Below are 72089 nucleotides of genomic sequence, written 5' to 3'. Positions count from 1 at the left end.
ACATTGCTTCCGATAGAGACACTGGTGATCCTCCATTTCCAAAGCTACCTATGTTTGATTTTAAATACTTCAGTATCGTTTCGAAACTTTACACGAACATACTGCCTAGCTTCGAGACCATCTCAACAGTTAGCGTATAAATATATCCTTTCCGTCTATGTCTGTAATAACGAAAATATTTTGTTCACGCAATGCCAACAGAAACTATTTTGATAAAACGAAGCAACGTGATAAGAAAAAAAAAAACGTAAGATAAAACAAGGTTCGGCGGGGAATCGAACCCAGACCTGCTACTCAGAAAGCAGACACTTTACCGCGGAGCTAACTAACAACGTTGATTTTTGTTTGTTTTATTCTCCTCAATATACCACATAAGAGTCCAAATGAAGGCAATTAAAAAATATGGCAATTTTGCATTCAAGATGGCGACTTCTCCAATGATTTGTTTCTTCACTTAAACTGAACTACGTCCTTAATAACATAGCGAAACCTGGCTTACCTACCAAGAGCACAACTTACAATTTTCACGGTTACAAATTTTTGAGCCGCCATTTTGAATCGAAGATGGCGACTTTTCCAACATGTCGGATTTTTTCCCTCACATGCGCTGTAATCTACACACTTGAACGCAATTTCGTGATTCCACCATATCTACAAGTTGTGTAGAATTAGACGCCCCCTTATAACATTCCTAGCACTTTCTTACACCGAACATGACTATTTCTTTCAAGTTTAAGGGCGGATTCGCAAACTACGCATCAGAATAAACATCACCTCGAAATTTCAACGTCCTACATACAGCCATTACAAATTTCACATTTTTTCGATTTTCGCCGCGAAACGAAAACGAATTTTAATGCTCTTTTTTCTATCATAAACTATGTTCCTAGCTTCACTGCCTGACAAAATATGACGTTTCTATGGTGTGCGGAACTACTCTAAAAACCAGCATTTCGAAACGACGAAAAATTTCGACACTTCATTTACATGGAAAATGTCGCCTTTTTCGTGATATCGGAATTTTCCCATTACTCACATCCCATGACGAACAAGTATGCAAAATTTGGTGTTTGTATGTTTTGTGGAAGTATGCAAACAATTAAGTGTGTTTCCGATTATAGAGGTATATAATTCCACGGACGTGGGCCCGCTACGTACCAGTACTATGTGAACAGTAAGTAGGAAGTCCAAAATCTAAGGAATTGAGTAGTGTAGGGGAACGACGTGAGCCTACTGTGTAAAAGACCTGGGTTCGAATCCCAACCAGTTTTTCTCTCACTTTTTCTTTCTTTGAAAGTTTATTTTTATAGCATAGGTGATTGAAAATAAGCTTGACTTTATTATATACGGCATTTCATTCCAACCGGACCCGCAACTAAAACTATTAAATCGAAAGCGGCACTTTTCCACGTATCTTATATATTAAAATTATGTACGCTGCCGACGAGACAATTTTCAAAAGGTGCCCATTTGTGTGTGTGTGTGTGTGTGTGTGTGTGTGTGCGTGCGTGTATGAGCGTGTGTGCGCAGTAGCGTATGCAGGAATTTATTTCGGGAGGGGCCAAACTCAATATCAGTGTATTTTATATTGAAATTCCTAAACTTGTCCCAAAAATTAGGCTAAATTTACTCAAAAGTTGAAATTTCGGGGGTGGTCCGGACCCCCAGGACCCACCCCCTGCGTACGTCCCTGTGTGTGTGTGTATTTCCTTAAAATTAATATTTTATACTTTCCATTTGTGGTATTCACTTCAAATTTGGTATACGCATATATCTTAGCGAGGAACATAAAAGGGGAGAGAGATATTTTGCAATCGTTTCCGGTTTCAAGCAGACACTGTTGTCGCGAGACAAAATGTATTGTTGTCTTGTATGGACACTATATCGTGAAAATGATGCCCAATGTTTCTTTCAGACTCTTTTTGGGGGACACTGCCTCCTCAGAGCGCCCCTGGCGAGATCAAAATAATACGTTTATAATACAATAACAAATAGAATGTTATCAGCAGTGCCCCCGGGGTAATACTCCCCTCCCCCGAACATTGCTTCCGATAGAGACACTGGTGATGCTCCATTTCCAAAGCTACATATGTTTGATTTTAAATACTTCAGTATCGTTTCGAAACTTTACACGAACATACTGCCTAGCTTCGAGACCATCTCAACAATTAGCGTATAAATATATCCTTTCCGTCTATGTCTGTAATAACGAAAATATTTTGTTCACGCAATGCCAACAGAAACTATTTTGATAAAACGAAGCAACGTGATAAGAAAAAAAAACGTAAGATAAAACAAGGTTCGGCGGGGAATCGAACCCAGACCTGCTACTCAGAAAGCAGACACTTTACCGCGGAGCTAACTAACAACGTTGAATTTTGTTTGTTTTATTCTCCTCAATATACCACATAAGAGTCCAAATGAAGGCAATTCAAAAATATGGCAATTTTGCATTCAAGATGGCGACTTCTCCAATGATTTGTTTCTTCACTTAAACTGAACTACGTCCTTAATAACATAGCGAAACCTGGCTTACCTACCAAAAGCACAACTTACAATTTTCATGGTTACAAATTTTTGAGCCGCCATTTTGAATCGAAGATGGCGACTTTTCCAACATGTCGGATTTTCCCCCTCACATGCGCTGTAATCTACACACTTGAACGCAATTTCGTGATTCCACCATATCTACAAGTTGTGTAGAATTAGACGCCCCCTTATAACATTCCTAGCACTTTCTTACACCGAACATGACTATTTCTTTCAAGTTTAAGGGCGGATTCGCAAACTACGCATCAGAATAAACATCACCTCGAAATTTCAACGTCCTACATACAGCCATTACAAATTTCACATTTTTTCGATTTTCGCCGCGAAACGAAAACGAATTTTAATGCTCTTTTTTCTATCATAAACTATGTTCCTAGCTTCACTGCCTGACAAAATATGACGTTTCTATGGTGTGCGGAACTACTCTACAAACCAGCATTTCGAAACGACGAAAAATTTCGACACTTCATTTACATGGAAAATGTCGCCTTTTTCGTGATATCGGAATTTTCCCATTACTCACATCCCATGACGAACAAGTATGCAAAATTTGGTGTTTGTATGTTTTGTGGAAGTATGCAAACAATTAAGTGTGTTTCCGATTATAGAGGTATATAATTCCACGGACGCGGGCCCGCTACGTACCAGTACTATGTGAACAGTAAGTAGGAAGTCCAAAATCTAAGGAATTGAGTAGTGTAGGGGAACGACGTGAGCCTACTGTGTAAAAGACCTGGGTTCGAATCCCAACCAGTTTTTCGCTCACTTTTTCTTTCTTTGAAAGTTTATTTTTATAGCATAGGTGATTGAAAATAAGCTTGACTTTATTATATACGGCATTTCATTCCAACCGGACCCGCAACTAAAACTATTAAATCGAAAGCGGCACTTTTCCACGTATCTTATATATTAAAATTATGTACGCTGCCGACGAGACAATTTTCAAAAGGTGCCCATTTGTGTGTGTGTGTGTGTGTGTGTGTGCGTGTATGAGCGTGTGTGCGCAGTAGCGTACGCAGGAATTCATTTCGGGAGGGGCCAAACTCAATATCAGTGTATTTTATATTGAAATTCCTAAACTTGTCCCAAAAATTAGGCTAAATTTACTCAAAAGTTGAAATTTCGGGGGTGGTCCGGACCCCCAGGACCCACCCCCTGCGTACGTCCCTGTGTGTGTGTGTATTTCCTTAAAATTAATATTTTATACTTTCCATTTGTGGTATTCACTTCAAATTTGGTATACGCATATATCTTAGCGAGGAACATAAAAGGGGAGAGAGATATTTTGCAATCGTTTCCGGTTTCAAGCAGACACTGTTGTCGCGAGACAAAATGTATTGTTGTCTTGTATGGACACTATATCGTGAAAATGATGCCCAATGTTTCTTTCAGACTCTTTTTGGGGGACACTGCCTCCTCAGAGCGCCCCTGGCGAGATCAAAATAATACGTTTATAATACAATAACAAATAGAATGTTATCAGCAGTGCCCCCGGGGTAATACCCCCTCCCCCGAACATTGCTTCCGATAGAGACACTGGTGATGCTCCATTTCCAAAGGTACCTATGTTTGATTTTAAATACTTCAGTATCGTTTCGAAACTTTACACGAACATACTGCCTAGCTTCGAGACCATCTCAACAGTTAGCGTATAAATATATCCTTTCCGTCTATGTCTGTAATAACGAAAATATTTTGTTCACGCAATGCCAACAGAAACTATTTTGATAAAACGAAGCAACGTGATAAGAAAAAAAAACGTAAGATAAAACAAGGTTCGGCGGGGAATCGAACCCAGACCTGCTACTCAGAAAGCAGACACTTTACCGCGGAGCTAACTAACAACGTTGATTTTTGTTTGTTTTATTCTCCTCAATATACCACATAAGAGTCCAAATGAAGGCAATTAAAAAATATGGCAATTTTGCATTCAAGATGGCGACTTCTCCAATGATTTGTTTCTTCACTTAAACTGAACTACGTCCTTAATAACATAGCGAAACCTGGCTTACCTACCAAGAGCACAACTTACAATTTTCATGGTTACAAATTTTTGAGCCGCCATTTTGAATCGAAGATGGCGACTTTTCCAACATGTCGGATTTTTCCCCTCACATGCGCTGTAATCTACACACTTGAACGCAATTTCGTGATTCCACCATATCTACAAGTTGTGTAGAATTAGACGCCCCCTTATAACATTCCTAGCACTTTCTTACACCGAACATGACTATTTCTTTCAAGTTTAAGGGCGGATTCGCGAACTACGCATCAGAATAAACATCACCTCGAAATTTCAACGTCCTACATACAGCCATTACAAATTTCGCATTTTTTCGATTTTCGCCGCGAAACGAAAACGAATTTTAATGCTCTTTTTTCTATCATAAACTATGTTCCTAGCTTCACTGCCTGACAAAATATGACGTTCCTATGGTGTGCGGAACTACTCTACAAACCAGCATTTCGAAACGACGAAAAATTTCGACACTTCATTTACATGGAAAATGTCGCCTTTTTCGTGATATCGGAATTTTCCCATTACTCACATCCCATGACGAACAAGTATGCAAAATTTGGTGTTTGTATGTTTTGTGGAAGTATGCAAACAATTAAGTGTGTTTCCGATTATAGAGGTATATAATTCCACGGACGCGGGCCCGCTACGTACCAGTACTATGTGAACAGTAAGTAGGAAGTCCAAAATCTGAGGAATTGAGTAGTGTAGGGGAACGACGTGAGCCTACTGTGTAAAAGACCTGGGTTCGAATCCCAACGAGTTTTTCTCTCACTTTTTCTTTCTTTGAAAGTTTATTTTTATAGCATAGGTAATTGAAAATAAGCTTGACTTTATTATATACGGCATTTCATTCCAACCGGACCCGCAACTAAAACTATTAAATCGAAAGCGGCACTTTTCCACGTATCTTATATATTAAAATTATGTACGCTGCCGACGAGACAATTTTCAAAAGGTGCCCATTTGTGTGTGTGTGTGTGTGTGTGTGTGTGTGTGCGTGCGTGTATGAGCGTGTGTGCGCAGTAGCGTATGCAGGAATTTATTTCGGGAGGGGCCAAACTCAATATCAGTGTATTTTATATTGAAATTCCTAAACTTGTCCCAAAAATTAGGCTAAATTTACTCAAAAGTTGAAATTTCGGGGGTGGTCCGGACCCCCAGGACCCACCCCCTGCGTACGTCCCTGTGTGTGTGTGTATTTCCTTAAAATTAATATTTTATACTTTCCATTTGTGGTATTCACTTCAAATTTGGTATACGCATATATCTTAGCGAGGAACATAAAAGGGGAGAGAGATATTTTGCAATCGTTTCCGGTTTCAAGCAGACACTGTTGTCGCGAGACAAAATGTATTGTTGTCTTGTATGGACACTATATCGTGAAAATGATGCCCAATGTTTCTTTCAGACTCTTTTTGGGGGACACTGCCTCCTCAGAGCGCCCCTGGCGAGATCAAAATAATACGTTTATAATACAATAACAAATAGAATGTTATCAGCAGTGCCCCCGGGGTAATACTCCCCTCCCCCGAACATTGCTTCCGATAGAGACACTGGTGATGCTCCATTTCCAAAGCTACATATGTTTGATTTTAAATACTTCAGTATCGTTTCGAAACTTTACACGAACATACTGCCTAGCTTCGAGACCATCTCAACAATTAGCGTATAAATATATCCTTTCCGTCTATGTCTGTAATAACGAAAATATTTTGTTCACGCAATGCCAACAGAAACTATTTTGATAAAACGAAGCAACGTGATAAGAAAAAAAAACGTAAGATAAAACAAGGTTCGGCGGGGAATCGAACCCAGACCTGCTACTCAGAAAGCAGACACTTTACCGCGGAGCTAACTAACAACGTTGAATTTTGTTTGTTTTATTCTCCTCAATATACCACATAAGAGTCCAAATGAAGGCAATTCAAAAATATGGCAATTTTGCATTCAAGATGGCGACTTCTCCAATGATTTGTTTCTTCACTTAAACTGAACTACGTCCTTAATAACATAGCGAAACCTGGCTTACCTACCAAAAGCACAACTTACAATTTTCATGGTTACAAATTTTTGAGCCGCCATTTTGAATCGAAGATGGCGACTTTTCCAACATGTCGGATTTTCCCCCTCACATGCGCTGTAATCTACACACTTGAACGCAATTTCGTGATTCCACCATATCTACAAGTTGTGTAGAATTAGACGCCCCCTTATAACATTCCTAGCACTTTCTTACACCGAACATGACTATTTCTTTCAAGTTTAAGGGCGGATTCGCAAACTACGCATCAGAATAAACATCACCTCGAAATTTCAACGTCCTACATACAGCCATTACAAATTTCACATTTTTTCGATTTTCGCCGCGAAACGAAAACGAATTTTAATGCTCTTTTTTCTATCATAAACTATGTTCCTAGCTTCACTGCCTGACAAAATATGACGTTTCTATGGTGTGCGGAACTACTCTACAAACCAGCATTTCGAAACGACGAAAAATTTCGACACTTCATTTACATGGAAAATGTCGCCTTTTTCGTGATATCGGAATTTTCCCATTACTCACATCCCATGACGAACAAGTATGCAAAATTTGGTGTTTGTATGTTTTGTGGAAGTATGCAAACAATTAAGTGTGTTTCCGATTATAGAGGTATATAATTCCACGGACGCGGGCCCGCTACGTACCAGTACTATGTGAACAGTAAGTAGGAAGTCCAAAATCTAAGGAATTGAGTAGTGTAGGGGAACGACGTGAGCCTACTGTGTAAAAGACCTGGGTTCGAATCCCAACCAGTTTTTCGCTCACTTTTTCTTTCTTTGAAAGTTTATTTTTATAGCATAGGTGATTGAAAATAAGCTTGACTTTATTATATACGGCATTTCATTCCAACCGGACCCGCAACTAAAACTATTAAATCGAAAGCGGCACTTTTCCACGTATCTTATATATTAAAATTATGTACGCTGCCGACGAGACAATTTTCAAAAGGTGCCCATTTGTGTGTGTGTGTGTGTGTGTGTGTGCGTGTATGAGCGTGTGTGCGCAGTAGCGTACGCAGGAATTCATTTCGGGAGGGGCCAAACTCAATATCAGTGTATTTTATATTGAAATTCCTAAACTTGTCCCAAAAATTAGGCTAAATTTACTCAAAAGTTGAAATTTCGGGGGTGGTCCGGACCCCCAGGACCCACCCCCTGCGTACGTCCCTGTGTGTGTGTGTATTTCCTTAAAATTAATATTTTATACTTTCCATTTGTGGTATTCACTTCAAATTTGGTATACGCATATATCTTAGCGAGGAACATAAAAGGGGAGAGAGATATTTTGCAATCGTTTCCGGTTTCAAGCAGACACTGTTGTCGCGAGACAAAATGTATTGTTGTCTTGTATGGACACTATATCGTGAAAATGATGCCCAATGTTTCTTTCAGACTCTTTTTGGGGGACACTGCCTCCTCAGAGCGCCCCTGGCGAGATCAAAATAATACGTTTATAATACAATAACAAATAGAATGTTATCAGCAGTGCCCCCGGGGTAATACCCCCTCCCCCGAACATTGCTTCCGATAGAGACACTGGTGATGCTCCATTTCCAAAGGTACCTATGTTTGATTTTAAATACTTCAGTATCGTTTCGAAACTTTACACGAACATACTGCCTAGCTTCGAGACCATCTCAACAGTTAGCGTATAAATATATCCTTTCCGTCTATGTCTGTAATAACGAAAATATTTTGTTCACGCAATGCCAACAGAAACTATTTTGATAAAACGAAGCAACGTGATAAGAAAAAAAAACGTAAGATAAAACAAGGTTCGGCGGGGAATCGAACCCAGACCTGCTACTCAGAAAGCAGACACTTTACCGCGGAGCTAACTAACAACGTTGATTTTTGTTTGTTTTATTCTCCTCAATATACCACATAAGAGTCCAAATGAAGGCAATTAAAAAATATGGCAATTTTGCATTCAAGATGGCGACTTCTCCAATGATTTGTTTCTTCACTTAAACTGAACTACGTCCTTAATAACATAGCGAAACCTGGCTTACCTACCAAGAGCACAACTTACAATTTTCATGGTTACAAATTTTTGAGCCGCCATTTTGAATCGAAGATGGCGACTTTTCCAACATGTCGGATTTTTCCCCTCACATGCGCTGTAATCTACACACTTGAACGCAATTTCGTGATTCCACCATATCTACAAGTTGTGTAGAATTAGACGCCCCCTTATAACATTCCTAGCACTTTCTTACACCGAACATGACTATTTCTTTCAAGTTTAAGGGCGGATTCGCGAACTACGCATCAGAATAAACATCACCTCGAAATTTCAACGTCCTACATACAGCCATTACAAATTTCGCATTTTTTCGATTTTCGCCGCGAAACGAAAACGAATTTTAATGCTCTTTTTTCTATCATAAACTATGTTCCTAGCTTCACTGCCTGACAAAATATGACGTTCCTATGGTGTGCGGAACTACTCTACAAACCAGCATTTCGAAACGACGAAAAATTTCGACACTTCATTTACATGGAAAATGTCGCCTTTTTCGTGATATCGGAATTTTCCCATTACTCACATCCCATGACGAACAAGTATGCAAAATTTGGTGTTTGTATGTTTTGTGGAAGTATGCAAACAATTAAGTGTGTTTCCGATTATAGAGGTATATAATTCCACGGACGCGGGCCCGCTACGTACCAGTACTATGTGAACAGTAAGTAGGAAGTCCAAAATCTGAGGAATTGAGTAGTGTAGGGGAACGACGTGAGCCTACTGTGTAAAAGACCTGGGTTCGAATCCCAACGAGTTTTTCTCTCACTTTTTCTTTCTTTGAAAGTTTATTTTTATAGCATAGGTAATTGAAAATAAGCTTGACTTTATTATATACGGCATTTCATTCCAACCGGACCCGCAACTAAAACTATTAAATCGAAAGCGGCACTTTTCCACGTATCTTATATATTAAAATTATGTACGCTGCCGACGAGACAATTTTCAAAAGGTGCCCATTTGTGTGTGTGTGTGTGTGTGTGTGTGTGTGTGCGTGCGTGTATGAGCGTGTGTGCGCAGTAGCGTACGCAGGAATTTATTTCGGGAGGGGCCAAACTCAATATCAGTGTATTTTATATTGAAATTCCTAAACTTGTCCCAAAAATTAGGCTAAATTTACTCAAAAGTTGAAATTTCGGGGGTGGTCCGGACCCCCAGGACCCACCCCCTGCGTACGTCCCTGTGTGTGTGTGTATTTCCTTAAAATTAATATTTTATACTTTCCATTTGTGGTATTCACTTCAAATTTGGTATACGCATATATCTTAGCGAGGAACATAAAAGGGGAGAGAGATGTTTTGCAATCGTTTCGGGTTTCAAGCAGACACTGTTGTCGCGAGACAAAATGTATTGTTGTCTTGTATGGACACTATATCGTGAAAATGATGCCCAATGTTTCTTTCAGACTCTTTTTGGGGGACACTGCCTCCTCAGAGCGCCCCTGGCGAGATCAAAATAATACGTTTATAATACAATAACAAATAGAATGTTATCAGCAGTGCCCCCGGGGTAATACTCCCCTCCCCCGAACATTGCTTCCGATAGAGACACTGGTGATGCTCCATTTCCAAAGCTACATATGTTTGATTTTAAATACTTCAGTATCGTTTCGAAACTTTACACGAACATACTGCCTAGCTTCGAGACCATCTCAACAGTTAGCGTATAAATATATCCTTTTCGTCTATGTCTGTAATAACGAAAATATTTTGTTCACGCAATGCCAACAGAAACTATTTTGATAAAACGAAGCAACGTGATAAGAAAAAAAACGTAAGATAAAACAAGGTTCGGCGGGGAATCGAACCCAGACCTGCTACTCAGAAAGCAGACACTTTACCGCGGAGCTAACTAACAACGTTGAATTTTGTTTGTTTTATTCTCCTCAATATACCACATAAGAGTCCAAATGAAGGCAATTCAAAAATATGGCAATTTTGCATTCAAGATGGCGACTTCTCCAATGATTTGTTTCTTCACTTAAACTGAACTACGTCCTTAATAACATAGCGAAACCTAGCTTACCTACCAAGAGCACAACTTACAATTTTCATGGTTACAAATTTTTGAGCCGCCATTTTGAATCGAAGATGGCGACTTTTCCAACATGTCGGATATTTCCCCTCACATGCGCTGTAATCTACACACTTGAACGCAATTTCGTGATTCCACCATATCTACAAGTTGTGTAGAATTAGACGCCCCCTTATAACATTCCTAGCACTTTCTTACACCGAACATGACTATTTCTTTCAAGTTTAAGGGCGGATTCGCGAACTACGCATCAGAATAAACATCACCTCGAAATTTCAACGTCCTACATACAGCCATTACAAATTTCACATTTTTTCGATTTTCGCCGCGAAACGAAAACGAATTTTAATGCTCTTTTTTCTATCAAAAACTATGTTCCTAGCTTCACTGCCTGACAAAATATGACGTTTCTATGGTGTGCGGAACTACTCTACAAACCAGCATTTCGAAACGACGAAAAATTTCGACACTTCATTTACATGGAAAATGTCGCCTTTTTCGTGATATCGGAATTTTCCCATTACTCACATCCCATGACGAACAAGTATGCAAAATTTGGTGTTTGTATGTTTTGTGGAAGTATGCAAACAATTAAGGGTGTTTCCGATTATAGAGGTATATAATTCCACGGACGCGGGCCCGCTACGTACCAGTACTATGTGAACAGTAAGTAGGAAGTCCAAAATCTAACTAAGGAATTGAGTAGTGTAGGGGAACGACATGAGCCTACTGTGTAAAAGACCTGGGTTCGAATCCCAACGAGTTTTTCTCTCACTTTTTCTTTCTTTGAAAGTTTATTTTTATAGCATAGGTGATTGAAAATAAGCTTGACTTTATTATATACGGCATTTCATTCCAACCGGACCCGCAACTAAAACTATTAAATCGAAATCGGCACTTTTCCACGTATCTTATATATTAAAATTATGTACGCTGCCGACGAGACAATTTTCAAAAGGTGCCTATTTGTGTGTGTGTGTGTGTGTGTGTGTGTGTGCGTGCGTGTATGAGCGTGTGTGCGGAGTAGCGTACGCAGGAATTTATTTCGGGAGGGGCCAAACTCAATATCAGTGTATTTTATATTGAAATTCCTAAACTTGTCCCAAAAATTAGGCTAAATTTACTCAAAAGTTGAAATTTCGGGGGTGGTCCGGACCCCCAGGACCCACCCCCTGCGTACGTCCCTGTGTGTGTGTGTGTTTCCTTAAAATTAATATTTTATACTTTCCATTTGTGGTATTCACTTCAAATTTGGTATACGCATATATCTTAGCGAGGAACATAAAAGGGGAGAGAGATATTTTGCAATCGTTTCCGGTTTCAAGCAGACACTGTTGTCGCGAGACAAAATGTATTGTTGTCTTGTATGGACACTATATCGTGAAAATGATGCCCAATGTTTCTTTCAGACTCTTTTTGGGGGACACTGCCTCCTCAGAGCGCCCCTGGCGAGATCAAAATAATACGTTTATAATACAATAACAAATAGAATGTTATCAGCAGTGCCCCCGGGGTAATACCCCCTCCCCCGAACATTGCTTCCGATAGAGACACTGGTGATGCTCCATTTCCAAAGGTACCTATGTTTGATTTTAAATACTTCAGTATCGTTTCGAAACTTTACACGAACATACTGCCTAGCTTCGAGACCATCTCAACAGTTAGCGTATAAATATATCCTTTCCGTCTATGTCTGTAATAACGAAAATATTTTGTTCACGCAATGCCAACAGAAACTATTTTGATAAAACGAAGCAACGTGATAAGAAAAAAAACGTAAGATAAAACAAGGTTCGGCGGGGAATCGAACCCAGACCTGCTACTCAGAAAGCAGACACTTTACCGCGGAGCTAACTAACAACGTTGAATTTTGTTTGTTTTATTCTCCTCAATATACCACATAAGAGTCCAAATGAAGGCAATTCAAAAATATGGCAATTTTGCATTCAAGATGGCGACTTCTCCAATGATTTGTTTCTTCACTTAAACTGAACTACGTCCTTAATAACATAGCGAAACCTGGCTTACCTACCAAGAGCACAACTTACAATTTTTATGGTTACAAATTTTTGAGCCGCCATTTTGAATCGAAGATGGCGACTTTTCCAACATGTCGGATTTTTCCCCTCACATGCGCTGTAATCTACACACTTGAACGCAATTTCGTGATTCCACCATATCTACAAGTAGTGTAGAATTAGACGCCCCCTTATAACATTCCTAGCACTTTCTTACACCGAACATGACTATTTCTTTCAAGTTTAAGGGCGGATTCGCAAACTACGCATCAGAATAAACATCACCTCGAAATTTCAACGTCCTACATACAGCCATTACAAATTTCACATTTTTTCGATTTTTGCCGCGAAACGAAAACGAATTTTAATGCTCTTTTCTCTATCATAAACTATGTTCCTAGCTTCACTGCCTGACAAAATATGACGTTTGTATGGTGTGCGGAACTACTCTACAATCCAGCATTTCGAAACGACGAAAAATTTCGACACTTCATTTACATGGAAAATGTCGCCTTTTTCGTGATATCGGAATTTTCCCATTACTCACATCCCATGACGAACAAGTATGCAAAATTTGGTGTTTGTATGTTTTGTGGAAGTATGCAAACAATTAAGTGTGTTTCCGATTATAGAGGTATATAATTCCACGGACGCGGGCCCGCTACGTACCAGTACTATGTGAACAGTAAGTAGGAAGTCCAAAATCTAAGGAATTGAGTAGTGTAGGGGAACGACATGAGCGTACTGTGTAAAAGACCTGGGTTCGAATCCCAACGAGTTTTTCTCTCACTTTTTCTTTCTTTGAAAGTTTATTTTTATAGCATAGGTGATTGAAAATAAGCTTGACTTTATTATATACGGCATTTCATTCCAACCGGACCCGCAACTAAAACTATTAAATCGAAAGCGGCACTTTTCCACGTATCTTATATATTAAAATTATGTACGCTGCCGACGAGACAATTTTCAAAAGGTGCCCATTTGTGTGTGTGTGTGTGTGTGTGTGTGCGTGTATGAGCGTGTGTGCGCAGTAGCGTACGCAGGAATTCATTTCGGGAGGGGCCAAACTCAATATCAGTGTATTTTATATTGAAATTCCTAAACTTGTCCCAAAAATTAGGCTAAATTTACTCAAAAGTTGAAATTTCGGGGGTGGTCCGGACCCCCAGGACCCACCCCCTGCGTACGTCCCTGTGTGTGTGTGTATTTCCTTAAAATTAATATTTTATACTTTCCATTTGTGGTATTCACTTCAAATTTGGTATACGCATATATCTTAGCGAGGAACATAAAAGGGGAGAGAGATATTTTGCAATCGTTTCCGGTTTCAAGCAGACACTGTTGTCGCGAGACAAAATGTATTGTTGTCTTGTATGGACACTATATCGTGAAAATGATGCCCAATGTTTCTTTCAGACTCTTTTTGGGGGACACTGCCTCCTCAGAGCGCCCCTGGCGAGATCAAAATAATACGTTTATAATACAATAACAAATAGAATGTTATCAGCAGTGCCCCCGGGGTAATACCCCCTCCCCCGAACATTGCTTCCGATAGAGACACTGGTGATCCTCCATTTCCAAAGCTACCTATGTTTGATTTTAAATACTTCAGTATCGTTTCGAAACTTTACACGAACATACTGCCTAGCTTCGAGACCATCTCAACAGTTAGCGTATAAATATATCCTTTCCGTCTATGTCTGTAATAACGAAAATATTTTGTTCACGCAATGCCAACAGAAACTATTTTGATAAAACGAAGCAACGTGATAAGAAAAAAAAACGTAAGATAAAACAAGGTTCGGCGGGGAATCGAACCCAGACCTGCTACTCAGAAAGCAGACACTTTACCGCGGAGCTAACTAACAACGTTGATTTTTGTTTGTTTCATTCTCCTCAATATACCACATAAGAGTCCAAATGAAGGCAATTAAAAAATATGGCAATTTTGCATTCAAGATGGCGACTTCTCCAATGATTTGTTTCTTCACTTAAACTGAACTACGTCCTTAATAACATAGCGAAACCTGGCTTACCTACCAAGAGCACAACTTACAATTTTCACGGTTACAAATTTTTGAGCCGCCATTTTGAATCGAAGATGGCGACTTTTCCAACATGTCGGATTTTTTCCCTCACATGCGCTGTAATCTACACACTTGAACGCAATTTCGTGATTCCACCATATCTACAAGTTGTGTAGAATTAGACGCCCCCTTATAACATTCCTAGCACTTTCTTACACCGAACATGACTATTTCTTTCAAGTTTAAGGGCGGATTCGCAAACTACGCATCAGAATAAACATCACCTCGAAATTTCAACGTCCTACATACAGCCATTACAAATTTCACATTTTTTCGATTTTCGCCGCGAAACGAAAACGAATTTTAATGCTCTTTTTTCTATCATAAACTATGTTCCTAGCTTCACTGCCTGACAAAATATGACGTTTCTATGGTGTGCGGAACTACTCTAAAAACCAGCATTTCGAAACGACGAAAAATTTCGACACTTCATTTACATGGAAAATGTCGCCTTTTTCGTGATATCGGAATTTTCCCATTACTCACATCCCATGACGAACAAGTATGCAAAATTTGGTGTTTGTATGTTTTGTGGAAGTATGCAAACAATTAAGTGTGTTTCCGATTATAGAGGTATATAATTCCACGGACGTGGGCCCGCTACGTACCAGTACTATGTGAACAGTAAGTAGGAAGTCCAAAATCTAAGGAATTGAGTAGTGTAGGGGAACGACGTGAGCCTACTGTGTAAAAGACCTGGGTTCGAATCCCAACCAGTTTTTCTCTCACTTTTTCTTTCTTTGAAAGTTTATTTTTATAGCATAGGTGATTGAAAATAAGCTTGACTTTATTATATACGGCATTTCATTCCAACCGGACCCGCAACTAAAACTATTAAATCGAAAGCGGCACTTTTCCACGTATCTTATATATTAAAATTATGTACGCTGCCGACGAGACAATTTTCAAAAGGTGCCCATTTGTGTGTGTGTGTGTGTGTGTGTGTGTGTGTGTGTGTGTGTGCGTGCGTGTATGAGCATGTGTACGCAGTAGCGTACGCAGGAATTTATTTCGGGAGGGGCCAAACTCAATATCAGTGTATTTTATATTGAAATTCCTAAACTTGTCCCAAAAATTAGGCTAAATTTACTCAAAAGTTGAAATTTCGGGGGTGGTCCGGACCCCCAGGACCCACCCCCTGCGTACGTCCCTGTGTGTGTGTGTATTTCCTTAAAATTAATATTTTATACTTTCCATTTGTGGTATTCACTTCAAATTTGGTATACGCATATATCTTAGCGAGGAACATAAAAGGGGAGAGAGATATTTTGCAATCGTTTCCGGTTTCAAGCAGACACTGTTGTCGCGAGACAAAATGTATTGTTGTCTTGTATGGACACTATATCGTGAAAATGATGCCCAATGTTTCTTTCAGACTCTTTTTGGGGGACACTGCCTCCTCAGAGCGCCCCTGGCGAGATCAAAATAATACGTTTATAATACAATAACAAATAGAATGTTATCAGCAGTGCCCCCGGGGTAATACTCCCCTCCCCCGAACATTGCTTCCGATAGAGACACTGGTGATGCTCCATTTCCAAAGCTACATATGTTTGATTTTAAATACTTCAGTATCGTTTCGAAACTTTACACGAACATACTGCCTAGCTTCGAGACCATCTCAACAATTAGCGTATAAATATATCCTTTCCGTCTATGTCTGTAATAACGAAAATATTTTGTTCACGCAATGCCAACAGAAACTATTTTGATAAAACGAAGCAACGTGATAAGAAAAAAAAACGTAAGATAAAACAAGGTTCGGCGGGGAATCGAACCCAGACCTGCTACTCAGAAAGCAGACACTTTACCGCGGAGCTAACTAACAACGTTGAATTTTGTTTGTTTTATTCTCCTCAATATACCACATAAGAGTCCAAATGAAGGCAATTCAAAAATATGGCAATTTTGCATTCAAGATGGCGACTTCTCCAATGATTTGTTTCTTCACTTAAACTGAACTACGTCCTTAATAACATAGCGAAACCTGGCTTACCTACCAAAAGCACAACTTACAATTTTCATGGTTACAAATTTTTGAGCCGCCATTTTGAATCGAAGATGGCGACTTTTCCAACATGTCGGATTTTTCCCCTCACATGCGCTGTAATCTACACACTTGAACGCAATTTCGTGATTCCACCATATCTACAAGTTGTGTAGAATTAGACGCCCCCTTATAACATTCCTAGCACTTTCTTACACCGAACATGACTATTTCTTTCAAGTTTAAGGGCGGATTCGCAAACTACGCATCAGAATAAACATCACCTCGAAATTTCAACGTCCTACATACAGCCATTACAAATTTCACATTTTTTCGATTTTCGCCGCGAAACGAAAACGAATTTTAATGCTCTTTTTTCTATCATAAACTATGTTCCTAGCTTCACTGCCTGACAAAATATGACGTTTCTATGGTGTGCGGAACTACTATACAAACCAGCATTTCGAAACGACGAAAAATTTCGACACTTCATTTACATGGAAAATGTCGCCTTTTTCGTGATATCGGAATTTTCCCATTACTCACATCCCATGACGAACAAGTATGCAAAATTTGGTTTTTGTATGTTTTGTGGAAGTATGCAAACAATTAAGTGTGTTTCCGATTATAGAGGTATATAATTCCACGGACGCGGGCCCGCTACGTACCAGTACTATGTGAACAGTAAGTAGGAAGTCCAAAATCTAAGGAATTGAGTAGTGTAGGGGAACGACGTGAGCCTACTGTGTAAAAGACCTGGGTTCGAATCCCAACCAGTTTTTCGCTCACTTTTTCTTTCTTTGAAAGTTTATTTTTATAGCATAGGTGATTGAAAATAAGCTTGACTTTATTATATACGGCATTTCATTCCAACCGGACCCGCAACTAAAACTATTAAATCGAAAGCGGCACTTTTCCACGTATCTTATATATTAAAATTATGTACGCTGCCGACGAGACAATTTTCAAAAGGTGCCCATTTGTGTGTGTGTGTGTGTGTGTGTGTGCGTGTATGAGCGTGTGTGCGCAGTAGCGTACGCAGGAATTCATTTCGGGAGGGGCCAAACTCAATATCAGTGTATTTTATATTGAAATTCCTAAACTTGTCCCAAAAATTAGGCTAAATTTACTCAAAAGTTGAAATTTCGGGGGTGGTCCGGACCCCCAGGACCCACCCCCTGCGTACGTCCCTGTGTGTGTGTGTATTTCCTTAAAATTAATATTTTATACTTTCCATTTGTGGTATTCACTTCAAATTTGGTATACGCATATATCTTAGCGAGGAACATAAAAGGGGAGAGAGATATTTTGCAATCGTTTCCGGTTTCAAGCAGACACTGTTGTCGCGAGACAAAATGTATTGTTGTCTTGTATGGACACTATATCGTGAAAATGATGCCCAATGTTTCTTTCAGACTCTTTTTGGGGGACACTGCCTCCTCAGAGCGCCCCTGGCGAGATCAAAATAATACTTTTATAATACAATAACAAATAGAATGTTATCAGCAGTGCCCCCGGGGTAATACCCCCTCCCCCGAACATTGCTTCCGATAGAGACACTGGTGATGCTCCATTTCCAAAGGTACCTATGTTTGATTTTAAATACTTCAGTATCGTTTCGAAACTTTACACGAACATACTGCCTAGCTTCGAGACCATCTCAACAGTTAGCGTATAAATATATCCTTTCCGTCTATGTCTGTAATAACGAAAATATTTTGTTCACGCAATGCCAACAGAAACTATTTTGATAAAACGAAGCAACGTGATAAGAAAAAAAAAACGTAAGATAAAACAAGGTTCGGCGGGGAATCGAACCCAGACCTGCTACTCAGAAAGCAGACACTTTACCGCGGAGCTAACTAACAACGTTGATTTTTGTTTGTTTTATTCTCCTCAATATACCACATAAGAGTCCAAATGAAGGCAATTAAAAAATATGGCAATTTTGCATTCAAGATGGCGACTTCTCCAATGATTTGTTTCTTCACTTAAACTGAACTACGTCCTTAATAACATAGCGAAACCTGGCTTACCTACCAAGAGCACAACTTACAATTTTCATGGTTACAAATTTTTGAGCCGCCATTTTGAATCGAAGATGGCGACTTTTCCAACATGTCGGATTTTTCCCCTCACATGCGCTGTAATCTACACACTTGAACGCAATTTCGTGATTCCACCATATCTACAAGTTGTGTAGAATTAGACGCCCCCTTATAACATTCCTAGCACTTTCTTACACCGAACATGACTATTTCTTTCAAGTTTAAGGGCGGATTCGCGAACTACGCATCAGAATAAACATCACCTCGAAATATCAACGTCCTACATACAGCCATTACAAATTTCGCATTTTTTCGATTTTCGCCGCGAAACGAAAACGAATTTTAATGCTCTTTTTTCTATCATAAACTATGTTCCTAGCTTCACTGCCTGACAAAATATGACGTTCCTATGGTGTGCGGAACTACTCTACAAACCAGCATTTCGAAACGACGAAAAATTTCGACACTTCATTTACATGGAAAATGTCGCCTTTTTCGTGATATCGGAATTTTCCCATTACTCACATCCCATGACGAACAAGTATGCAAAATTTGGTGTTTGTATGTTTTGTGGAAGTATGCAAACAATTAAGTGTGTTTCCGATTATAGAGGTATATAATTCCACGGACGCGGGCCCGCTACGTACCAGTACTATGTGAACAGTAAGTAGGAAGTCCAAAATCTGAGGAATTGAGTAGTGTAGGGGAACGACGTGAGCCTACTGTATAAAAGACCTGGGTTCGAATCCCAACGAGTTTTTCTCTCACTTTTTCTTTCTTTGAAAGTTTATTTTTATAGCATAGGTAATTGAAAATAAGCTTGACTTTATTATATACGGCATTTCATTCCAACCGGACCCGCAACTAAAACTATTAAATCGAAAGCGGCACTTTTCCACGTATCTTATATATTAAAATTATGTACGCTGCCGACGAGACAATTTTCAAAAGGTGCCCATTTGTGTGTGTGTGTGTGTGTGTGTGTGTGCGTGCGTGTATGAGCGTGTGTGCGCAGTAGCGTACGCAGGAATTTATTTCGGGAGGGGCCAAACTCAATATCAGTGTATTTTATATTGAAATTCCTAAACTTGTCCCAAAAATTAGGCTAAATTTACTCAAAAGTTGAAATTTCGGGGGTGGTCCGGACCCCCAGGACCCACCCCCTGCGTACGTCCCTGTGTGTGTGTGTATTTCCTTAAAATTAATATTTTATACTTTCCATTTGTGGTATTCACTTCAAATTTGGTATACGCATATATCTTAGCGAGGAACATAAAAGGGGAGAGAGATGTTTTGCAATCGTTTCGGGTTTCAAGCAGACACTGTTGTCGCGAGACAAAATGTATTGTTGTCTTGTATGGACACTATATCGTGAAAATGATGCCCAATGTTTCTTTCAGACTCTTTTTGGGGGACACTGCCTCCTCAGAGCGCCCCTGGCGAGATCAAAATAATACGTTTATAATACAATAACAAATAGAATGTTATCAGCAGTGCCCCCGGGGTAATACTCCCCTCCCCCGAACATTGCTTCCGATAGAGACACTGGTGATGCTCCATTTCCAAAGCTACATATGTTTGATTTTAAATACTTCAGTATCGTTTCGAAACTTTACACGAACATACTGCCTAGCTTCGAGACCATCTCAACAGTTAGCGTATAAATATATCCTTTCCGTCTATGTCTGTAATAACGAAAATATTTTGTTCACGCAATGCCAACAGAAACTATTTTGATAAAACGAAGCAACGTGATAAGAAAAAAAAACGTAAGATAAAACAAGGTTCGGCGGGGAATCGAACCCAGACCTGCTACTCAGAAAGCAGACACTTTACCGCGGAGCTAACTAACAACGTTGAATTTTGTTTGTTTTATTCTCCTCAATATACCACATAAGAGTCCAAATGAAGGCAATTCAAAAATATGGCAATTTTGCATTCAAGATGGCGACTTCTCCAATGATTTGTTTCTTCACTTAAACTGAACTACGTCCTTAATAACATAGCGAAACCTGGCTTACCTACCAAGAGCACAACTTACAATTTTCATGGTTACAAATTTTTGAGCCGCCATTTTGAATCGAAGATGGCGACTTTTCCAACATGTCGGATTTTTCCCCTCACATGCGCTGTAATCTACACACTTGAACGCAATTTCGTGATTCCACCATATCTACAAGTTGTGTAGAATTAGACGCCCCCTTATAACATTCCTAGCACTTTCTTACACCGAACATGACTATTTCTTTCAAGTTTAAGGGCGGATTCGCAAACTACGCATCAGAATAAACATCACCTCGAAATTTCAACGTCCTACATACAGCCATTACAAATTTCACATTTTTTCGATTTTCGCCGCGAAACGAAAACGAATTTTAATGCTCTTTTTTCTATCATAAACTATGTTCCTAGCGTCACTGCCTGACAAAATATGACGTTTCTATGGTGTGCGGAACTACTCTAAAAACCAGCATTTCGAAACGACGAAAAATTTCGACACTTCATTTACATGGAAAATGTCGCCTTTTTCGTGATATCGGAATTTTCCCATTACTCACATCCCATGACGAACAAGTATGCAAAATTTGGTGTTTGTATGTTTTGTGGAAGTATGCAAACAATTAAGTGTGTTTCCGATTATAGAGGTATATAATTCCACGGACGCGGGCCCGCTACGTACCAGTACTATGTGAACAGTAAGTAGGAAGTCCAAAATATAAGGAATTGAGTAGTGTAGGGGAACGACGTGAGCCTACTGTGTAAAAGACCTGGGTTCGAATCCCAACCAGTTTTTCGCTCACTTTTTCTTTCTTTGAAAGTTTATTTTTATAGCATAGGTGATTGAAAATAAGCTTGACTTTATTATATACGGCATTTCATTCCAACCGGACCCGCAACTAAAACTATTAAATCGAAAGCGGCACTTTTCCACGTATCTTATATATTAAAATTATGTACGCTGCCGACGAGACAATTTTCAAAAGGTGCCTATTTGTGTGTGTGTGTGTGTGTGTGTGTGTGTGTGTGTGTGCGTGCGTGTATGAGCGTGTGTGCGGAGTAGCGTACGCAGGAATTTATTTCGGGAGGGGCCAAACTCAATATCAGTGTATATTATATTGAAATTCCTAAACTTGTCCGAAAAATTAGGCTAAATTTACTCAAAAGTTGAAATTTCGGGGGTGGTCCGGACCCCCAGGACCCACCCCCTGCGTACGTCCCTGTGTGTGTGTGTGTTTCCTTAAAATTAATATTTTATACTTTCCATTTGTGGTATTCACTTCAAATTTGGTATACGCATATATCTTAGCGAGGAACATAAAAGGGGAGAGAGATATTTTGCAATCGTTTCCGGTTTCAAGCAGACACTGTTGTCGCGAGACAAAATGTATTGTTGTCTTGTATGGACACTATATCGTGAAAATGATGCCCAATGTTTCTTTCAGACTCTTTTTGGGGGACACTGCCTCCTCAGAGCGCCCCTGGCGAGATCAAAATAATACGTTTATAATACAATAACAAATAGAATGTTATCAGCAGTGCCCCCGGGGTAATACCCCCTCCCCCGAACATTGCTTCCGATAGAGACACTGGTGATGCTCCATTTCCAAAGGTACCTATGTTTGATTTTAAATACTTCAGTATCGTTTCGAAACTTTACACGAACATACTGCCTAGCTTCGAGACCATCTCAACAGTTAGCGTATAAATATATCCTTTCCGTCTATGTCTGTAATAACGAAAATATTTTGTTCACGCAATGCCAACAGAAACTATTTTGATAAAACGAAGCAACGTGATAAGAAAAAAAACGTAAGATAAAACATGGTTCGGCGGGGAATCGAACCCAGACCTGCTACTCAGAAAGCAGACACTTTACCGCGGAGCTAACTAACAACGTTGAATTTTGTTTGTTTTATTCTCCTCAATATACCACATAAGAGTCCAAATGAAGGCAATTCAAAAATATGGCAATTTTGCATTCAAGATGGCGACTTCTCCAATGATTTGTTTCTTCACTTAAACTGAACTACGTCCTTAATAACATAGCGAAACCTGGCTTACCTACCAAAAGCACAACTTACAATTTTCATGGTTACAAATTTTTGAGCCGCCATTTTGAATCGAAGATGGCGACTTTTCCAACATGTCGGATTTTTCCCCTCACATGCGCTGTAATCTACACACTTGAACGCAATTTCGTGATTCCACCATATCTACAAGTTGTGTAGAATTAGACGCCCCCTTATAACATTCCTAGCACTTTCTTACACCGAACATGACTATTTCTTTCAAGTTTAAGGGCGGATTCGCAAACTACGCATCAGAATAAACATCACCTCGAAATTTCAACGTCCTACATACAGCCATTACAAATTTCACATTTTTTCGATTTTTGCCGCGAAACGAAAACGAATTTTAATGCTCTTTTCTCTATCATAAACTATGTTCCTAGCTTCACTGCCTGACAAAATATGACGTTTGTATGGTGTGCGGAACTACTCTACAATCCAGCATTTCGAAACGACGAAAAATTTCGACACTTCATTTACATGGAAAATGTCGCCTTTTTCGTGATATCGGAATTTTCCCATTACTCACATCCCATGACGAACAAGTATGCAAAATTTGGTGTTTGTATGTTTTGTGGAAGTATGCAAACAATTAAGTGTGTTTCCGATTATAGAGGTATATAATTCCACGCACGCGGGCCCGCTACGTACCAGTACTATGTGAACAGTAAGTAGGAAGTCCAAAATCTAAGGAATTGAGTAGTGTAGGGGAACGACATGAGCCTACTGTGTAAAAGACCTGGGTTCGAATCCCAACGAGTTTTTCTCTCACTTTTTCTTTCTTTGAAAGTTTATTTTTATAGCATAGGTGATTGAAAATAAGCTTGACTTTATTACATACGGCATTTCATTCCAACCGGACCCGCAACTAAAACTATTAAATCGAAAGCGGCACTTTTCCACGTATCTTATATATTAAAATTATGTACGCTGCCGACGAGACAATTTTCAAAAGGTGCCCATTTGTGTGTGTGTGTGTGTGTGTGTGTGTGTGTGTGTGTGTGTGTGTGCGTGCGTGTATGAGCGTGTGTGCGCAGTAGCGTACGCAGGAATTTATTTCGGGAGGGGCCAAACTCAATATCAGTGTATTTTATATTGAAATTCCTAAACTTGTCCCAAAAATTAGGCTAAATTTACTCAAAAGTTGAAATTTCGGGGGTGGTCCGGACCCCCAGGACCCACCCCCTGCGTACGTCCCTGTGTGTGTGTGTATTTCCTTAAAATTAATATTTTATACTTTCCATTTATGGTATTCACTTCAAATTTGGTATACGCATATATCTTAGCGAGGAACATAAAAGGGAAGAGAGATATTTTGCAATCGTTTCCGGTTTCAAGCAGACACTGTTGTCGCGAGACAAAATGTATTGTTGTCTTGTATGGACACTATATCGTGAAAATGATGCCCAATGTTTCTTTCAGACTCTTTTTGGGGGACACTGCCTCCTCAGAGCGCCCCTGGCGAGATCAAAATAATACGTTTATAATACAATAACAAATAGAATGTTATCAGCAGTGCCCCCGGGGTAATACCCCCTCCCCCGAACATTGCTTCCGATAGAGACACTGGTGATGCTCCATTTCCAAAGCTACCTATGTTTGATTTTAAATACTTCAGTATCGTTTCGAAACTTTACACGAACATACTGCCTAGCTTCGAGACCATCTCAACAGTTAGCGTATAAATATATCCTTTCCGTCTATGTCTGTAATAACGAAAATATTTTGTTCACGCAATGCCAACAGAAACTATTTTGATAAAACGAAGCAAAATGATAAGAAAAAAAAACGTAAGATAAAACAAGGTTCGGCGGGGAATCGAACCCAGACCTGCTACTCAGAAAGCAGACACTTTACCGCGGAGCTAACTAACAACGTTGAATTTTGTTTGTTTTATTCTCCTCAATATACCACATAAGAGTCCAAATGAAGGCAATTCAAAAATATGGCAATTTTGCATTCAAGATGGCGACTTCTCCAATGATTTGTTTCTTCACTTAAACTGAACTACGTCCTTAATAACATAGCGAAACCTGGCTTACCTACCAAGAGCACAACTTACAATTTTTATGGTTACAAATTTTTGAGCCGCCATTTTGAATCGAAGATGGCGACTTTTCCAACATGTCGGATTTTTCCCCTCACATGCGCTGTAATCTACACACTTGAACGCAATTTCGTGATTCCACCATATCTACAAGTTGTGTAGAATTAGACGCCCCCTTATAACATTCCTAGCACTTTCTTACACCGAACATGACTATTTCTTTCAAGTTTAAGGGCGGATTCGCAAACTACGCATCAGAATAAACATCACCTCGAAATTTCAACGTCCTACATACAGCCAATACAAATTTCACATTTTTTCGATTTTCGCCGCGAAACGAAAACGAATTTTAATGCTCTTTTTTCTATCATAAACTATGTTCCTAGCTTCACTGCCTGACAAAATATGACGTTTCTATGGTGTGCGGAACTACTCTACAAACCAGCATTTCGAAACGACGAAAAATTTCGACACTTCATTTACATGGAAAATGTCGCCTTTTTCGTGATATCGGAATTTTCCCATTACTCACATCCCATGACGAACAAGTATGCAAAATTTGGTGTTTGTATGTTTTGTGGAAGTATGCAAACAATTAAGTGTGTTTCCGATTATAGAGGTATATAATTCTTCCCCAATTTTTTAATTTCCCCCATTTTTTTTCTCGATGGCACAACTTGCGCCATTCATCCCTCCTGTGGGCGGCCCTTCTCTCTTAAAACAAACCAACCTTTCCTTTCATACGGCTACTTGCGTGGTACTTCATTCATCGAGTATCGAAGGAAGGGGTACGGGGGTTTACCCCGGAAAATTTTTGAAAATTAGCTTTTCAAAATCGTGTTTTAATGCTATTCCGACAGTAAAATTGCTAGTTCGAAAGTAGAGTAAAATCCCCCCCAAAATTTTTCTCAATGGCGCAGCTTGCGCCATACATCCCCCCTGTGGGCGGCCCTGGTAAGCATAATGTTTTAGCTTCTAATTAAGGTGGATCACCACCCGGAAGTCAGTACTTATTTTAGCTCGTTCCCTACTGCGTAATGAAACGTTACATATTATAAATATTGTACTGTAAAATAGAGTTATGTTTCAGCTACAACACAAGATATTGATTCATTTGGTTGTGTCTTCTGATATCGAAAAAGGGAACAAATAAAAGAAAATATTTGATTCGTTGTACAATGAGCACACAAGATGGCACTTGCTGTTAGATCTTACTGGAACTGCTCATGAAATGTTTATTTGTATGTGTAAAGTATTTTAAAGTAACGATCTCATTATGAAACAGATATCTAGGTATATTGTTGAACCTTTTTTCCGTGTTATATTTCACGTTTTATTTGAATATTAATCTATATTTAAGGAAATAGATTTTGAGAAGGAACTTGCGCAGAACGCCATAATGCGTCGTTGCCAAATTTATACATTTACTGTGGTAGTCACAATAAGAAAATTCCTGGATTCTAGCGTTGCAGTTCGAGCCCTGTGGAACTTAGCTGTGAATTGTGGTAAGGATCGAAAACTAATTTCTCCAGTACGTATCCAAGCAGAACTTCATGATTACTTCCTTTATTATCTGGCATCAGTAAACACTCAACACTATCTGGCAACGCCGCACTATTCAAGCAGCGTTTAGCATAGCACCGAGAACACCTAGTGATCCACCTTAAAAGAAATTTTTTATTGTTTTTTAATGAGTTTGAATTTATTATATGTTAATTGTTTGAGTTATTTTATGGACAGAAACATGATTGAATAGAAAGATTTCTAATTAGGGGATACATAATGTTTGTAGTTGAATTGAAATGTGTGAAGTAATCTCTTGTTTAGGTCACGGAAGAAACAATTTCAACACAAGTATTTAAAATGATTAAAGTTTATAAGTTAGAGTTCGGTTTTGAGTCACGGCTTATGTTTTGAGTTCGGCTTATGTGTTCATCAATTCTTGTCCAAACACGTTACTTGCTAGACAGTCACGAAGGTTGATACGGATGACGTAATTTTGTGTTGTTGGCATTTCAGCTGTAAAGGAAGTTGTCTCAACTTTAGACTCAGAGAAATTGAATATTTTTTCTTGTTAGTATACATAAGAAGTATCAGTTTTGTAGACTATAAACAATTCCTGAATTGCCACAGTCAGAATCGAACTCGCGTCTCAACATTATGAAACTAACGCTTAAGCCACTACTCTAAGACATCACTGTTCTGGAAGAAGGAAAAATGGAGCTGCAGTGACTTCAGTAATTACACACTTTTACGATTTGAGTATAATAATGCTGAAACTTTCTGATTTCAGTCATGATAAAATAGTAAAGTATTATGCAGAAAGAATAGTCTAGAGAAGTCAAGTTTAAATTGACAACTCATATGTACACCTTGTCTCAAAAAGGTTGAGCGCATTCTTTATTGGTGTTTTGAGGCAAAAATTTTCAAAGTCCAACTTCGGGTATCTTCGGGAAATAGTAAACCAGGTTCGAACCTCCAAGCCAGCCTTTGTAATCGGGAAAAAGTTTGCAGATGTGTTTTTCTTCTTTTAAATATAATAAGACTTGTTACCAAGTGTAGAAAAAAAGCAACATTGATTGAAATATTTAATGATACAATATTTCGAAACTTTGTATTAATGTCAGCAAATGTTTGTTTGTCATTTAGCTCTCCATACGTGATGGAACATTTAGATACGTAAACGAATCTTTCCATATGTAAAAGAATGCTCAAAGTTAATACTTAGAATATAATTATCACCTGAGTACTAAAATAAAAGTCAAAGTAGAACAAAAACAGCGTTTCTAGTGGGTATGAATGTCATAATTTTCTTGAGAACCGTTATACATCGCTAAAAGTACCTTAGCAGACGTCCTTGTGTTAGCTCACTGGTAAGTTGTCGGACCTTAAATAATAAGGTTATAAGTTCGAATCTTCTCTGGGTCAATGCCTTTTTTAAAAATTATATTTTCCGCAATGCATGAAAAATTATATAAAATAATTACATTAAAATATATCAGTTGTATATATATATAACATAATCATTGCAGAATGTAGTAATTATTATGTTTAAAATACAAAATCTGAGATAATTTTCACAGTAGGTCGGTATTATATATGAGAATGTTAAATGCAAGTTAGGAAAATTGTTTAATAGCAATAAATAAATTATGTAGTGTATTTATTTGCAGCTATTTGTCATACAGATGTAACTTCTCAATACAGCATGTCATTTACATTCGTGAAATACAGTATATTCCTACGAGTATAGAAAGTGTGTAAACAGAGTATCCAAAGTCGGATCCTGCTTCAAGACACATAACTATTCCCGATCCCCTTAACGTCACGGGAAGAAACACAAATTCTCTTTAGAACGGAATATCGTTACTTAGAATCTCATTCGAATACGTTGAATATGCTTTTGTATATTCATTTCTCTCTCTCTCTCTCTCTCTCTCTCTCTCTCTCTCTCTCTCTCTCTCTCGCTTTGTTTATGTGTTGCGGAATATCCCAAGTTGAATACAACATTTGCAAAGTATATGACCATCAATGTAATGGAATACCGGAAATTGAAAGTCGTGTTTCTTCAGGTTGGATTTGCGTGTTCATGTTAGCTCACTGGTAGAGTACGGGCTTGTTAATGAGGTCGTCTTGAGTTCAAAGCCTGCAGAGAATTATCTTTTTTTTTTTTGTTAGTAGAATTGCACAGAAATCGGATTCAAGGAGTGGTTTACTTCTAGAAATATTTTCAGAAGCGTTTAGGTAGCCCTGAAAAGGACTGTTTTCGGGAGTTAAGACGGGGACATTGTGTCCAATACTTATTTTAGTTATTTAAATCCGCTGACTCCAACAAGAGAATCCCAATTACAGGAGTCTTACATAAAATATTACATCTATGTTATCAATTTAGAACAAACACTAGAATAAAAAAAATCACCCTTCTGAATTTATTACACGCCCTATTCTTCTGGGCATGGAATCTATTAAATGGGTGACAAATTTATCTCCTTCCCTTACCTCCAGCTATGCTTCGGAAACAAGATGCCACAGGTCATCTTGGGTTCTGGTGGATCTGCCTCAGGCCAACTATCCCTTAGAGTACTCTTCACTTCAGCCCACATATTTTTCATGAGATTGAGGTCTGCTCCACGAGGCGGCCAGTCAATTAAATCAATCTCAGGCTGCCCTGCGAACCATTCCTAAACCACACGGGAAGTATGTATTGGCGACTGGTCTTGCTGGAACTGAATTACACCATCAGGCTGAAATACTCGTACAGATGACACCATGATATTACTCATAATATCTAAGTACTGAGCACTGTCCAGGTGTCCTTCAATTCTGTGAAGCTGTTCTGCTCCGCGCCTGAAAATCCAACCCCAACATGAAATAGATACATGGCCACTGCGATTTCAAGCAGCGACACATCCAGGGTCATATCGGGTGCCTCTCGGGCGATACACAAAACGGCGTCCCTCATTTAATGTTGTGAATATGGATTCATCTGAGAAAACCACGTTTTCCCAATTGCGACCCACATTCGCCTGTGCAAACGCGAGACGGTAAATTTTGTGGTCGTCTGAGAGTTTTTTCTTCACGGCAGCAACACAGCCACGTAACCCGGCATGACGAATCCTTCGCAGAGCTGTATGCTTACTACCAGGAAAAAGAGAAGCTTCCCTTAGCTGTCTAGACGTCCTTAGTGGGTCTAGCCGGGCTTCGTTTACTAATCTCGCATCTTCGGCTTCGGTTGACACATGCGGACAACCAGAAGATCGTAAATTACCAGTTTGACGTGTAGGACCATATTTCCGAATCCATCGCTTTTCTGTAGAGGCCGGGACACCTACTCGCCTGCTAGCTGCAGTTGCAGAATAGCCTTCCAACTCCCATGAAGTAATTACTGCTGTACGTCTATCCATAGTTACCAATGTTCTGAGCTGTGAGCAGGAAGCAATAGGTAAAAGCTAGTACCTGACGCGTGGTTGGTTAATTGCACGACACGCCTATTGTGGGGAACGACTTGGTCAACGACTCGCGAAAGAAATCTGAAAATGGTGCGCCGTAATAATAATATTAAAAACAGTTTTTATAAAGGAGTATTAATACATACGAAAAGCTGTTTAAAGAATGAATTGTTATACTGACTTTACACGTATAAAAACACATACCATATACCAAACAGATTGAGCGATATGATGATAGCTGTATTGAGACGACACTTTCGAAGTCCAACTTCGGGTATCTTCTGAAAACAGTAAACTAAAGCTGCTGGTTCGAACCTCCAAGCCAACCTTAGCAATCGGGATAAAATGTACAGATATGTTTTTCCTTCTGTTAAATATAATAAGACATGTTGAAATGGTATTAAGTGTAGAAAAAAAGTAAAGTTGGTTGAAATAGTTAATGATACAATATTTCGAAACTATATATTCACACTCTCGTTTCGTCATTGTGATTTCCATACGAAAAAAATAATTTACGTATGAGCTCAGTTATATTTCAGAAGCAGCTTCCGAAAAGCGGTCATGTTAGCTCAGTGGTACACACCCGAGCGTTTAAATCGTGAGTTCGATACCCGTTCAGGTGAGATTCTTTTATGATTTTCTGCTTTCCTCAATGCATGAAAATTATGTAAAATAGTTACATTACAATTCATCAGTTGTATATATCAGTTGAATATATATATTCATATCATTTCACGACATAAGCAATTCTTATCTATATATATAAAAGAGAACGCACAAATCCTTTGTTCCCTCATCACGCTAATACGGCTGAACCAATTTCTTTCATTTTTGGGGGGTTATTAGGATTTGGACCCTAGATGGTTTTTATCATATCACTTTAATTTTTAATTACCAGTGTCTTGAGATAATTGACCATTCAAGTGTCCATAACGTACAAATCCTTTGTTAGTTCATCATAGGTAAAAATAAACGTATTTATATGCAACCCGCATGACCGTGTCACTCGGCGGGTTAACATAAATGACAGGCGATATAATGTTAACATTTACTGCAATCTACTATGGTTTTTATCATATCACTTGAAAGCGAAAAAGTAAAAATTATCTAAGTAACAAAGTTTATTGCGTTCCGGGGTGACCGCAGCGAAGCGGGGCGGGTTAACATAAATGACAGGCGATATAATGTTAACATTTACTGCAATCTTCTATGGTTTTTATCATATCACTTGAAAGCGAAAAAGTAAAAATTATCTAAGTAACAACGTTTATTGCGTTCCGGGGTGACCGCAGCGAAGCGGGGTGAACGCTGCTAGTCTTTAAAATATAACATTTGAGGTATTGACAGAACGTCGGTATGTTATATGTGAATATTAAATACAAATTAAGAAAATCGTGTAATAGCAATAAATAAGTTATGTAATGTATTTATTTGCAGCTATTTTCATACGCAGGTAACTTCTCAATATTCGCATTACAGCATTTAGGTAGAGCATATCGAAAATCGGATCGTGGTTCAAGACAAAAAACTAGCTAGCCCCAAACTGTCACGTAAGAAACTCACGAATCGCAAAAGTAAAGTGAAGAGATTGAGAGCGGTAATACCTTAATCGCTCTCTCTCAACTCTCTCTTATCTGCATTTATACATATAAAAGTGTATGTATGTATGTTCCAACATAACTCATGTATGCCTAGAGCAGGGTTTCTCAACCTGGGAGTCGTGGCCCCTAGGAGGTCGCGAAGATAAGCGGAAGAGATATAGTTAGAATCTAATACCGGAAATTATTTTGAATTTTGTTCTGATAGGCATACTTTTATTTTTTATACATACTGTACAGAACAATAAAAAATAAGTCTACTGAACATTGTCAAAGGGTGCAGAGTTGTTTAAAAATGAATTTAAATGAAAGACGTATGATATGATACTAATGAGAACTGTATATAGAAATACTAGAAAAATACACATGGAACAAAACCTGCACATTGAAATACAATTAAAATTGAAACCTAATGAGATACCTAAGCATGGTGTAATTTCACTAGTGCAGCAATGCCCTGTTCAATCTTCGTGACGAACATTATGAAGCCATTTTCAACTGATAAGCGATTTCTTGTCATAGTTTTAATGTTTACCAAGAAAAAAAAAAAACTTTCGCACAAGTACGATGTAGCAAATGGAATTATTACTTTTAAAGCAGCAGATACCAGACCAGGATATTCTTCTCTCCTCATCAGGCAGAACTTGTCCAAGTCTTTGTTACAGAAAACCAGTTGCAAAGACTTGTAGCATGATCATTCTATTATTTGGTTAAGAAGTTGTGGGCTTAGATCAGATACGTTAATGGCCTCTTCAAAGAAGGAGCTTAACATCCATCTTGAACCAGCACCTTCGTCATTGGGAATATAGATAGTACAGTTACTGTATCCACTGTCAATGCCGGGCGCCGAAAAAAGGGGGCACAAATATCGTAGGAAGTGTGTTACTCATGTTAGGAAAGTAGGGATGCACGCGAGACAAGACGAGATGAGAAATGGAAAAGTCTCGTCTCGTCTCGCAACCTCAAGCGTTGGTCTCGTCTCGCGTAAGGTCTCGTCTCGCAAATGTGAAGTCGCGTCTTGCATAAAATTTTGAGTCTCATCTCGCGTCTCGCGCGAGACTTTCTTGCATGGTCTCGCATATATTCTAGGTCAAAATTTTGCAATGTGTTATTCTATGATTGTTAATGAATGATGATGTGATATTCTGTCCGAAGGCAGGTATTTGACCTAAAAGTCCCTTGGCAAGGTGAATGGTGGTTTGCCATTGCTTTCCATGGGATGAATGTTCATAACAACCTAAGGAGACGGAACCTAGAGTTCAATATGGTATCCGAACTTGTGTCCCCTCCGCTCCAAATTAAAAGAAAAGTTGTGCTGGAATTTGATCGCTGGACCATTAATTTTCGTCAAATTAATAGCATAATTTACAGCAAAACCAGCATAAATTGTTTTCCAGCTTAGAGGTCTCCAGCAATATTTGCCTCTTCTAAAATATCGTCGCCACTATCAACATTTACACGTTTTGGTCGTTTCCTTGAAGGGTGATTTTCCAGTATAAAGATGTTTTTATACCACCAAAAGCGCTTGTACACAACAGAAGAACTCCTCACAACACAATACGACCCAATTCTTTTGGTTCGTTCGGGCTTGTACCAATGTTGGATTATCGCATTTTATCAACTTTCGCTTTCAACTTATACTGCCAGATCTAGAAAATAAAATTACTGACAGATATAGGGCCATTCCTACCATCTCCCACGAAACCTATAGGGACATCCTGCCAAACCAGTATTTGAATTAAACTTCCGAACTAGAGGGGGATGTTTTTGATAAATATATAGAAAGAAAATACTTATTCCATGTAAAAATATCATGTTATTTCTGCGAGCCGTGCCGGAGATAAACTTTGACGAGAGGGAATTTCCCCGCCATTCCCCAACATTAATCGCTAGTAGTAATGTGAAAAAGACAGAAACAACAGAAATATCATATTTCGCAGCAATAGGGAGTTTTATTCGCTTTTCAGACCAAAAACAGAAGTTCATGTATTCGTGCGCGCCCGCGTGTGTGTGTTTGTGTCGCAAAATACGTAAAGTCCTGAATCGATGCTGTAATAAATTTCCAATTTACAAAGGTTTTCTTTTTTAATTATGTTTAGAAACTAAAGAAGGCTTTAATTCTGAAAATTAACCTTGATTAATGATAAATCTCATAAAATGTCTATTGCCCCAATCACTTTTTTGTTCCTGGAGGCATTAACGCTCAATTTAGAAAACTCAATAAATGTAAAATTACTAAATATACAATTAAATGTAATTCATAAATGTTGCGAGACTGCGAGAAGTCTCGCGAGACTTCTCGTGCAAGACTTAACCGAGTCTCGTCTAGCGTCTCGTCTCGCATGGTTTAGTCTCGTCTCGCGTCTCGCATAAAATTTTCACTCTCGTCTCGTGTCTCGTATCGCAAATGCGAGACGGGACGAGACTTCTCGCGTCTCGCGTGCATCCCTACAGGAAAGTGCATGTGCACATGTATAAAATAGAAGGAAAAACGTAATAAAATGTGCTCAAAATCAAGAAAAGGCAGAGTTTACTTTTGAAAATTTTATTGAGCTTCGTGCCAACCATGGTGGCGCTTCGCAGCTAGTCTGTCGATCTCACTCATATGTACGGAGACATCGTCGTATACTCTCGCCCCGAGCGCTGATTTTCCATGCCACGGCACTGTTCACTATAAACAAGAAATGGATTCTACTATTATAGAAATAGGTATGTTAAAAATCCCACACAAGCTTATTAGAAAACACAAATTATAAAAGGGTCGCTGGCAAGAGGATGTGATAAAAGGGGATCGTGATAGGAATTAGATTGAGAACCACTGGCCTAGAGTAATTTTAACCAAATTTCTTATAGTCTGAAAAAGAGTGCTGTCGGGTTACCTATGGTGAATGGGAGGGGGATATATATAAAAGATTGCTAGAAAATGATCGGTATTAGTGTCGAATTCATAGTTTTCGGGGTCGCTTAGATAAATAGTGTGACTTTCGATTTCGCTTAACTCCGATTAAGCTCTCATTAGTAGGGATGGGCACGAGCGACTTTTCTTTGAAACTCGACTCGACTCGAAACAGACATCTTTGAGGTCTACTCTAGGACTCGGCGCGAAAAATATCCTCCAACTCGACTCGGCGCGAAAAATATCCTCCAACTCGACTCGGATTAGAGTCGAGTCAAACTAAAACGAGCCAAATCCTGTGTGTAGTCCTACCTAGACAATACATAGACAATATAATTATTCTATTATCAATTATACTACTATTACTACAAATAATAATAATAATAATAATAATAATAATAATAATAATAATAATAATAATAATAATTATTATTATTATTATTATTATTATTATTATTATTATTATTATCAGTAGTAGTAGTAGTAGTAGTAGTAGTAGTAGTAGTAGTAGTATAACACCGTGTATAAACATGAACGATAGATGGTTAGTAAAGGAATACTAAAAGCTAGTTGACTGCCGACGTCGGTAGTCATGACGTCTACAAGGCAAAGACATCGTTCATTACCCTAAGCTGTAAGCGTCGGTGGACTACAGATGGTCAACTATTGACCTCTCGCCAAAAATTGGTGGCCCCGCAGCGACAATCCGCGGTGGCCCCAGTTACATTTTGAAAACTTTACTATCAGCGGCAGAGACGCGATGAAACGACAACGAACCACAAAATTACTCTCCCAAAATATGTTAAAATGCCTATATGTGTGATTTGTTTATATTTAGGTGAGTCAAAAAAACACAAAACAAATACCCCGGGGTGGACGCGAACTATAAATATTACGATTACTAGGCACGTGTTCTTCTGATTTCCCTACGGAAACGATTATAAAAAGCTTGCTTGTTGATGGATAAATCATTGACGTCTTAATTTAGCCAATCAGACAAACCCCTACATCTCGAGTTCTAGGAGGTGATACCGTGAACCGTTTCAGATTTATTGCTTTCTGGTGGGGTACTATCTATGTGCAAAATTTGAGCATAATAGCCGACATGCATCTTCGGTGCCTCTTATCTTTAGTACAATTTTAACCAGAGATGGTGTGGGTCAATGAAAATTTGATTCACGACCCACCATGATCCAGTATCACCCACCACCCAAATGACCCATTGGCCCACTCTGACCCATCATTCATCGTGATCTACTCTGACCCACCACCAACTATGAACCACTCTGAACCATTGCGATCAACTCCGACCCATCGACATCAACTCTGACCCATGATCCACGTCCTCTTCTCCGTTGACTAAAGAGGCTACACTTGTAATAAAACAAGACTGTGAAATTATCACTTACCAGAGTTTGAATTTCTACCGTCAATGGCTCAAGCACCTCTCTGTTACTATGCTGGTGGATCTGACCTTTACGATATATAATGGCAAAGTGTTTCTCAACTTCCAAATTAAAATGAATTTAAATGTATCATATATAATTATTTCTTTGTTGCCTTACAGACACATTTCAGTAGAAAATAGGATGAAATTTGAAAGTCTCAAATCAAGGAAAAGTAGACCAACGTAAAAAAAGAAAGAAAAACTAATTTTCTATATCATTAAGCACCTGGAGTGCCACTCTTTATCTAATCCACCTCGAAAATTATGGATTCGACACTAATGTCGGTCTTTTATATATATATATATATATATATATATATATATATATATATATATATATATATATATAATTTTGATGTCAGCCCCTTTCATTTCTCCTAGGAGAGCAAACGGATACTGCCACCGTTAGGACTAAATTTGGTCTTAAATGACATTAAAATTTCTACCAATTAATTTAGCGACCAGTGTTGCATTTAAAAGCTCGGCGCCTCTACGCACTTTTGCTCTCGGCGCCCCAATAACTACATATTTCTCCGCCCCTTCATCCCTAACTTAAAAATAAAACTTAATTCGAATATGCTTAATTAGTGAATTTATTACATTTAATTACCACTCACTACATGCTACAGCTAGAACTACGTAACAAAAAATAACAAATGTGAAACGTGTTCTGAATTATTTTTAGATTTCTTACGCTATTATTATACATATTAGAACAGTAAAAGAGGATTGTTCATGAAATAGTATATTTGCTCTTGATTTTTAACTTTTTCATACGGAAAAAATTAAAATATTATTCAAGTTTTAAACTTTGCACTCTGCAAATATATTGCCCTCTAGGCAATGGGACTAATTTGAAATGTGGACTAATGTGGACTAATGGGAAATGCGGCAGTTAGCGGCGCTGAAAATTTACGATTCGATTCTAATATCGGTTGATTTCGATATTTTTATGTCGCTACGTAACCACCCTGGGCGCTAATGGGAACTTAATTGGACTTGAATTGAAAGTAGAACTATTCACCTAAGCGACCACGAAGCTATGGATTCGATACTAATATCGACCAGTTTCTAGCATTTTTTATATGTATCCCGACAGTACTCTTTTCCAGACTGTAAGAAATATAGTTATAATTGCGCTAGATATATCAGAATTATGTTGAAACACACACATCCATCCACTTTTATATTCTGTATAAATAGAGAGTGAGCGAGCGACTAAAGGCATCACCACTTCCACATTGCAAAAGTATATATCAGGAATTGAATTGAAAATCTATGTAAAGACTTTCTGCTGTGGCGTGCTTCATAAGGACAATTCCAGTCTGCTCACGTGACCTTTGGGGTTCATGAATTTCTTGCGAGCGTTGCGACTTTGGATTCTCTGTTTAAACCTTCGGTTTATGCATCGAATAAGTTTTCAAGAACATAAATGACATGCTGTATTATGAATGTTGAGAATTACCCTCTATATGACAAATAGCTGCAAGTAAATACACTACATGATTTATTTATTGCTAGTGAACGAGTTTCTTAACTTGTATTTAACATTCTCATATATATAATACAGACCTACTGTGGACACCTACCTATTTCAGATGTTATATTTTAAACATAATAATTACTACATTCTGCAATGATTATGTTATATATATACAACTGATGTATTTAATGTCATTATTTTATATAATTTTTATGCATTGCGGAAAATATAATTTTTTAAAAAGGTATTGGCCCAGAAGGGATTCGAACTCACAACCTTATGATTCGAAATCCACCATCTTACCAGTGAGCTAACACAAAGACTTCTGCTAAGGTACTTTTAGCGATGTATAACGGTTCTCAAGAAAATTATGACATTCATACCCACTAGAAACGCTGTTTTTGTTCTACTTTGACTATTATTTTAGTACTTAGGCGATAATTATGTTCTATGTCTTAACTTTGAGCATTCTTTTACATATGGAAACATTCGTTTACATATCTAAATGTTCCATTACGTATGGAGAGCTAAATGACAAACAAGCATGTGGTGACATTAATACAAAGTTTCGAAATATTGTGTCATTAAGTATTTCAATCAATGTTGCTTTTTTTCAACACTTGATAACAAGTCTTATTATATTTAAAAGAAGAAAAACACATCTGCAAACTTTTTCCCGATTACAAAGGCTGGCTTGGAGGTTCGAACCTGGTTTACTATTTCCCGAAGATACCCGAAGTTGGACTTTGAAAATTTTTGCCTCAAAACACCAATAAAGAATGCGCTCAACCTTTTTGAGACAAGGTGTACATAGGCGCTGGGGTATGCTCTCGCCTCTGGCCCTGATTTTTCACGGCACGGCATTGGACAGATACTTATATTGATTGTAATCTGGTGTTTCAGGGCACTGGATTATTTTTTTAAGTTAATTAATTTAACGAACCTTCCTCAGTACCTTGTTTCCTATTTTGACGCGTTTTACTCACTTTTACAGTTTTCCACTCTTTAAGAAGAGGGACAATAACACAGAAGCATTGAGGAGAGTAAAAATCACAAACACTATTCGCACGTTCTTCCCTTGCCTGAAGCAAAACAATAAAATATGGTGAACATGCAATTTTTGGTCTTCCATTTTCTATGTGGTGTCAAATCTAGAGTTGGAGTGGGTCAAATTGATCGAGTTTTCTGAGTGGGTCAATATCATGTGACCCACTGCGACCCATCATCCACCGTGACCCACTGCGACGCACCATCCACCGTGACCCACCACTCACTATGACGTACTCTGACCCACCGACCCTCTCTGCTCACTGCATTGTAGACAGCATCTTCTGATGCGACAAAACGCCAATGAACCACAAAATTACTCCCCGATAATATGTTAAGTCGCCTATATGTGTGATTTGTTTACATTAAGGTGAGTCAAAAAACACTAAAGAAGTACCTAAAAAGTACCCCGGAGGGGGCTGGAACCACCAACCTTATGATTACTGGGCGGGTGTTCTTCCGATTTCGCCACGGAGGCGATGAAGGAGACGTCGCTTGTAAATGGATAAATCGTTGAGATCGTTTTAATTTGGTCCATCAGAGTGCTCCTTTAACCGTATATCTGAGACGATAACTTTTTGGGATAAGATAAAATGCGTTTCCCATGTAATTTTATAACAAAATGAACGCGTGTCTATTTACTTTATTTCATAGTTCTCCCCTACTCACTTTCTAATGATCGACGACAGTTGCCATCTAAAAATTCATACAATTATCGCACTCAAGATTTTTCACTTCATGATGTTGAGGCAGAGGTTATTCTTGACCCCCGGAGCTAGTGTTGTAAATAGAAAAAAAAACCGTTCGTATTTTTTCAGAAATGTACGTTTTTTTTTAAAAAAAACATTGCCTCTCGTTTTTTTCTAAATTTCGTTTTTTTTCAAATAGTCATTTGTAATGCATCTTACGTCTATTTAAGTATGAAATATTTTTATGTAGGTGTAACCACCGTAAAATGCAACATGAATTAAACGCTAGACACTAATACGCTACAAATATTTTACAATTTACATGAATACCATACCTATTAACAATTCGGATTTCAGCAGTTTTCATCAATATCAACTAAGAAATAAAAGTATAAATGAAATTTCTTTTTTCGTGAAAGCAGGCCTTTAATATGTACGAAAATAATGTCACGAACAGTATAAAATTCAAATGACTTGTCTAAAGGTAAAAACTAATACTAATTTGCCTAATAGTATTTTTCTAAATATCATGTATAAATAATTTGTCGACTAGATATATATAATATGCAGAGCCGGCTCTACCATACCTGTAACACGTGCATTTGCATGGAGCGGCAAGTTTGGAGGGTCCGGCAAAATCTGTTATAATTAGAGACCGGATGTTTAGGCATTAAAAACTTGGCAAATAGGCAAATAGGCACTTAAAATTTTAAAAAATAAGCAGTAAAATACGCACTAAAATGTAGCTCGAAATAATGAAGATAAACACTCAATACAATTTAAAAATTAGATTCCTCATAAGTAGTGTTCAAAGAATATAGCAACATGCCGATATATATATATATATATATATATATATATATATATATATATATATATATAGATATATATATATATATATATATATATATATATATATATATATATAGATTGTAATGTACCATGTGCTTGTGTTATTTACAGTATATAAATTATATATATATATATATATATATATATATATATATATATATATATATATATATATATATATATATATATTTCCCAATTAAATCTTATTTCAATGAAAATGCATAGAATACGCAACATTAGGCACTAAAGCAATTATTTAGGCAGTGAGGGGCGAAATAGGCAAAATAAAGTTGGCTTAAATCGAAACTATAATCCCCGATATAAACTTTAAAACGTTATTTTTGATCATATCTTTAGCATTTAAGAATAGGCATTTGGCCTAACATCCGGTCTCTAGTTATAAGTATATTATTTAAATTAAATATTTGTTGTTGGAAACAGACTTCATGATGATAGTAGTTACATTTACTAAGCTGACCTATTTGAATACTACATTCATAAATTATGTTTAGGTTGCATTAGTTTAAGGTTACATGGACAATGCTAAAGCAAATGGTCAAATAAATCCGAGCACAAATTGCTTGATTGTTTTCAAATGCAAGAATTCAATTCTCGAATAGTAGCGAATATCTGTTCCATTAAGTAAGTTATCACAGTTTAGATATGACAACTAGTCTTGATTTTGTCAGAAACAAGTTCCTTACCATTGAAGATAGAAACAAGTTTTTTTTTTTAAAAAAAATGTTAACAGATGTAGAAGAAAAATCAGATAATAAAGATAAAAGAACTAGTTGCACTAAAATTGCAAACTGATATATTGAGATTGAAGCTGGATATTGAATTACATAGAAAGGATTACCATCTTTCCTCTGCAGATGTGTTTGCTTTATCTTTCACTAACATCATAGATTAATATTTAAAGAAAAAAAAACAGACACAACGGGATTGCATTTTTAGTAAGTATTTAAGCCTTTCTGAGTGCGACTACACTTACCCTTCCCTTCGTTGTTCATGCTGGATTTTAAGATTTGTTCTTTCTGGAGAAAGGGGGAGGCGACAAATTATGCCATTGTACGGGTCGACAAATTGCCTAGGGTTGGCCGTGTGTATGATAATGAAAGTTAGTAGTTGATAATAATGGCACTTCTTGTATATGTATATACATGACATGAATATAGGATGACTCAATTTGAAGTAATGCAGGGTGTTTCAAAATTAATATTAGGGTTTTGAAACTCTGTAGTATCTATTACAATTAACTTACAATTATAAATATTATATCAAATGAAAGAGCAACTCAAACAGTTTTGTACGCACGCATGTACAAAGACTTAAAACCCCGATATTCATTTTGAAACACCCTGCATTTCTCACCAACAGTGCTGGAACTAAGATGTAAAAAGGAGAGAAAATTTTCCTTATAAAGTTATTGTTTACAACAACGATATTATTATTAGTCGAGACTATAAGTACAACAATAACACGTGTTAGTAGTCAAAAAAAAAAAAAAAAGTAATCAAATGTACACCAGGTGGCCAAAGTGGCACACACGGATGTGTCACTTTTTTAATCCTCTCCTGTGTGGACACTAATTAAGATATGTGGATGTTATTCTTGCCAAATATGGTTGGACCATAGTTTATCATATTAATTTCTTTTTCTTCTGGTGTCAAATTTCCTACTCAAAGTTTACCCATCAAAAATTCGAGAATTTTCTAATTTCGAATTTCCTTTGCTTCTTTTTTCCCTGTAGCTTCCTTCGTTGTAGAAAAACCTCCTTAAGACTTGCCAGATAGATACCTCGAATGGATACTTAACTGTTGACATCAATTGGACGGGCCTGTGCGTAGAGTTGCCAATTAGGGAAATTAAAACTTCCCTAAATTTGGGCAAAAAATTCGAGATTTTTGTTTATAAATCCGTACCTATAGGTCCGAGTGCAAGTCAACTTACGCCAATCGAACATTTGTCTTACTTAACAAACGCAAGTACAGATCGTTACTATGGGGTAATTTGGGGGCGCACGAAAAATTCGTATTTAGGTTCTAACCCTTGATTTTTCTAGTTTTTCCCTTTTATGTTTACCGTAATATATTTTTGGTAATTAGAAGCTTTGTTCCTTAAATACCGCCATAATACTTGTAGGATATATTAGTGGTGTACCAATGTTTAATTTAAGATAGTTTGTGTCTGTCTGGTAGCAGTGTTGCCAGCTACAGAAAAGTTTAATTCCAGATTTTAGGCGGAAATTTTGGGAAAATTATCAGTTTTGTCTCTATTATTTCCCACTTGTTGATTACATTGGAACAAACGTACCAGTATCTGGAAGTCTTGTCTTGTCCTACACAACGCACTATAGAAAGTTTCAATAGGATAATTAGGGGAAGTACAGTTAAGGTTTACAGTAGACCTTGTTCTCTAATTGGAAAGATAATTGTGATTTTTTTAAAGATAGAATGAGATATTTTTTATTGACATGCTTACTTTATTAGATATTGTCACAATACTTGTAGGATATATTAGAGAGATACCAAAGCTTATTTTGAGATAGTTTGTGTGTGTCTGATAGCGGTGTTGCCAGCTACAGAAAATTTTAATTCCAGATTTTAGGGGCAAATTTTGGAAAAAAATCCCTTTTTGGTATCTATTATTTCCCTCTTGTTGGCTACACTCGAACAAATGCACCAGTGTCTAAAAGCTTCGTCCTTAGCCTACACAGCGCACCATAAAAAGTTTCACTAGAATAATTAGGAGAAGTACAGCTGAGGTTTATAATAAACCATGTTCTGGAAATGGTAAGAAAATGGTGAACTTCTGAGGTAGAATGAGATATTTTTTTTAAAATTTTGTGCTTACTTTGTTAGATATCGCCATGATACTTGTAGGATATATTCTTGGAGTACTAAGGTTTATTTTCAGATAGTTTTCGTCTGTCTGGTGGCAGTGTTTCAAGCCAAAACAATTAATTCCCGATTTTAGGTGAGAAATTCGGAAAATTTCCCTTTTCCCCTCTATTATTACCTTCTTGCTGACTACATTGAAACAAACGTACCACTACCTGAAAGCTTCCTCTTTGCCCTACACAACGCACCATAAAAAGTTTCAATAGGATAATTACAGAAGCTGTAGCCCCGGCATAGCTGTTGATTTTTGCTTCTGGGACGTAAAAAGTGTCAAAATTTCATGTATATGATGACAGAGAATTTTTTCTTTCCCTCTTTGAATGGAAGCCAGATACTTCAGGATTTCACTGTACCTTGTCAGCACACCAAAGAATTTGTTTAGGTGACTCTGAACCAGTGGTGCTAGATAAAAAAAAATGAAATTCGGTTAGGGAATTTTTTGTAAATTTTCACCCCTACTTTTACCTCAATAATTTCCCACCCGTTGGCATCAGTACAATGTAATTTACAGCAAACAGTAGCCACATCCATTTTCTAAAAAACAAGGTCTTAACCATATCAATCGAATGAATGGTTTTTGAGCAATCAGTCACTAACTGAAAATGTAGGAAGACGCCAAAAATGACCTGGGTCCGAAAGGAATAATCACACAATTTTGCTCGTATAGGTACAAAGAAACAAATGATTTGTAAGTTACGAGGGCTTCGACTCAAGTTCTGTTGATTATTTCAATAATCTGTAACATAAATCAATAAAAAATAGTTGCCAGAAAAATAAACAGACATTTGAAAAAAAACATGAAAAAGAACAATGTTTTTCATTGAAAAAAAAACTTCACAGAAAAAAACCGTTTTTCTACAACACTACCCGGAGCTCACTTTAGGAACAATTCTTCAGGAAAAAATAATATATATTAAAAACCGCATGCACATAACTGTCGATAGTTTGTGTTGGTCCCTTCACGATTCTCTGCGACGAATCGAAGGAGCACGGACCAAAACGAAGTCCTCGCTGCTACGCGGTGGTAACTTCAACACCCCGACGCGAGATATCTGTTTCGACTCGACGAAACCCTGCCGGCAGTGGGACACTAGCGGCAATCCTTCGACTCGTCTCTATATTGACGATCGGCGTTTACCCGCAAGTGGAGCACTAGGTGTTGGCGACGTTTACTGCATGAGGTAGGTCCATGTTTCATATAGCCTCGCTGCTGAAAGGGACGTTAAACTCAAAATCAAGTGAACTCAACAAAAAATACAGTGCTTCGCATCATATAGCCATATATGCTTACCATGCGCTTTATAATTATTGCTGAAGCTTGTTTATTATATGGAGCGCTTAGAGCACAGTGCAATTAACCTATAAAGTTGTGAGAAAAATAGACAAAATTTGTAATGTAAGCTTTTGTATGTTGGTCTACGTACCTTGATTTGGGACTTTCAAATTGCATCCGTTTTCCAATGAAAAGTATCGATAATTCCACAAGGAAATAATTATACCATGATAATTTAATTGAAATTCATCGTAATTTTGCCCATGACAAACACTTTACCATTTTATATCGTAAAGGTCAGGTCCATCATTATTGTAACAGAGCGGTGCTTGAGGGATTGACCGTAGAAATTCAAACTAGATTAGTTAGAGCCTGGTTTTATTACAAGTATAAACTCTTTAGTCGGTAGAAAAGAACGTGGATCATTTGTCAAAGTTGATGACGATGTGTTTTGGTGGGTCAGTGGTTCATGGTGGGTGGTGAGACGGCGTGGGTCATGGTGGGTGGTGGGTCAGAGTGGGTCATGGCGGGTAATGGTCAGAGTGGGCCAAGGTGGGTGGTGGATCATGGGTCAGAGTGAGTCTCGATGGGTCAAGGTTTCGTTGACTCACTCCATCTCTGATCAAATCTGTAAAACCAAACCAAACAAAGAGCAATATTATTACACAAAACGCTCAACATCTTAACCATTCATGACAAACTATTGCATGTTCCGAATAACTCTAGTATATCTACAACTATCATTTGTCATATTTTACAGAAATACGTCATTACTTTTCTAACAACCTGATACTTACCAAATGTTAATACGCAAAGTTCATTGATCTCGTCACTTATTTACTTATTATCTTATGATCATCACAACCTTTAGGGTACTTCCCTTAGATATAGAAAGGTGAAATGTAGTATCCAGGTTTGGTGTAGCGTGCAAGTAAACAAATGAAAAGCAACAGGATAATATTTCCCTCCTCCAAACCCACTGAAGTGGAGTGTGTTGATTACTCAACAAAGTCTTGAAATCCAATCAGAAAATTCATAAAATATAAAATATGTAGCCAAGTCTCGACTTTCCAATAATAATAATAATAATAAAATAACAGAATTACAAAATCAATTACGTAAACAATACCTTCCAATTAAGAAAAAATGATTGCCACGACGCAGGTCCGTAATTTGTGGGGCCAGGGGGACCAGTGCCCCCCAGGAAGCTCCCCGCCTTTCGAGGGGTTCCCATTTTAAGAAAATTGTCTTACTCCATATACGATACGAAAATGAAATTATAAGTGAATCATCAACAGGTTCACTACATTACATAAACAGAACAGCACACTAAAGGCAAATAAAACAATAATGAGTCGTGGGCCCATTTCAGTAAAAAGAATGTGTACTATTAGGGGCACTAGAAATAATATATATTCGTATATTATTGTCAGATTTGCCAATATTGTATCCTTAATTAATTTGTCGTGTATGGAACGGGCCCAGAGGCGTAACCAACGATCCTGCAGACCTTAGTGCGCGGGAGATTCCAAGAATTTCAGATATCCTCTGATCTTATTGGCAGATTCAAATTGGACATCAAGAGCCATGACCTACATATAGCGGAAATTAAGGCCAACTGCTGTCGGCCCTCGTGACCGAGTGTTCTAGGGCAACGTTCTAGTAATGAAAATAGTTTTTGGCGTGGGTTGCCCAAGGATGTTTTAAATTTTCATAACACTTTTTTCATTAAAATAAGCTTGCAGTTTTACTATGCGGATCCATAACAACAACAATAATAATAATAATAATAATAATAATAATAATAATAATAATAATAATAATAATAATAATAATAATAGCAGTAGTAGTAGTAGTAGTAGTAGTAGTAGTAGTAATAGTAGTAGTAGGAACCGCAGGGGTTGGTTAAGTTATGTTCTCTTGCTCAAATTTTTCTGTACATTTTACATGACCAACTTCAAACAGCTGGCTTGGTATAGTACGCGAACACTGAAACTCTTGGGATCGCGATCGATCGGCTTAAATGCTGCCGGCTCTTCTTCTTTGGAAATTAGAAGTTACGATGAGGAAGAATAGTAGTAATGTAAATCGGGAGCAGTTAAAAACGATGAGGTAGCCTCAACTTGAATGTCTCGAGGCATTTTCCTCATTGACGAAGGTCTATATAACTTGCTTTTGAGTTAAAGAATGAAATCTCGAGTAAGTCATTATGACACTCATAACGAACGTTTTCTCACACGAGCGTTAATAGTTTATATAGTCTTACATGCAACGGTTTTAACTAGCTAAAAGTTTAGATAAAAAGTTAAGTGACGCGGTAGGTAAGTGGTTAGCGTATTGGACTTGATGTTCGGCGGGCCCGGATTCGAATCCCTGCCAGGTTGAAATGTTTTCAACTGTTTCAATTTCGATTTCAATACATACTCAGTGTGACAAGAAAGATCTTCTCTTTTCTAGAAAGAAAATGATGTTGGAATGAGGAGAATTGGAGAAGGTCTCTCAATGGAGACAATCATTTACAAACTTATTTCCAGCAGTTGTTTTAGATTTGATATTTTCAGCTACTTTCAAGCATTTCCTGATAAATGCATGGTCAGTATTTATATTTCTGTGAACATACAGTATATAAAGAAATAATACATTACATACACAGCAATATTGAGATTAATATATGGTGTTCTTTGTAAAACACCATCCGAATCATAGAGATTCATCTTAAAATGGGGAACTGTTTCGTTAGTCATCTACTTTACAATTTTACCTGGATAAATACCTGGATCAGGTCTACCAACTGCTGTCAGTGCCGAGAAAAGTTACGTGTAAGTTGGATTGCATCTGTCTAGGCGTTCTCACAACTGCAAATTACCTGGACCCCAAGTAATGGAATTAGAGCACTTAGGGGGAGGGAGATACTTTTGTGGCTGGGTGTACAAGAGAGCAATGCCCCTTACCTTATGCGTGAACCTAATTTAACAGGGATCTTCTATCCGACTTAGTGGAAGAAATGAATTGAAGTATTTAGTTTAATGTCCCATGATTACGAATCGAGGCTAAGGGAGACGGTGATGATGAGAAATCAATGAAATGATGTAATGAAGAAAGTGAGAGGAAACGGGAGAACTCTGAGAATACCCACGCATACTGTGTTTGTGCACCACAAAGCTTACTTGGTGCGAGCTGGGATTGAACCATGCACCATAGGTGAACGCTCAACTACCGAGACACTGCCCCCTAACTTAATGAAAACTTAAGTGCCCTCCCAAACAAACGAAAACGTCTGTGGCAATACAAATGTTTGATTTTCCAATGGAAACTGTTTGGTTACACCGCTAATTTCGTTTTTTAGTTTCAGGCGTCATACTGACGGTAAGGTGTTGAAATGTCAGATTGCTAGTAATTTGGACTGCGACAAGAAAACAGTCAAGAAATGGATTCAGCAATCTGAAGAAGGTTGCGAATGTTTCAAGTCTCGGCCAGGAAGTGGAAGGGCTCAAGTGACAGCTGCCGCTGAAGATCTAGCGTTAGTTACAGAAATAAGGAACAGACTTCTACGGCACACGTCTATCTTCTTGGACAAAGCCAGGGAGTATAATTGTTCTCACGAAACAATTAGGAAAATATTATTGGTGGCAAGTCTATACTACACTGTTGAAGACCCACTACGAAGACTCTCCTCACTAAAACTCCCAAGGCCAAACGAATGGAATTGGCACAGAAGCACATAACCCAGATTCAATCATATTGGGATTTAGTTGTCTGGACCGAAGAGAAGGTTTTCGAGTCTAACCATAAAGGCAGAGTTATGTTGCCTAGACCACGTGGAGCCAGGTATACCGAACAAAACACTATCAGAACTTCTTGTTCAGGAGTAATATTAGCACACTTCCGGGGATATATGACGGCTGTTGGTCCTGGGAATTTGGTTGCAGTGCCTAGAAGAATGAACAGCAGTGTTTAACATACTTGAAAATGCTGTGTTGTTTTCGATAGAAAGAAACTTCCTCGTACAAGAAGACTATGTAAAGTATTTATGCAGACAACAATGTCACAATTCTCTGCAAACACGACAGTGGCTAAGTGAACATTCGGAGCTAATTTGTATAAAATGGTCCCCTCTATCCATAGATTTGAAGCCAGCTAAACATCTGTGGGCCTATATGGTGCAAGAATTGGAAGAGAGGTGTCAGGACAGATACCAAGCATTTCTTCAAAACCGTGTTATGGAACTATGGCAACACTCTTGTGATACACCCCCTTATTGCTCGAGATTTGTATCCAGTATTCCCAGTAAAAACGTTACTCAAATTTCTCACAAACCACATTCTGATATTAGTCTCTCAAGACAACATTTGAAGAACATTGATTCCTCCGAATCTTAACATAACGTTGCTAAATCGCTGGGAATATTTCCGTTTCATTGTTCGAGCAAAACCAGAATAGGTAAGTTACAGGTGAGCACAATGAATTCTTTATCTGTTTGCTTAGTGACTTCCTGAGTACGTGCTAATTCTGTCATGATGTGTGTCGAGATCAACTGGTAAGCTGTAAATCAAAGACATGCAAACTGGTCTTGTTTTCCACTTGATGTTATGATTATTTTCTAGATACAGGTGTGTTATAACCGGTATATTTTGGACATTACGGATTATTTGCAATATGAATTAAAAGTTCAGGTCAAGTTCACTTGCACTTCTGTTCGCAATGTGCTGATGACATAGAATTACAGGAGAGGGAACATTTCTCTCTGTGCCCTATTAGGCATGCTTGACTTTCTGGATCCTTCATAATGTTTAATTTTTACATCATACACAATAAGATTTGATGTTTCGTCCCATTACTCCATATAGTTTTTTGGCTATGAATATAACTACATGCAGGATCAGGTTCGTTGAAAAGGAGAACTAAATAATGAGTTAAGATTTTCCCATTCTGAGAAGCTATATAGCCATCAAAGTTGCCAATGACTACCTGAATCGTACCTGAAATAGACTAGCAATAAAGGCTAGAATTAAATTAACAACTTTGTACAAATTATTCCTGTGTATGACGATGTGTCCTCGACTTTGGGTCTGTTCGGGTTATACCGAGTTAGGGGCTGACTACTTCTAGGTAACGAAATTCGTAACCAGTTTCATCATTACTTCCTAATACCTAGGTAGCACAATGTTGGTTCCAATATCCGGTGGGAGTTCATGTTGTTCGGATGTCACGTTAAGCACTCATACTTCTCATGTAACATCGTTGAAGAACGGGATTCTAAACTCAAATCAACTACAGTGGCCCTGCGTAGCGTAGTCGCTAACGCTCTCGCCTTTGATGCGAGCGGTCCCGGGTTTGATTCCTGGTAGGGGCACTCGGTCAAAAAAGTGTAAAACGCTTTTTCAGGCCAGCTATCCTGAATGAGGTTTTCCTCATTCACACCAGGCAAATGCTGGGGTGGTACCTAATTTAAAGGCCCCAGGCCACTTCCTTCCTTCCTAAATCCTTTCTTTCTTCCCTTTCCCTGGATAGTGTGCTCGCCGAGGGACGTCATCCCTCAAAACGTGGCGGGCTAAGTGGCCTCAGATGCCGAAAGTCCAGGAATCTAAATCCTAAATCAAATCAACAATAACTAAAAACATATATTCTAGAATGGGCTCTATACAGCATTTTACTCATTAGTAATTTTTTTATTCGTATCAAATAGAACCAACTTCTATATATAACAAGAATCCTGTAAAACCTTCAAAAATATTTACAAGTACACAAAATTAATTTAATTAAACAATGGACATGATTTAATTTAATCTGTTGAGATATTTTTTAAAAATAATACTTATTTTATTACATGCTAACTAGTTTCGAATAAAGATGTATTAACCCGTATATAAAGGATTCTTTCCTGAACGCTAATTAGATAAAATTACGTAATCTTCATTTATATGACGAAGCAAAGAAAGGAAAATTCTTTTTTTTTTAGTAGAACAGTTTAAAGATGTTTTATGGCATAGAAATTTACACATTTCATTTGGAGAAAAATGTTAATTCCAAGAAAATTATTTAACAAATTTAGATGATACTTCATCTGGTAATGGATTAAATTCGTGTAGATTATTGTTTTTTCGTGCTTACAGTCCTTTGTCACCTGCGCCGTCCCTACTCCATATCTTTCATAGTACAGTTCGCTTAGAAAGGACATGTTTTGCGGCTCCCAATTCGGCTATTAGTTATTGAGATGCGAATTAAACATAACATGGGGGTAGCTGAAGACATTGCATATTTCCACTTCTCGTCATATGTGGACTCTAGGCCCTGTTTGCTGTCTGCCATAGTTCAAGTAGGCCACAGTCTGACGTTCTGTCTGGCGGCAGATAGGACTATTCCTGTCGCGGGGGACCCAGGTTCAATTCCTGGTGAGAGCTCATCCGTTAGGTTGATGAACTGTGTTAAGACGCTTTCCTCAAAATATGTAAGCAAAGAAAATCAATATTATTTCATTAAAGCAATCCAGTCTTAGCCTCAACAGCTAACAGACTTGTCACTTTTATCACGCTTGTACTGGTATTACTCGGAAGAAGTCAAATCACGATTCTTTAGAACCAACTGTTATGCTGCCTTTTTCGATATACAGCGCCGAAGTTGGAAGGCAGAAACATATTATCGTCATGTCTCTCTCAACCTCGGAGCATAAACATGGGAGAAAATTGGCCTTAAACTACTTAAGGAGTGGCACTGGTGAATGGGCCATATAAGTGCAAGTATTAAAACTCACTTGGCTGGATGGCAGTACATCAACCAAGTTCCATACTGCATTTTTGGGTCCCGAGTTATTGGCTTAACAGAGCTAGAGTGATTTTCCCTCCAAACGACCCTTCTGTTTCCACGTTGTCCTCTGAAAATTGTGTAGGACCCATCTTTCCTCTTTCTGATTTTAATTTCTTTATTGACAAAGTTGCCAAATGTTGCATGTAAGATGAAAGAAAGAACTAACCTGATATAAACATAGCATCTGAACGAATAGAAGGTGCGTGGTTTATAAGTATTATATGCGTTTAATTTGCTGAATGAAGTTATTTAAAATTCAACCATGCATCGCTACGCCTTCAGAAACCGCTATGTGTAAAATTCAATATTTTATAGTAGATATAAAAAATACGAATGCATTCTTTGTTAGGTCACAGGGATAGGATCAAATAAATACATCCGCATTAATTTTTTACCATTTTTAAATCCGATTTAAACTCCTCGGTGAGCAAAGCAATACGTTTATAGTAAAAAATTATTAACGTGTAACAGTTTCGCCAACTATCCACTTCGCAGGAAAACTGCGTGAAACCAATATAGTAAGTTAGACTAACAATTTCCAACGTCTATTATGCAACACACTTTTACCAGCTTTTCCCCAACCAGATCCACCATTATCCAACGGAGAGCCAACGATCTGTTCTACTTGGATGCTACTATATCTGCAAAATATTTCGTTGAGGAAAAATGGCACATATCGGTATTTGAAGACATCGGTATTTGAGATAGCTTTAAATGGCTTTTAGGGTGTACAAACTGATTTTAAATAACGTCCATATTTGTCAAATAAATGATTTTCTGCATTTTAATATAATAAATGTTAGTTTGAAAGTTGTTTATTTTTCATTTTATGCCACTCTGAAGAGAAACTGATTTAAAACAGCCATCCCTAAAGGGTTAAAGATCTGAAATAAGGAATTACTTCATTGCTGGTAAGTTTTTATGGTAATAGTTTATCTCACAATAACAATTCTATAGTTGTAAAACACATATTTATCAAATACTAGAAATTTGAAGTAAGAAGTTTTTTCTTCATTTGTATATCATGTAACGGTCTTAGTCATGGGAACAGCTACACAGATATAAATAACATCTAAATAATTATTGAAATGAGATATTACTTCTTCATTTGTAACGTTAACATGTGATAAACTTTACGTGTTACAAAAATCCCACAGATGTAACCAACACATAACAAAATATAGCAGTGTAGCTCCATATACACGCGTACAAAGTCCTATATTTGAACTAGGTCTTTAGTATGAAATATTAGCTTTTAAACAAAATTCTGTTTCCATGGAATTCCTTTAGATCAAATATATAACAAGCGATATATAACTCAATTTCGGTAAAAAAAAAAAAAAGATTTGGAGGCTTTTGATACTAGACGCCTCATATAATGAATCATTAGAATCCAGAAACAAAAATCGTTTCCTTACTTGTAAGTTTATCATTCAATAGTTTTATACATGACAATAACTTCTGTATTATATAACACATAATATTTTTTTTTTGACCAGAACAAAATGAAGTATTTAATAACTATACGTTTTTTTGTTACAGTTACATTTTATTTTATTTTATATAAAGATCAATATAATTGTAAAATTGCACATAATAATATATTAAAAGTGTAAAATAAAATATTGCCTTTTTAACTTAAAAGTTTACCATTCACAGATTTAAATATAATGTACATTAACTTTAAATATGCCAAACGAGGAATTACTTATTTACTTGTAAGTTAATGATGTTAATTTAAAAATTCAATGTTGCTTTATACAACAAGAACACTTGAAACGAAAAGTTGAAACATATAATGTATATATCGATATTTATACACAGATTACACGGAACACTTATTTCAAACTAAACTTATTATCATTCTGCATCTTCCAATCTGTTTTGGTTAAACTTATAGAATTGTGAATAAGGTATACTTGACGAAGACTTAACACAAGAGAATATAGAGTGAACCGTTTCAATAACATAATAGTATTTTCATCAGTTATACATAAAACTATTAAAATACTTTTTTGGCAAGAGATTTTTCTGCGAGAAGAAATCATAGGCAGAGCAACAATGAGACAAACTGTCCCTCAGATTGTTCAGAAATGAGTAGTAATTCAGAAAAGAGTTCAGAAATGAATTCAGCAACCTTAAGAAGGTTGTGAATGTTTCATGTCTCGGCCAGGAAGTGGGAGGGCACAAGTGACATCTGCCGCTGAAGATTAAGTGTTAGTTACAGAAGTAAGGAACAGACCTCTGTGGCACACTCTATCCTCTTGAACAAAGCCAGGGAGTTATTGTTCTCACGAAACAATAAAAAGAATAACAATGAATACAAAATGTGAATGCATATAAAACAACTGTGAACCTTATCTTATACAGAGAAATGTATGATGAACAGAATTCTCAGATTTCCATTGTGTTTCATCCTCATCTTCATTCAAGCGATTTTACAATTTGACAATATAGAAAAAGATTACGTTAACTATTAGTTCAGCGCTAGTGCGGTTACTATAATTTACAAGCACAATGTGTTTTTCTTACATACAATTTATTAATACATAATACACATTTCGTGAATTGCTTACATATATTATTCTTCCTACTATTCCAACAATATAATACCAATACATCTATAATAATAATAATAATAATAATAATAATACATTGTAGTTCAAGGAGAAATGGACATAGTGAAGTCATAAGTCAGACAATATTTTCGTTTAGAGTTAGAACGGATTTTTTGCGCATATTTAGTTTCACACAGGGCAAATTATTTGAAATTTTATATTCATAAATTCACTGTCAACGGTATATATTGTTTGTTACTTTGAAGCTATTTGTCAATATTTAGAAAATTGAATGAAGGTGTTCTAACCAAGAAACAGTATATTCAAAACTGTTGAAGCAATTGTTAGTGGTTTTCTTTACAACCGATTTTTCATCACAGTGAGAAAATTTACAACATAAAACAATCAAATATATATGTGGCCATCGCAACTAAATTTCAATATCCTAAAAATAATATAGCAACGTGTTGTATGGGATTACTCCCAAATCTTCATGAGAGTATCTGTTAAATTTCATGGGGACCATTTCATTATCTAATAAGGATGCTTTCGATGACAAATTTTGTTAAAAAAAAAAAAAAATGTATTGCAGTACTTATAAATAATCTTATAATACATTTGAAATTTTTGTACATGTAGTATACTTGAGATCAGTTCCGTTTTCAGTGTACTTTAACTCATCCTTCTCGCATTAAATGATCTTTCAATGATGCACAAAACTACTACTTTAATGCTGCAAAGTAATGCTTTTCGATATAACTTTAGATTCACATCACAGATTTGAAAGAGTTTTGGATTGATATTCAAATATAGTATTAACTCGTTTCTACGTTTCTCAAGAAACTACAAGGGAAATAGTATAAATCAGGAGAAAGCGTATATTTCAAAATTAGAATATGTTGTACTGTCAAATCTTGAGTACGTTCCACAACTTCTGTACACAGAAGCGTTGAACGAGATAGAACATAATACATAGACTAGACAATGTAACCTGATTTAAACTGTTATAAACTTAACTTCTTTTACACATACAGTAGGTATGCTCGGACTAATACCAGTATCTTGTCGCCTTACATAAAGAAAATAAGTTATTGGACGGAGGGTAAGCAGACATGTAACTATGGAAATGAAAAACGAGTCACCATGCTCACTTTAGCAAGAGAAACGAGGTATAAGAAATTCTAGTATCTCATTGATACATCGTTATTTTACGTTACAACTGAGTAGTAGAACTAAAGGGGCTTCAAAATTGTCGTACAAAGTGGCGAAAGATTAAATTTGTCAAAGAAAAGAGACATAATATTATATGCGCAAAATACAATTAACACTATTCGAAACCGAAGATAAATCAAAAAATAATTTTATATAGCGAAAAATATCTTAAAGATGTGATTGTACATCACTAGTAGTGGCAAAGAGGTATGAATAGGTTCAAGCCTTATATATATTTGGTAAAATCAATTATTGTTAAAGTGCTGCGTTGTCATATAACTATCCCGATGTCGAAAACAAAACTTGCATTTGTGTGTGCCAAGATTACAGCATGTAAAAAATTAATTTCTAATATAGCATGCAACATAAAACTGTTATTTTATGTAAGTTTTTTGAAGAAAAGATTGTAATTATTCCTGTACGTACTATGTGATGTCTTTGTCAAGAAAATATTTTCAAAATATGATTATATCCCGAGTTTTCAAATTGTCATTTGCAAGTGGTCTCATTAGGCAAAATGGCCTCCTGTTAGCAGCTAATCAGCCAAAGGTAAGGAAGCCTTAAACAGAAATGACTATGGTAAATGTGACTATGATTGTAAACTTTAATCTGCTGAGTATTAAAATGAAAATAACGTTTATAATTTGTGCTAAGCCATATTAACTTCTATAAGGAGTCTAATTGTAGGTTAATGATGAGGACTTTTTCATAAAAAGACAAGGTCCCAGGAAAAAATAATAAGCAACTTCAACCAGTGTTATCATAGTGAATCCAATGAAGAGAGATAATATACCTCCGATCTCAACTGCAAAGAGAAGAAAAATAACATTGTACTTATTTGTATATACTTTAAAACTACGTGCTGTAAAAAAGAATAGTTCAACTCCAGAAATTACCTGTATTAATGGTAAAAAGGTAATATCTGATACAAAGAATTTCAAGTTCGACCTCACTTTATGTAAATTGGTCGTCATTTATGTCCTTTCGTGAGCGTACTATCGTTTATCCCACAAGCCTCAGGTTACTAACTTTCTTATTATTCACTTACATTTATCATCCGTCTGACTTAGCCTCTGTGCATATCTACGAGATTCATTCAATAAAACTACACAAGGTTGCAACACAGCGAAGTTGGTGATACAGTTGAAGAAAAAATTACACCAGTTAAAGTTGAAGATATAAAGGGATTTAAATATATTCGAAAATTCCTTACTGTACAACAATTAGAAGTAACAATTATAAGAAACGACGTGTACAGGCGGCTTAGGTCCAGTGACACTGACAGTACGAGATCAAAGATCGTACCACATAACCGTAAGTGTCAAAACCTCCACGTAATTTTCAGCCGTTTTCGTAAAGTTTCATTGGTATTTGAATAGTGAAGTTTATCAGAGTTGGTAATAGAGAACTTGGACCAGTAGGAGAGTATAAATTTCATTTATTTGTTGTCAAGATGGATTATAATTACAATGATACAGACATAATAATATGTAACATATGTAGGATAGTTGGAAAAGAGTAAAATATATTAATCACATTTAAAAAATTCTAATATAATGGAGCTTACGTTCTTGAAATGTTTATAGATAGTTTATTTTTAGTTTACGCACGTTACTTCATGTTCTGACTGAGACAAATAACCTCGTAAATCACGCCTCCATTTCGTGATCGTTCCCATCCCACTGGTAAATTTTTAACCACAGTTACGAATCAGCTCTTCAGCCCGGATAATGATGTATTAGACTAGTAGCGTCTATTCAAATTTTGCTTGGAGGTGGATGTAAGACATTCTATTTTGACACTTTTCATTGGTGTACTCTGTATTAGTGATTAAAATGTATGCGTATCTCAAATTCGGGAAGAGAGCGATTGCCTGTACCTACTGAAGCCCCAAACGACGCAAATATTTTAGACTGAGGGCCAAGAAAACCTGTAACATTCTAAAGCAAACCAGATCACGTGGCTTGAAGTTCAATGAATATTGAAGTGACTATTCATTTCCAACGGTGATTATTTTGATTCTGGTATTTGTAACGTCACTGTACATACATGAAAGTTCTTTTTAATCATGACAGGATAAGATAACTGCTCTTGCGCTATTTTAACCTGCACACATTTGAGGACCTCTCCTCTATTTTTGCACTCGTTGCCATATTTTTCCAGCAATCTCCGTGCTTCCGCCAATCATTTTCCTGCACGAAATGAAAAAATGTATTGCTATTTATAAGTACTATCTTTGTGGCCAGTTTCGTTAAAATTCTGCCTTTATTTGTGTACTGAAGTACATTCATTAGAAATTTTAATATTTAATTGTATTTAATTTGGGGAAATCTGTGACTCACCCAATCGTTAAAAAAATCACCTAAATTGAGTTTCTTTATTTTTTTGTCTTCTATACCTGTGGATGATTTTCTTTGTTACAGTGTAATTGTTTTTGCGCCCTTGGGACCAACTTTAAGAGTTTTGAGTGAGTGCTTTCGCCTCCAAGGAGAGTTTCTGAGCAGAAAAGAAAAATATTCTTATTCACTTATTTCATATCTAGTATCTACGCCTGACTTCACCAAAATCGAATTAGATTGCGAACTGTATGTTTCCTTTCATAAAGTTAACCAAGACTTGTTCTGTCACTTTTTCACCCACCATCTTCAAACATCGCTATGTCACCTAAGACGTACCTGGAAGATCAAAAATAGTCCCCATCAGCATCGACAACCTTCTGCCAACGTTCTGGAAGACCATGGATTCCATTGCGGTAGAACTTGATTGGCCGTGAAGCGAAGAAGGTATCAAGTGCATTTTGCACCTCTACTAAGGATTTGAACAGACGTCCTCTAAGTTGATTATCCAAGGAATGGAACAAGTGATTATCGGACGGTGCAATGTTCGAGAAGTATGGCGGATGCAATAGTGTTTCCCACCCAAAGCGTAGAATGGTGTCCCGGGTCGTCCTAGCCACGTAAGGCTTATCGTTGTTCTGTAACAGGAAGACTCCTTTGCGATTTAGAAGTGCTGGCTCCAGAGTTTTGAGATTTCCTTGAACACGGTTCAACTGCTGACAGTACATAGTTGCATTGATTCTCTGACCAGCTGGTAGCAGTTCCCGATGCACAATGCCGCGAGCAGTCCATGAAATCTTCTTCTTGTGCAGTGCAGGTTTCGGCTGTTTTGGAACCGGTTCATGGGATCCTAACTAATGATGATGGCACCGTGGAGCTTCTTGCAGGACCCACTTCTCATCACATATCAACACTCTGTTCAGAAGTGGCACCTTTCTCAGACAAGCCGGCAAAGAAACATAGGTGTCTGCTGGCGTTGCCTTCTGGCCAGGAGTCAAATCAATGGGTACGGTAGACCCAACTTGTAATGTTTCCCAAGTTGAAGGAGGTGTTGCCGAATGGTTTCTCCACTCACACTGAAGAATTGTAGTCCCAGTTCCTCATATGTCTGGCCACTGTTCGCCTCAATTGTTGCCTGAAGATATTCATGTTGTACATGTGTTGGTCTTCCTTCACGTGGTGTGACTTCGGGTGTTTCATCAACGTCTTTAAACTTGTTAAACCACTGCTGCACTATCCGCGTAGTCACGACACCTTCACCAAAGGCCTGTCATATCTTCTGCCCCGCTGCAGAGGCGTTTGACCCCAGTTTGAGCTCGTACAGCATACACGGCCTTGTAACGCTCTGTGGAAATCCGATGCTCACTCTGTCCTTACGTAAGTTCACGGTATAACTGAACTTCCACAACAAGGTATTATGGTGGATATACCCACGGAAAGAACTTACCTTCGCCTTATCTCCATTTGCATTCAACTCACGATGTGAGGGCCAATTGAACACAGACCTCCACAAAAAACGACAGAACTTTCTTGGTTACCTTTATAGGTACTGCAAATAAAGTATTAAATTATATATCTTAAGAAATGAAAACTGTTCAAATTGAAATGAAGTATTTGTTAAGCTTTCCATATATTTGTTCTCTGCGCTACAGACGAAATTAAGTGATCATGAAGGAATAGGGTAAAATGAGAATGTGGAAGAAAACGGAAGAACCTATAGTAAAGCGATGAATGCAATATTGACTACCATAAATGCAAATTGCCTGGATCAAACAAAGCATTCTTCACACCAAAAGTAATCGTTCTTCCACTGAGTCACCGTGTCCCCTAGAAACCATTCAAATTTTAGATGTCTAATGCTTTCTTTTTTCGTCATACAGAACAAATCTAGCCGACAATATAATTCGTCACGATTTAGCATCATTTGTTCAAATACGTTATGTGAATTTGTGTAGTGTTACCATGAGTGGTGGTCCGAAAACAATGTCTTTAACATACTCCTAAAGAAAGCCAGCCAAGCATCGTGAAATCCGTAAATCTAGAGAATCACCTCATCATTATCAAGGCATCTTTAGTAAGCACATCTCTCAACCCCGTAGTGCTGGACAGCCAAGCGTTATTAGCCCTATTTGCTATTATCTTTGGAAACACATTGTATGTAACAGCGGATACACACCTCTAATATTGTAAAACTGATTCTTTCTCTTGTATTCTAGAACAAATCCCCATCCTTGCTAATTAACTCCTGTCTGATCGGGGACAATATCCACTCAATGTGCGAATATGACAATTAAAGATATGTATTTTCGTTATGTGACTAGCATTGTCGAGTGCAAACAGTGACAATACTAGTTTTAATTTCTTAGGAGCAGAAGACAGAGGAGCACAGACATTTAGGAGACAAAGGTTTCTTTTTGTTTTATATTGCTTGACATCAGGGGTAAAAGTGAAGGGGAACGTGGGGAGATACCGTATCCCTGCTTCCAAAAATATCTATGACATCCCTCTACTTCCTAAATAATTACAATGGGCAAAGATAGGCGTGACGTCATCCACTTTTATCCCTGCTTGGCATACATTACAATTCAACATGTGTAGGAAGCAAGGGCCTACATCAAATGGCCCCTACCCTCTCTGGTTTCCTCACTGATTCCAATCCACATATTGTAAAGTTATAGTACTTTAAGTTCCGATACATCATTTGTAATAATTCAGCATAATTTATATCTTGCTCCAACGGCAATAATCTGCGAGCATCTTTCACTAAATACTTCCATATAGATGAACCAGCCAATCACAAGAAAATAAATATATTTAAAACACCAGGTAACACATACCTGCTAGTTCCAAATTTGTTGAAACCAATTCAGACTTAATTCCTTCTGCAATCGCATGGAATTTGAATACACATGGACCACTTGCTCTTGGCATTAGATCATTACTGAAATGCACAATAAATATTTCATATCTGCCTCCAAAGCAATAATTACAAACAAACATGATTTTAAACTCACAATCTATTTTTTTGAGTTTATAGTTGTTCACATATATCGAAGGGTACAAAGTTATTCAATAATTGGGACTGAACTTGAGTTTAAATAATTTGTATAAAGGAAGCTATTTATGATGGCTTGTGAGAAATATAGTGAACTCTGGTAATTTATTTATAAGCGTTGTTGAGTCAGGGGACTCTCGATTCAGCCTTTCTGCTCTCATTTTTCCCAGGGTACATTGCGGTCGGTGATGTCACGTGGAGGTATAGCCAAGGATGTTATAATTATAAAATAGAAGAAATGCCCATACCACAAAATCAGCCACACGTATCCTATAGTAATTTTCTTACCTGTGAAAGGCTATTCCGGGTAATTTCTTCTCACTCCAATTTGTACACACATACGTGCAGCATATAACCATTGTATAATATAAATCTGAAGCAGACTTAAATAGAAACAAACGACAGACACACTACATGTCTACATATGAAGATCACAATGTTTTGACCCAACATATATGGCGGAAACGAGAGTAGCCAATCAGATGTACCAATGCTAAGTTGCTTTTTGGCTTCATTCAGTTAATAAGATGAAGATACACATGGGCAGATCCTCTATTCTATGACATCCATGGGTATCGCGAGATATCATTCAAAAGAACATGTGAAACACTGCATACTCAATTATGTTACTTGGTACAGTTTCAAGATGGACAAAAGTGCCTCCACATGACGTCATGGACAGGGAGCCAATCAGAACGCTAAACGCGAACTGGAGCTACCTGTTATTTTATATATCTGGTGTAGAGTCTCGCGATGGTTTAATATTAGGCAGAGAGAATGTATTAATTACTGGAACATAATATTATGAACAGAATTACGAATAAACGACTAACTTTATAGATTTACGATTATAATTATTATTGGCAGCTGGCAGTGATTATCATAAATAGTTACTGCTAATGCTTGACACTTTGTTAGTTATAGAGAAAGCTTAAATAATAATAGTGATCAGCCTAATTTTAGATTCCTTCTATGCCTAATATTGCTTAAATATTTAAAATTGTTAATTTTAATGTCAACTGTATAGCTGGACTTTTGACTATTTTTTATACAAATTTCATTAAATATGTACTGAACATAAGATAGACTATTCTTTCCTGAATAATTTTTTTGTTCAATCTACCTAAAGTTTACTCGTTCTGAGCAATATAATTAACGCAAACCCCTACAAATGCAAGAACAGCTCGTGTTGTGAAACATAACCGGCTGCGATTAGAGTTTGAAAAACGATAAAGAAAAGAATTATCATTTAAGACTTTATATTCATTTAGAAATCCACAAACCAAAATACATTTCATTATAAAATTGTCAGTCAAACCAAATGGGCTTACTTCATATGGATTATGTGTTGACCTTACAAGGACCATCACCCAATTGTCCTTCTCCGATTTCAATTTTTTTTTGCTGATAGAGGACATTTATTCATTACTTGTGATGACAGAAATTTTTGTCAAGGTGCATGTTTTCTATTTTTTAAAAAATAATTTTTAAAGGTTGTGATGTGGTTAATAGAGATTACTGCAGAAGTCCCTTCTACCCTTTGTAAACGGGGTGTTAATGAAAGAACAACCATGTAGATACCTATAAGGCCTAGGGGGAAGTCGTATGGTACGTATGACCTTGACCGCAGCCATCTTGAAATCCGCCATTTTGAATTAAGGTCAAGTTTTTTAAATAGGAATAGGGTAATATGATACATAATTTCGGGCTAGAATTTAATCAGAAAGACAATGGTGAAGTTAGTTTTAAGATACGCTCACTTGGTTAAAAGTTACAGTCATATTAATTGTTTATACCAATATGTGCTTTGTTCTATAGTTAACCAGTATGAATTTAAGACTGCATCTAATGTGCACCAAACGTCCATTATTCAATCTTTCAAATTGGCAACATTCCTATTTCACTGCATGTTTTAAGATTCCAACTGGCACTTTGCAATTGTTGCCATTGCTCAAGTTTTCTAAATTTATTACATTTCTTTTTTAAAGTTGCGATTTTTCAGTTCATGAATAGTGTTGGGATAAGCATCCAGCAATTTTTCTGTATTTTGAAGACTTGTCATGTAATTATTAATTTCCTAGGCAATGTAATTACTTATTTCCTATACCTGTCCTTCATAAACTCGTTTACTGACATGAATCATCACACAACGAAACAACTCCAACTTTGCATTCAGTTAATACCGAAGACGTAGCTTGTAATGGATAGTAGATGAGACGAGAAATCAAATGAAAATTCACTTCAAAAAGAAAAACGAAATATGATTGTTGTGTGAACCAATGGTTTTTTGTTTTGTTTTATATGTATTTGTTTATTGTATATTTATTTATTTCCTATTACAGTATTTTAGCTATTTAGACAAAAAGTCATTCGTTTTCTAGCGATTGTTGTCGGTGGTTCATTTTTGTAAGATTTATAATCAGTATTGATCGGGAACTCGATTAAGTTACACATCTTTATAAACAAGTTACTTGTTTTCATATTTTGTTCATGGTACAAACAGCGTGTTGGGAACAGTCATATCGTCGGCGGCAATTCAAAACCTGCTATGTGCATTTTGCAGGAGAAGCGAAAAACAGTATCCTGGTTAGCTTTTTGGCTTTATAAAAGTGATGTTATAAGTAATATTTGATGTTGCACGTAACTTGATACCTTTTCAAGTAACTTGAGAAGGTACCAGTTACGTGCAGCATCAAATATTACTTATAACATCACTTTTATAAAGCCAAAAAGCTAACCAGGATACTGTTTTTCGCTTCTCCTGCAAAATGCACATAGCAGGTTTTGAATTGCCGCCGACGATATGTTTCTTTGATATTTTCTATCATTGCTGCTGTTCCTTTAAAGTTGTTTAAAAATATTGTTTGTCGTTTGCGCAACATGTAGGCTACATTTCACGATAATTTTGTGTTCGTATAACACAAATTTGTTAGAATTTCATTTATATTGACTTACATCACATAGGTCCATAGGTTTCTCATATACTCTGGGTTAAGAGAAATAATTCAACTAAATCTTCAAAATTTAGAAAGATAGCTTGATGCTTATCCCAACACTATTCACGAACTGACAAATCGCAACTTTTTTTTAAGAAATAATAAATTTAGGGAACATGAGCCATGGCAACAATTGCAAAGTGCCAGTTGGAATCTTAAAACATGCGGTGAAATTTAGAAATGTTGCCAATTTGAAAGATTGAATAATGGGCGTTTGGTGCACATTTGAAGCAGTCTTAAATTCATACTGGTTAACTATAGAACAAAAATAAGCATACTATTGGCTTTTTGGGAAAAATTTGCTATTAAAATGAGGTGGCACATGCTATGGTTTTCATTTTTTAAACTTCACTTTAATTCAAAGTGGCGGATTTCAAAATGGCTGCCGTCAAGGATACCCTTACCGTATCACTTCCTCCTAGGCATAATATGTATTACCGAAGCTTTTATCCACTTATTATCATTAATACGCGGGTTAGAAGTGGAGGTAAGGGACTTACGCACATAGTAAGTATAAACAATTAATACGTCTGTAACTTTTCCCAAATGGGCGTATCTTAAAACTAACTTCACCATTGTCTTCCTGATTAAATTCTAGCCCGAAATTATGTATCAAATTACCCAATTCCCATTTAAAAAAAAACTGCTCTTAGTTCAAAATGGCTGCCGTCAAGATCATACGTACCATACGACTTCCCCTAAGCCTTATATGTAACCACATGGCTGTTCTTTCATTAACACTCCGTTTACAAAGGGTAGTAAGGGACTTCTGCAGTAATCTCTATTAACCACATCACAACTATTAAAACTTACAGAAAAATAGAAAACATGCACCATGGAAAAAAAAAATCGGAGCCGGACAATTGGGTGATTTCCCTTGTTAGTATTAGGGATGGCCACAAAGTTCCGGAAGAACCGGTTCTTGGAGATCCGGTTTTCAGAACCTTTTTCGGAACCGCTTCCAGACCTGGATCCGAGAAACCCGGTTCAGGAACCGGATCTTAGGAACCGGTTGCAGACCTGGATCCAAAAACGTGGTTCCGGAACCGGATCTTGGGAACCGGTTCTAGACCTGGATCCGAAACTCAGGTTCTGGAACCGGATCTTCTAGAATCGAATCCGTTCAGAGCCGAAAACCGGTTCCACCAACCGGTATGACTACTTAGTATATTAACGTAATAATAATAAATTCTCTGTAATAATTAATACCTACCTATGGAGCTTTACGTTTTGTCTAACAAGCTTAATAGTAACTCCTTCACAATTTGGTAAGCATTTGCAGAGTAGTCCTTGCATTATCATGCCAAATGAAGCTGAAAAATAGCATACGTTACCTAAAGTAGCTCAAAGCAATTACATAAAGGTAACCAAGAAAGTTCTACGGATTTTTCACTCACCATCTTCGGTCATCGATATATCACCTAAAACTACCTGGAAGATCTAAAATAATGCCCATCAGCATCGATGACCTTCTGACAACGTTCTGGAAGACCATGCATTCTATGGCGGTAGAATTTAGTGGGTCGTGAAGAGGAGAAGGTATCAAATGCATTTTGGACTTCTACTAGGGATTTGAATTGGTGTCCTCTAAGGTAATTGTCGAAGGAATGGAATAGAAGATAATCGGTTGTTGCAATGTTCAGGGAGCATAGCGGATGCAATAGTGTTTCCCATTCAAGGGATAGAATGGTGTCCCGGATCGTCCTAATCACGTGGGCCTTGGCGCTGTCCTCTAACAGAAGGACCTCTTTGCGATTCAAAAGTGCTGGCTCCAAAGTTTTGAGTTTTTCTTGAACACGGCTCAACTACTGACAGTACATAGTTGCATTGATTCTCTGACCAGCTGGTAGCAGCTACCGGTGCACGATGCCGCGAGCAGTATGCCAAACACACAGAAGGAGCTGGTGTCTTGCTGGTTTCGGCTGTTCTGAAACCGGTTCATGGTATGCTAACCAATGTGACGGAACCGTGGAACTTCGTACAGGACCCACTTCTCATCACATATCAACACCTTGTCCAGAAATGGCTCCTTCTTCAGACAAGATAGCAAAGAAACATAGGTGTCTACTCGCGTTGCCTTCTGGCCCGGATTCAAGTCATGTGGGACTGTAGACCCAACTTGTAATGCATCCCAAGTTGATGAAGGTGCTGCCGAATGGTTTCTCCATTCACACTGAAATGTAGTCCCAGTTCCTCGTATATCTGGCCACTGTTAGCCTCAATTGCTGCTTGAAGATCTTCATTTTGTACATGTATTGGTCTTTCGGTACGCGGTTCATCTTCAAGTGTCTCGTCACTGTTTTTATACTTGTTAAACCACCGCTGTGCTGTCCGCCTAGTTACGACATCCTCAGCAAAGGCCTGCCATATCTTCCGCCGCGCTACAGCGGCGTTTGACCCCAGTTTGAGTTCTCACAACATACACACCCTTATGACGTTCTGTGGTGGTCCGATGTTCACTCTGTCCTAACGCAAGTTCACGGTATAACTGAATTTCCACAATCAGGTATTCTGTTGGATATACCCACACAGACAACTTACCTTCGCCTTATCTCCATTCGTATTGAACACACAGTGTGAGGGGCAATTGAACACTGACATCAGCAAAAAGCGACAGAGCTTTTTGGGTTACCTTTATAATAAAGTAATGAACTCAATTATTTCATGCGATTTTTTTCTTGTTTAACGTCGATAGAGTAACCATGTTTTATTAAAAAATAATTTTATACTTGTCACCGAAATTTGGTAAATCTGAAGTTAAAACATTGATTTATAAGAAATGAAGGTATATTAGAAGAGAAACATAAGCTTAGTAGAGAATTATTTAGTAGAGTTTAATTAAACCATAATTGCTTTTACTGAACACATAAGATCGTATTTTATATTTATCTACGTCCTTCAATTATCTCACGTTATCATTCCATTTTAATTTATTCTTCTTGGCACATCGTACATATTACTTAATCGAACGAACTTACATCATATGCCCTTTTTTTAGAAGCCTTGAAATATATTGTAAAGGGATCGCGTGTAGGTGCTGACGCCCACATTAAAGACTGTTTGTAATCGAAGTATAATTGTTTGATTTATTTTGTATATATTACCTGACCAGCGAACGAGTGCGCGCGGCCGGTTTTGGAACTAAAATGCAAGCAGCAGTGTTTCTAACCGGGTTACTTGTAATCAATCTATCACAGTTCTTTTTGTCCTGTTCGTAATAAACCACTTCACGCATATGCTCAAGTCAGGGGCAAACCCAGGGGGGCGATCGGGGCGATTGCCCCCCAGAATAGGATATTTTTTATTTTAAAAATAAAACCTAAGAATTTTCATCTTTGTATTATAAATGTAAAATAAAACCTAAAATAAGTAGGTCTTGCTTTTTTTTTTACGTTGCAGAAGTCAAATAATAAATTGCAAGAAATTACTTACATTGGCGATCTTGCTAAAAAAAAATGTCCACCTTCGAAATCGCAGGTGGCCATTTCTCTTCTAGAAATTGCAGACAATAGTTACTTCTTCTTTTCTAAAGTTGTTTAACTTTTTTTTTTTTTTTTTTTTTTTTTTGGTAATACCTCTTACCTTGATTTGACTTCGAACGACCACCCCCAAACATTCAGCCTATATCCGCCCTTGGCTCAAGTTAAGACAGTTTCAAAAGTTATTGAGGTTATTTGCAGAACATCTTAAGTAACAAGCTAAAAACATCAACAACAAAAAATATAACTCCTTATTAACTTGTGAACAAACTAATGAGAGCAGCGTTTTACAGGTTGCTCCTGTTTTATAATGACATCGAATAAAACATAATCAAATTTTATATAATATTTTTAATACACGGTAGAAGCTCACTGAATTGTCAATTGTGCTATGTTGTTTTTAAGTTGGTAGTTTCCATTCATATATCACTATTCACAATACATCTGCATTATTGCAGGAATGGTTCACTACTATCACATAACTTACGGCGTTCTTTAATAAGCGAAAAGAGATTAGGCTATGCATAACATCTAAACTGCAACTTTTAAAAACCGTTGGATACACTGCAGAGTGGAACTCTCCGCTCCCCTGTCTCACCGCGCTTGCCAAGAAACTGATGTAAACACAACAGCAGCGCCATCCTCCCAAAACCGCACTGCTATCCTGGTCAGGTAATAACATATTTTTCCAACAACAATGATGTGGTGTGTCTATTTTTTGTTCGTGTTGTCTGTATTTTGTGAATCTTGTGAATTTTGGGAAAGGACAGAGACCTTTGCGTTATTATTATGTGTTTATATTGCGGCGCTAGAAACAAGCAAGATATGAGCTATTGCTCTAAAGAACCAGCGACCGACTGTTCTGTGATTTGCTGATTTAGCACTTTGTAATTATGATACAATTTATGTAATTGTTTTCTTGTGTTTTGAAATATATGTTCGAGAGACTTTTCCTAACTCCTCCTACGATCGCATAGCACACCTCCCATAGCGTCTGGGTCTCGCTACTGGGTTTACTTGTAATAGTCAGCGAGTCCTGGGCCCGACGTTAAATAGGACCGAAGACTTGTGCTTGGGGGTTTGGATTGGAAGCTGGAGTTGCAGTTGGCCAATGGTCGAGATTTGACTCAGCGTAAAAGCTGGAAATATCTGCAAGAGACGTCGACACAGCGAGAGAGCAAACTCAGCAAAATAATGATGTAAACGGTCGTTTGCTCGAATTGCAGCAACAACTATCTAAATTAAGGCTCTAAGTTTCTGCTATCTCTGACAGTGACAGAAATGACAACAATGGAAATAGGTCACGAAATAGACCGAATAATGTCAGAGATAATTTTAGAAAGAATCAGGGGCAACAAAGGAGTGGTAATAGCGGAAATAATTTTTAAGTGCCTCAGAATGATTCCAGCCAGCCTCAAACAAATACAGAGTCGTCCCAAACTAACGGTTCCCCTAGAAAAGGTCCCATCACTTGTTACCGTTGCAAAGAACTTAACCACATCGCTAGATAGTGTAGAACCTCTTCAAACTAGCTTCTAGATTAGCAAATAGGACCTTTGCTACTCGTACTCTACGAATTACAGTCCTCCTCTTTACCCAAAATGAGTTGTCCCATATTGAACAAATGAAGATATAGGTATTTTAATAAAACGGTAAAAGAAAGCAAATATCTAACATTTTAGAAGTACAGTAAGTATGTACTATGTGGTACTATGTCATTAACTGCTGGCGATATTCGTTATTTCTAAGTGTTCTTAAAGCTGTTAAGCTCACCTTTAGTAGAGATAAAATTCCTAGTTCTATTTTTAAGGATTACTCATTTCAATTTAGGGTATACATCTGCTTTCATTTAGGGCTCTTCTTAAATGCAGAACCTAACACTACTAGTTGATGATGGGAGAAGTTCCCCTTAAAAGTAATGTTGGTCCCATTAAATTTTTATTTATTGCAGAACACTTTAACTCATGTTCTGTAATTCGCAAACTTGATGATTATTGACCGTGATTATCCCTTTAGTAATGAGACTTCGACTAATATTTTATATCCATGAGAAAACCTAGTCTTCAAACAATTTGATTGTTTGTAATGTTAATATTATGATTTATTATTTATGGTATTCCGAAAATCCGAAGGTTTCCCTTCCGCTTGTATTGTTCCAACTCCTGAAGAAGTCCAAAAATAGCATCACCTGACCCAAACATTGCCAAAATTTCATCATGGGTGATATGCGTATCATCATTCAGGAGATTTTTGATACACTGGGGCTAGCATTGGGAACAGTGAATGAATAATTACTAACAAACTTAGCCTATGGGAAATTTCTATTCATTAATTTCCACGAATGCTTAATGATTGAAAAGAGGCAAGGATTCGATTAACTGTAGCAATTTAACACGCTTCAGAAGAGTTGGACGCTATTTATAGGAAAATTTTGTGACAATGGATGAATCAAAGATTGCATTATTCAACTCAGAGACAGAAAGGCAGCCAATGCAATACAAATGCACAATATCATCATCACCCATAAAAATTGGTTAAGTTGGATCCAATGAGAAAGTGCTACACACTATCTTCTAGGATTGCTACGGAGTGATATTGTCTCACCCTATTCCGTAAGGTTATACAATTACGAACGAGTATTTTTGTTCACTCTTGGATATATATAGTTTTTGCCAATAATCAACTTAGAAACGACCACATTTGGCAAATGGCAATTTCATCCTTCACATGGACAATGGACTTCCACAGCCTACAAATGTTATGACCTTATTCTTGGCTGACCATGATATTGAACTTCTGCCAGACAACTTACTTACCAGATTTAGTCCTGAGTTCTTTCTGGTTGTTCTCAAAACTCAAAGATTATCTTCGTGGTCGCCATTGTGTCAGCAAATGATACATAAGAAGTGTTGTTTTTCAATACCTGCAACATACTCCCAAGCTGAATATGCCACAAGCCACACAGAATGTACGGAGAGAAGGCAGCTGTGTATCAATAAAGAGATGGAGTTTGCTGAGAAACAGACAGATCTTAATTCCCTGTATTTCCTTGTTTTCGGAAATTAGAACCAAACGACACCTACTTTTGATGTATACTTCGTATATTTATACATACATACATACATACATACATATACATATATATATATATATATATATATATATATATATATATATATATATATATATATTGGTCTAGGAATTAATTCGTGCGGTTGGTACGCACACATTGAAGCTGTAGTACAAACACAAAATACATAAATACCTTAAGAAAAATATTGTCCATCGCTAGCCACTACTTTCGCCCATCTGTCAGGCAATGTACGGATTCCGTGGCGAAAGAAGTCCTCATCGTTGGAAGCGATCCAGTCAGAGACCCATGTTTCGATATCTTCTGAAGAAGTAAACCGCTGTCCAATCAAATCGTTGTTCATGCAATCGAACAAGTAGTAGTCCGAAGGAGCAACGTCTGGTGAATACGGCGGGTGGGGTAAAACTTCCCATCCGACATTTTCTAAATAGGTTTTCACCGGTTTTGCGACATGTGGGCGAGCGTTATCATGTTGAACAATAAGTTTATCATGTCTGTTCTCCCATTCTGGTCATGTTCTGGCCAGAGCTTGCTTCAAACGCATTAATTGTCGTCGATAACGTTCTCCATTCATAGTTTCACCCGGTTGCAGCAGCTCATAGTACACCACACCTTTCATATCCCACCATATGCACAGCATAACCTTTGCACAGTGAATATCTCGTTTTGGTTGTGATGGACCTGGTTCACCTGGTTTCACCCAGGCCTTTTTCCGTTTAGGGTTCTCGTAATGGATCCACTTCTCATCACCCGTAATAATTCGATGCAGAAACCCCTTTCTGCTCTGTCGTTGAAGCAGCAATTCGCAAATGGTTTTTCGTCTTTCAACGTCTCTGTCTTTCAATTCATGTGGAACCCAATGTGACATCTTTTGAATCATTCCCATGGCTTTCAAGCGTTTGGAGACTGTTGTTTGATCAACGCCTAATGCTGCTGCAAGTTGTTCCTGCGTTTGACACGAATCCTGCTCGAGCAATGCTGTCAATTCTTCGTCTAGAAATTTTTTTGGCTGTCCAGCTCGCTCTTGGTCTGCCAAGCCGAAATCACCACTTCTAAACCGTGCAAACCACTTCTGACACGTTCGCTCAGCTAGAGCATGGTCACCATACACTTCCACCAAAATACGATGACTTTCAGTCGCACTTTTCTGCATGTTAAAGTAATGCAGCAGGACACCCCGCAAAAACACTTTATCAGGCACAAATTGCGCCATGTTCACTTAACTACAAACTGGTGTTGTTGACGCTTTAATCCACTGCCCTATACTACGAACGATACGCGATGACAGGGGTTTGCAACACATGTGTGGATACACGGAACTGTGGGACGCTCCGTTCGTTGCGCCATCTCTTGTCCACCCGCACGAATTAATTCCTAGACCAAATATATATATATATATATATATATATATATATATATATATATATATATATATATATTTATATTTATATATTTATATATAAAGATAACCAAAACGATATGTCGCTTTTTGTGAAGATCTGTGTTCCATTCACCCTCACACCATGAGTTGAATGCGAATGGAGATAATATGAAGGTCAGTTGTTTGTGTGGGTATATCTAACATACCACCTCGTTGTGGAAGCTCAATTACACCGTGACCTTGCGTAAGTACACAGTGAACATGGGACCTCCACAGAGCGCCATAAGGGCGTGTATGCTGTACGAGTTCAAACTGGAGTCAAACGTGGGGCGGAAGATATGGCAGTTCTTTGGTGAGGATGTCGTGACTACGACAGTACAGCGGTGGTTTAACAAGTATAAAAGACGGTGACGAGACATTTGAAGACGCACCGCGTGCGGAAAGATCAATACATGTACAAAATGAAGATATCGAAGCAGCAGTTGAGACGAATAGTGACTAGACATGTGAGGAACTGGGACTACAATTCAGTGTGAGTGGAGAAACCATTCGGCAGCACCTTCATCAACTTGGGGAGCACTACAAGTTGGGTCGATGGGTCCCACATGATTTGACTTCGGGTCAGAAGGCAACGCCAGCAGACACCTATGCTTCTTTGCTTCTCGTCTGAGAAAGGAGCCATTTCTGTACATGATGTTGACATGTTATGAAAAGTGGGTCTTGTACAAAACTCCACGGCGCCGTCATCATTGGTTAGCACACCATGAACCGGTTCCAAGACAGCGGAAACCAGCACTGCATCAAATGAAGCTTCTTCTCTGTGTTTGGTGGACTGCTCGCGGCATCGTGCAATGGTGCATCGGAAACTACTACTTATCTGGTCAGAACATCAATGCAACTGTGTACTGTTAACAGATGAGCCGTGTTCAAGAAAAACTCAAAACTCAAACACTTCTGAATCGCAAAGAGGTCTTCTTGTTACAGGACAATGCTAAGTCCCACGTGGCTAGGATGCCTCGGAACATCATTCTACGCCTTGGATGGAAAACATTATTGTATCCGCTATACTCCCGGATACTGCACCGCCCGATTATCACTTGTTCCATTCCTTGG

The sequence above is a fragment of the Thermobia domestica genome, chromosome 11 (assembly GCF_964235325.1).
Source record: "Thermobia domestica chromosome 11, izTheDome1.hap1.1, whole genome shotgun sequence".
Lineage (NCBI taxonomy): Eukaryota > Metazoa > Arthropoda > Insecta > Zygentoma > Lepismatidae > Thermobia > Thermobia domestica.
The sequence above is the reverse complement of the archived record's forward strand: the minus strand, read 5'-3'. Positions refer to the sequence as shown.